The sequence below is a fragment of the Triticum dicoccoides genome, chromosome 6B, assembly GCF_002162155.2.
Source record: "Triticum dicoccoides isolate Atlit2015 ecotype Zavitan chromosome 6B, WEW_v2.0, whole genome shotgun sequence".
In the NCBI taxonomy this organism is placed as follows: domain Eukaryota; kingdom Viridiplantae; phylum Streptophyta; class Magnoliopsida; order Poales; family Poaceae; genus Triticum; species Triticum dicoccoides.
In genome coordinates this window covers 661,418,123-661,471,935 of record NC_041391.1, presented here as the reverse complement: position 1 = coordinate 661,471,935, position 53,813 = coordinate 661,418,123, and the positions used below count along the sequence as shown (strand labels likewise).

Sequence of the window (53,813 nt, the reverse complement as noted above, 5' to 3'; positions counted from 1 at the left end):
GCACCGAGTCACAGTGCGCCATTACTAGTTTAAACTAGTAATGGCGCACTGTGACACGGTGCGCCATTAGTAGTTTTGCAAAAAAGAGAATACAGTACTGGCGCACTCTCTGCCTGTTGCGCCATTACTAGTTAGAACTAGTAAGGCGCACTTCGCACGGATGCGCCATTAGTATGTATGGAAAAATGAAAAAAAATTACTAGTGGCGCACCATTTGTCTGGTGTGCCATTAGTGTCTTCCACACTAATGGCACATCACCAAATGGTGCGCCATTAGTACATAGTAGTGGCGCACCACCTGACAGGTGCGCCATTAGTGCCCATCCCATCTATATCGCTTTTCCTAGTAGTGAATCTAACTACTAGTTGTCTTCCATGCATGTCAAATATAATTGCACACACTGATATATCCACAAGAACCTCATGGAGCAATGTAAAGGCCAATAAACTTGATGTCAATGATACCCTATATGATGGAACATGTAAAGGCAGTTCTTCAGAAGACTTGCAGAAAGATGATGAATCCTCTTCACCCCACAAGGTCCTTGCTCTAACTTGGCCTGTGATATGGGTACAACATGCATATAATGTCCTGGAGTGTATCTACTCTGTTCCAATTCCATGTGCTAAGCATGTTGATCATGCATGTAAATATGTCATGCCTTCCTATTTTTCAGTACCTATTCCATTCATGATAACATGTTTTCAAATTCAAGTACTGTCATTCTACTCTATCACAATGCCATCTGATTAATTTGGACATCATGCTTCTGAATATCTTATGCATTGTTATTCATCAGTATGTACTTCATCTGTCTACCATACCATGTTTTTTACATTGAAGTGTTGTTCTAGTGCTCTATTGCAATGACATCTTAGTTTCCCAATCATACACGTGTATGTTGCCTTAGTTTTTTCTGTACGTATTCTGCTAGCATATAGTTTTACATTCAACTAGTGTTTTTTTACTGTGTTGTCCTGTCGTATCCCTAGCTCTTACACCATACTCCCTCCGTCTGGATTACATTTTGCCGAAATGGATAAAAAAGGATGTATCTAGAACTGAAATACGCCTAGACCCATCCATTTTTTCTGAATGGAGGGAATACATGTCAATATGTCATGTCTTTCTATTCTTCGGTACCTATTCCATCTCTCTGTTGTAGCATGTTTTATAACTAAAGCACCATTCTTCTATACAAGGCATGCAAGGGGAAGACGACTATGTTAGAGTCTGAAGGGTTACAAACAAGGCCTTTGCAAAAGATCCAAACGCAAGGAGATAATAAACCAACTCTAGTTTTTATAGATATTGCTCCAGCACAGAGAAACCCAACTCCTACTGATAATAAGCAGATTCCAGTGGCCAAAGAACTAGTCCGCTCCAGTCCAGCAAAAATATGTCAACTCCATTCTAAGAAGCGTGTGCGTATTCTTGCATCATGAAATTTTATAGCATGCTGATCATATTTTCTACATGTTTCTTACCCATCTCTCTTTTAGAAAATAAGCTTAATAGATAGAAGAATTTTTGCACTAGTATCGTCTGTGAGGAAAGATTCTTGCAGGAATTCTCTATGCTCCAATGCAGATGTAAGTACATGTTGTATATCACTATATTTTTACATTAGCATGTATTTTGTTAATCGGCGTGAATCCAACCTTTATCTGATCTAAATTTAGTTGTAGCAAAATGTATGATTAAAGGCCACAATGTTGATTTTTGTAAGGAAAACTGCCTGGTAGTTTTGCATCCTGAGATGCATGAGTGTACTATCTCATATCAGTGGGTTTGAATAATTTGGTTCTACAATGGGTTTTCAGTGTTTTTATTACTGTGTTGTCTTGTCGTATCCCTAGCTCTTACACCATACTCCCTCCGTCCGGATTACATGTCGCATAAATGGATAAAACTGGATGTATCTAGAACTCGAAATACGCCTAGACCCATCAATTTATTTCCGGATGGAGGGAATACATGTCAATATCTCATGCCTTTCTATTCTTCAGTACCTATTCCATCTCTGTTGTACCATGTTTTATGATTGAAGCACCATTCTTCTATATAAGGCATGTAAAGAGAAGACGGCTATGTTAGAATCTGAAGGGTTACAAACCAGGTCTTTGCAAAAGATCCAAACGCCAGGAGATAATAAACCAACTCCATTTTTCATAGATACTTCTCCAGCACAGAGAAACCCAACTCCCACTGATAATAAGCAGATTCCAGTGGCCAAAGAACTAGTCCGCTCCAGTCCAGCAAAAGAATGTCAACTCCATTCTAAGAAGCGTGTGTGTATCCTTGCATCATGAAATTTTATAGCATTCTGATCATATTTTCTACATGTTTCTTACCCATCTCTGTTTTAGAAAATAAGGTTAAATGATAGAAGGCTTCCTTCATTGGGATTGTATTCGAGGAAAATATCTTGCGGGAATTCTCTGTGCTCCAATGCTGATGTAAGTACCGGTTGTATATCACTATATTTTTACATCAGCGTGTATTTTGTTAATCGGCGTGAATCCAACCTTTATCTGATCTAAAATTAGTTGTAGCAAATGTTAAAGGCGCCAATGTTGATTTTGTAAAGAAAACTGCATAGTAGTTTTGCATACTGAGCTGCATGAGTGTACTATCTCATATCATGCACATTACTGAATTGTAGTGCTGCTCTGGTTGCCCATTCATTCATTGTGTCAATGTTGCTTTCGTATTACCTTACCTGGCTGACGATAGCTGTGCCATATTGTGTTAATTTGGTGTAGGCTAGTTGCCCAAACATTCGTTGTGTCAATGTTGCTTTCCTATTATCTGACTTGGTCAATGATAGCAATGCTAGTGTGTTAATTTGGTGTAGGCTGCTGAAGATAAGAAGACAAACTCTGAAAACAGCAAGGCAACCCCATTGTTTCTTTCCAATAAATCTAGGCCAGGTAATATGTCAATAACTCATGATTAATCTGTTTGGTTCCCCTCCTAATTTATGTTATGATATAGTGGTCTAGACACTCTCCACTATCAATAATACAAGCCTGCCAAAATCGCCATCTGAATCTGTTTAGTATCCTCTATCACGAATGCAACGGAAAAAATGTATGTTTGTGAACCAATTAATGGCTGAAGCAATGATGGAAATGGTGGAGAAATCAGAGGTGCAGAGTCATGCGACACAACAACTGATCAATGTGTTTAGAGATAGTGTAGCAAAGCAGCAAGAACTTGCCCACATGCTTATGGGCGTCATCCATGCTGAGGTTGCAGATTGTGACGTTGTACGTTAGGTTCTGTTCATTTATTTGCACTGGCATCAATCTTTGATTTCCTAGTGGATGTAATTGCCTGTAATATATGCTGGATGTGCAACGTATTTCCCTGTATACAATACCTTTGCTTGATCGGTTTTGGTCATGTGCATAATTACTCATCGTAATGGGCTCAAATTATCTAATTTGGCCTAAATACATGTACGAACTTTAGTGGGCCCATTAAGTTAAAGGCCGTTACTAGGCTGAAAGTTAATGGTCGGCCCTCTTACCTCCTAGGTCGTTAACAGGCCGACATCGAAGCGGGCAACAGGTCGGCCCAATTGATTTCACGAGCCGTTAACATGCCATTACTAAGTTCGGGCTACATATGGCCCAACTATATTGTAGGCCTTTAGCAGGCCAACAGAGACAGCGGGCTTGTACTGGACCATGAAGAGCATGGGCCGCTAAGAGGTTGAAAGTCAGGTCGTATTGTAAATGGCCCAACTGTGTTGTGGGCCTTTAGCAGGCCGAAAGAGAAACAGGGTTGGTATTGGACCATGAAGGGCATGGGTCGTTAAAAGGCCAAAACTCAGGTCCGACTACAAATGGCCCAACTCATTTATGGTCCGTTAACAGGCTGAAAGGCACATAGCGCCGGGAATTGGCCCAATAGTTAAATGGGTCGCTAAAAGGACAAAATTCAGGTCCGACTACAAATGGCCCAACTAATTTATGGGTTGTTGTCGGTGTCAAAACTGGCGGATCTCGGGTAGGGGGTCCCGAACTGTGCGTCTAGGCGGATGGTAACAGGAGACAAGGGACACGATGTTTTACCCAGGTTCGGGCCCTCTTGATGGAGGTAAAACCCTACGTCCTGCTTGATTGATATTGATATTGTGGATGTTTACAAGAGTGGATCTACCACGAGATCAAGGAGGCTAAACCCTAGAAGCTAGCCTATGGTATGATTGTAATGGTTGTTGTTCTGTCCTACGGACTAGAGCCATCCGGTTTATATAGACACCGGAGAGGGCTAGGGTTACATAGAGTCGGTTACAATGGTAGGAGATCTACGTATCCGTATCGCCAAGCTTGCCTTCCACGCCAAGGAAAGTCCCATCCGGACACGGGACGAAGTCTTCAATCTTGTATCTTCATAGTCTTGGAGTCCGGTCGATGATGATAGTCCGGCCGATGAAAGTTCGGCTGATGATGGTAGTCCGGCTATCCGGACACCCCCTAATCCAGGACTCCCTCAGTAGCCCCTGAACCAGGCTTCAATGACGATAAGTCCGGCGCGTATATTGCTTGGCATTGCAAGGCGGATTCCTCCTCCGAATGATAGAAGATTGTGAACACCAGGATAGTGTCCGGCTCTGCAAAATAAATTCCACATTCTACCGTAGAGAGAATAATATATACACAAGTTCAATCTGCTGACGTTTTTTGCGGCATGACGTCATGCCACTACCAAGCCATTACTTGAATCGTTTTTTACTCTACCACCTCAGCGCATTTAGCGAAGCGGTTTCCTTGGCACGTCTTGTCAAAGCAGAGATCGTGTTCCCCTTAATCCGGGATTCTCACCAATACGGACGTGGGTAACCCAACCGCGCCATTGATGGTGACGCTTGGGGGATAAGCGAGTTTTACCAGGCCGGTGGAGGACGCGTAGACTTCGCCCGCCCATATAAGGGATAAGGATTCACCTTTTCACCTACGCCTTCTTCCTCCTGTGCTTATCCATCTCCGCGCACTCGAGCTCCAGCGCCCAAGCCCGCACATCTCATCTCAACCTTCCCCAGTCATGTCTGGAGCGGGAGGCAAGTGGATGACCTCCTCCGTTACGGAGGAGCACATCGAAAGACTGCGTAGCGCCGGCTACCTGTCCGGCGACATCGCGCATCGGCTGCCCGACGAGGGGCAGCTCATCCCCACCCCCAGGCCCCATGAGAGGGTCATTTTTCTTCCCCACTTCCTCCGCGGACTGGGTTTTCCACTTCACCCCTTTGTCCGGGGGCTCATGTTCTACTATGGCCTGGATTTCCATGATCTGGCGCCGAACTTCATCCTCAACATCTAGGCGTTTATCGTCGTGTGCGAGGCCTTCCTCTGCATCCAGCCCCACTTCGGCTTGTGGCTCAAGACCTTCAATGTCAAGCCGAAGGTAGTGAAGGGCACTCAAGCGGAGTGCGGAGGCGCCATGTTGGGCAAGATGCCCAATGTCCTTTGGCTCGAAGGGGCCTTCATGGAATCCGTCAAGGGGTGGCAATCGGGGTGGTTCTATATCACCGAGCCGCGCGACCCTAAGTGGGCGGCGGCCCCCGAGTTCAGGTCTGGTATCCCCACGCAGCTCACATCCTGGAAAGAGAAGGGCTTGATGTGGGGTAGTTCGGAGGAGCTGACGGGACTCCAAGCCTGTATCCAGAAGCTGGTGAAGAAGCTCAGGCTGGTTAACATGGTCCAAGTCATGCTCGTCCGCCGGATTCTCCCATGCCAAGAGCAGGCATTCGATCTGTTGGAGTTTAATCCGGAACAGCACCAGGCGCTGAGCGGGCTCTTCGACACGATGTACGAAGGCGCCTGGAGGGTGTTGTTTAAGGGCGCCGAAGCCCCCGCATCCGCGACTGAAGATCGCAGATTTCGCTCGCAGCGCCAAGCCGACGAGGTAAGTGATTCTACCCCTTTACGGGACACTTGCTTTTCATAGTTTGACTCTATGCGGGTTTTAATTTCCCCTTTTCCTTTGACAGGACTGGATGAGGAAGGCAGAGTAGATTATCTGCCCGGCTCCCATGCCAGAAAACCCAGTAGACGCCCGTCTAGCGAGGCTGCTGGTTCCGGCACCGCACGTGGTGCCGGAGAAGAAGGCCAAGAAGGAGGCCACGGGTGCTTGAAAGAGTTCCCGCTTTCAGGTGTCCGACGACTCCGGGGCGGACTCCTCCCCCGAAAACGAGGAGGAGAAGGAGGACTCTCTCCCAGAGGAGGGAGAGAGGAAGAGGAAGGCTTCCCCAACAGGGGAGGCCGAAGGGTCCAAGAGGGGAAGGACTATTCCCCCGGACAGCTCCGCCAACATCAACGTTGGCGATGAAGAATGGCCTTCAAGGGCCAGGCCTCCGGCGAGATCATAAGTATCCGGATTCCTGAATGATTTATAATTTCTTTTTTTGCGTCACATAGTGTCATTCTGATGCCGCATGCTGCCTGTAGTCTGGCCAATGATGATCTCCCCGCTTCATCGAGCGGGTCGTTGGCTCCGTCGGATGTAGATCCATCCCGACTGCCTCCACCCCTCGCGACACCGAGGACACCGAGGTGGGATCCCAAGAAGGGACCCATCAGGGGGAGGCTCCGGAGGCGCCACAAGGCAGCCTCCCGGACTTTGCGCCGAACTCCACATCAGAACCCGCAGTGGTTCCGGAGTCCGGCCGGCGGCCCCTTCGCACGAAGGGCAAGACCGTGACACCGGCGGCTTCCGTCCAACCGGAGGTGCCGGACAATTTGTTGGAGGCGCTCCAGAGCGCTTCCATCGAGGAAGAACACCGCACTATTATGAGTGCGGTGATTCAGAAGGTACAGCTCGCCAAGAGCGGGCTGACCGAAGCCTGCAGTAGCCTTCTATCAGGCTTTGAGGTAAGAAGATAAAAATATGCAATGTAATACCGCATAGACAGTAGCCCCTGATGCTCGGTTCGGTGTTCGGAAAGAAAAGCCGGACTGAGGATCTGAAAAAAAAAGATATACGCAGGGTTGCTAAAAAATTATGTCAATATGGGTTGCAGGCTGCGCTGCTGACCTCTGCCGCACTGACTGCGGAGGTTGGTGCTTTGAAGCAGGAGCTCGAGCGGTCCGAGCAAGAGCTCGTCCGCGCCAAGAAGCAGCTCCAGGACAAAGAAGGTGAGTAACACCACTTTGAGCTTGTACCTTACAGAAAAGGATTTAGGTTGCAACAAAAAATAACAAGGATAACATGGGTACTGCAGGGGCCACGAACGAGGTGGCGACCCTGAAGGAGGCCGTGTCTGCGGCCGAACGCAATGCGGCCGCAGAACGGGCAGAGCGAGAAAAGCAGGAGGCGCGGGTGGCGGTGGTTCAGCAAGAGCTCCAGGCTCTCATGGAAAAGCATGAGAGTTTGGAGCGTGACTCAAAGACTCGAGAGTCCGAGCTTGCCTCGGCTCTCGAAAGTGCCAAGACTGCCAAGGCCGATGCCCATAAGTCCCTTCAGGAGATTGAGTTGGTGAGGAAGATAGCGGCGGGTAAGGCATTTTTCATGCAAAGCAAGCATGTGAATGTAAATTACGTGTTACTTACCCGAATTCGGAGCTCTCCAGGGGCGTTTGCAGATCTGCCTCGCAGCGTGTCTGATGCCGCCGCATTCTACCGAGCCGAGGAGGGGAGCTCAACAGAGAAGGTCTTCTGGTCTCAGTATGCTGAGGCCGGCCATCTGGTGCCCCCTAGCGACCAGCTGAAGCAGCTGGTCGAGCTCCACAAGGTGCCCGAGCAGGCCATGAAGGGCCTCATAGTCCGGCTGTGGCCTGGAGAGGCCATGCCTGGGAGCTACTTCGGTCTCGTGCGATGGTTGGTGGATGCGTGCCCCTGGGTGGAGGTTATCAAGCACTCCGCCTATATTGAAGGTGCTCGTCGGGCCCTTGCCCGCGCAAAGGTGCATTGGGGCAAGCTGGATGCGGAGAAGCTAATCACTGATGCGCCACCAGCGGGCAAGGAATATCGTACGCTCGAGATGTACTATAAGACTGTCCTGAAGGGTGCCCGCAAAATTGCGGATGAGTGCCCCAGGGATGTAATTATTGAGTAAATTCGCAATGTGTTATCCTGTGCGCTGAAAACTTTGTTCATATGCGCTAAGCAACGCTTGTTAATTTAAAATATTACCTTCTGTGCGGCCGTTTATTAAATCTGAGAGATGGCAAGTCGTCGGCTTCAGCCCCCATGCCACGAGTGCTGGGGTGTTCGGGATAAACTTGAGCGCTAGTGTTCCCATTTTTGGGTCCATCTAGGGAGGCGCTCAACACAACGAACAAGGCAACCGGACTTATAGTGCTTGAACACTCTCACTTAGCCATAGAATTCTATAATTTTAAATTTCGGCGAAGCCCCTAGTATTCGGAAGACCGAATTCGGGGCGCTATCCACGCCTTCGTCGGACATCCGGAACTTTGCTCCAAGCGGCGTAGGTCTTTAAGGACCCGAAAGGACCTCTCGAACAGCGACCAGTCTCTCGCTTATCATGACGGTCAGTTTTAGCTTTCTCCACTGAGGCGTTAACCCGGCTCAACCGGGGCGCAATCGCAGTGGTTCTCCCAGTGCTACCTTAGCCGATAGAACGGAACGTAAGGTGCCAAACATGGGAGTCGGGAAAACCCAACTATTGACCCAAGACATGATTCGGAGCCGATTCATATAATGCTATAAGTTCGGGGTGCCGCACTTGTGAAAGTGTTCGGACTTTATCACACCATAATGCGGGGAACATAAGCCCCTAGTGTATTTGGCCGTACCAAAATGTACGAATGCAACATGTCATAAATGAATATATATATATATATAAGGTAATGCAATTATGGGCAAAAAGTGCTGCATTTTATTCGAGAAGAGCTGCTATGAGTGTGGAATGATACAAATAGTGCGGAAAGCAAGGGATTGGACGAATTAAAGGCGTCTCCCTCCAGGGGTAGGCCGCGGAATGGTGTATTTAACAAATTTAATGCTCGTAATGGAGACCACCTGAGTGTTCGTCGCGGCCTTTGTCCCTCCCTAGCTGTTGCATCATGAGTTCGGCAGGTTCGCCGCCGGACAGAGTTCTGTATAAAAAAGAGAGAAATAAAAGATAAAAAGAGTGACACACTTGGGAGCCCCTGGTGTGGTCGAACCACACTCTGGGTCTGTTGTGGTTGTGCCTCTCCCCCTATGCCCATGGTATCTCCAGGGCGTAATTATGTACGCGGAGAGTTTGTTTTACAATTGTGCGAGGGCTGGGGTTGAGGCCGCATTGCTACGCGTGCTCGGAACGTGCCAGGTGGTCTTGGTTGATGTTGCTCCGGGCGCGTTTGGCCGTGTCCGGTCGTTTAACGGCCGGACTCGATAATTGCCTTAAAAGGCTGCTCTGTACTTCTGCCGCGAGAGCCGCTGTATGTTCCTCCGTTTGAAGGGAGCGTTCCGTGTTTCCATTGACCGTGATGACTCCACGAGGGCCTGGCATCTTGAGCTTAATGTATGCATAATGTGGCACCGCATTGAATTTTGCGAACGCGGTTCGTCCGAGCAGAGCGTGATAGCCACTGCGGAACGGGACTATGTCGAAGATTAACTCGTCGCTTCAGAAATTATTCGGGGATCCGAAGACCACTTCCAGTGTGACTGAGCCTGTACAACTGGCCTCGACACCTGGTATGACGCCTTTCAAGGTTGTCTTTGTAGGTTTAATCCTTGAAGGGTCTATGCCCATCTTGCGCACTGTATCCTGATAAAGCAGGTTCAGGCTACTGCCGCCGTCCATTAGGACTCTTGTGAGGTGAAATCCATCGACGATTGGGTCTAAAACCAATGCGGCAAATCCGCCATGGCGGATACTGGTCGGATGGTCTCTTCGATCGAAAGTGATCGGGCAAGAGGACCATGGGTTGAATTTTGGGGCGACTGGCTCCATCGCGTATACGTCCCTTAGTGCACGCTTCCGCTCCCTCTTGGGTATATGCGTTGCGTATATCATGTTTACCGTCCGAACTTGAGGGGGGAATCCCTTTTGTCCTCTGTTGTTCGGCGGCCGGGTCTCTTCCTCGTCATCGCTGTGTAGCCCCTTGTCATTGTATTCGGCGATTAATATGCCTGCCTTCTTGAATACCCAACAATCTCTGTTGGTGTGGTTAGCTGGCTTTTTGGGGGTTCCATGTATTTGACAGGAGCGGTCGAGTATTCGGTCCAAATTGGACGGGCCCGGAGTGGTTCTTTTGAATGGCTTCTTCCGTTAACCGGGCTTGGAGCCTCGGAATCCGGCGTTGACTGCCGTATCCTCATTGCTGTCGCCGTTAATGCGGCGTTTGTTTTTGTTTCGACGCAACCTGCCATTGCGGTCCTTGGTATCCGGACTGCTAGCGTTTTTGCTGAGGTTGTTGATGCGAGCTAGCCAGCTATCCTCTCCCGCACAGAAGCGGGTCATGAGTGATGTGAGGGCTGCCATGGATTTCGGCTTTTCCTGTCCTAGGTGCCGGGCTAGCCACTCGTGGCGGATGTTATGTTTGAAGGCCGCGAGGGCCTCAGCATCCGGACAGTCGACGATTTGATTTTTCTTTGTTAAGAACCGTGTCCAGAATTGCTTGGCCGATTCGTCTGGCTGCTGGATTATGTCGCTGAGGTCATCTGCGTCCGGTGGTCGCACATACGTGCCCTGGAAGTTGTCAAGGAATGCGGCTTCCAGGTCTTCCCAGCATCCAATTGACTCTGCGGGCAGGCTGTTAAGCCAATGCCGAGCTGGTCCTTTAAGCTTGAGCGGGAGATATTTGATGGCGTGAAGATCGTCGCCGCGGGCCATATGTATATGGAGGAGATAATCCTCAATCCAAACCGCGGGGTCTGTTGTGCCATCGTAGGATTCGATATTAACGGGTTTAAACCCTTCAGGGATTTGATGATCCATTACTTCATCAGTGAAGCATAGTGGGTGTGCGGCGCCTCTATATTGAGCAATATCGCGACGTAGCTTGAGAGAGCGTTGTCTGCTGTGTTCGGCCCGGCTGGAGTAGTTGTATCCGGCGCGACGGTATTCGTCGTGGGTCTTGGGGCGCCCACATGATCCATAGATAGATCTGGATTGTCTTGCCTTGTCCTCCAATATATCCCGCAAGTCCGGCGCGTTCCCCCGTGGCTTCATGCTTTTTGAGCGATGCCGGGGTACGGTTTTGGTGGAGGGCTTGCACGCCTCTCTGTCGTGGCCACGAGGTGGTCGGTCTGCCGTATTGTGCGCTGGTGATGCAGGTTTGTATGCTTCCTCCTCTAGTCGGGGGAGCAACTTGCGTTTTGGGTAACTTTTGGAGGGGCGTTCGAGTTCATACTCTTCGGCCCCGAGGACCTCGGTCCATCTGTCGGCCAGTAGGTCTTGATCAGCTTGAAGCTGTTGCTGCTTTTTCTTTAGGCTGTTTGCCGTGGCCATTAGCCTGCGTCTGAAACGCTCTTGTTCGACGGGATCCTCAGGCACGATGAATTCGTCGTCGTTTAGGCTTGCCTCGTCACCGGAGGGAGGTAAGTAATTATCATCCTCGACCTCTTCGTCTGCCGCCCTCTCATGAGGGCTTGCTTCTGCCTCCTCCTGCGCTGGATCGTGCTGGAGGGGGTTGTCTTCGGCACTTTCTGGGGTGTTATTATCTCCTGTGCCGGAATGTCTATTCTTGCTGTGGCGGGATTTAGAGCGGCGCCGCTGATGCCGGCGCTTGGGCTGTTTCTTTAAGGAATCGGCCTCCGTTGCTTCTTCGCCGTCCCCATCTTTTGGGGTGTCCACCATGTATATGTCGTATGACGAGGTGGTCTTCCAGTGTCCTGTAGGCACTGGTTCTTGATAGTCTCCGGCATCGTCGTCCATACCGTCGATGTCTTTGGAGTCGTAGTCGAGTATGTCGGTTAGATCGTCGACGGTGGCTACGAAGTGGGTGGTGGGTGGGCTCTGAATTTCTTCGTCGTCCGCGTCCCAACCATCCTGGCCGTAGTTCAGTCAGGGCTCTCCGGATAGCGAGAGATGCTTCAGCGAATTTAAGATATCGCCGAAGGGTGAGTGCTGAAAGATGTCCGCGGCGGTGAATTCCATGATCGGCGCCCAGTCGGATTCGACCGGCAGGGGCGCAGGAGGTTCGTAGTCCGGCAGAGAGTCCGGCACCTCGGAGTCATGAGCTTTATGCGGGACAAGGTAAGTGTTCGGCTCCATCGCCGTAGAAGTTGCAGCTCCCGAGGCGGTGTCCAGCCACCCGTCCTCGATCTGAGCGATCGGCTCCGGACTATGGGTCGGAGCGGATTCATGTGCGGCCCCCAAGGTGCTGTCCGGCGGCAGAGTTAGGTCGTGCCCATCGTGACAGCGCGGCACGCTCGGCTGTGGCTCGGATCCATCGAAGATCAAGTCCCCGCGGATATCGACCGTGAAGTTTAGGCTTCCAAACCTGACCTGACGGCCAGGGGCGTAGCTTTCGATCTGCTCCGGATGGCCAAGTGAGTTGGCCCGCAGTGCGAAGCCGCCGAATACGAAGATCTGTCCGGGGAGAAAAGTCTCACCCAGGACTGCGTCGTTGTTGATTGAAGAGGCCATCAAACCTATCAGTGACGACACAGAGGAACTCTCAATGAAAGCACCAATGTTAGTGTCAAAACCGGCGGATCTCGGGTAGGGGGTCCCGAACTGTGCATCTAGGTGGATGGTAACAGGAGACAAGGGACACGATGTTTTACCCAGGTTCGGGCCCTCTTGATGGAGGTAAAACCCTATGTCCTGCTTGATTGATATTGATATTGTTGATGTTTACAAGAGTGGATCTACCACGAGATCAAGGAGGCTAAACCCTAGAAGCTAGCCTATGGTATGATTGTAATGGTTGTTGTTCTGTCCTACGGACTAGAGCCATCCGGTTTATATAGACACCGGAGAGGGCTAGGGTTACATAGAGTCGGTTACAATGGTAGGAGATCTACGTATCCGTATCGCCAAGCTTGCCTTCCACGCCAAGGAAAGTCCCATCCGGACACGGGGCGAAGTCTTCAATCTTGTATCTTCATAGTCTTGGAGTCCGGTCGATGATGATAGTCCGGCCGATGATAGTTCAGCTGATGATGGTAGTCCGGCTATCCGGACACCCCCTAATCCAGGACTCCCTCAGTCGTCAATAGGCTGAAAGAGACACCGGGCCAGAAATTGGCCCAACACTTAAATGGGTCGCTAAAAGGACGAAAGTCAGGTCCGACTACAAATGGCCCAACTGATTTATGGGCCGTCAACAGGCTGAAAGACACACCGGGCCGGAAATTAGCCCAACATTTAAATGGGTTGCTAAAAGGCCGAAAGATGTACATCCTGAAAATTGGCCCATCCATTGAATGGGCCGTTAACAGGCCAAAATCTCATCGTGCCGATATTGAGCCCAAATATATAGCGGGCTGTTAGTGGGCTCGAACTGATGATGGGCTACAATGGTGTCAAATCTTTAACGGGCCATTGACGGGCCGAATTGGCACATCTCGTACGAGCCGTGGGCTTAAATGGACATGACACAAGTAGGCCTTATATGGGTCGGCCTGCTAATTTTTACTGGGTCGGCCTTTTTCACCGGAATGGTCCACTGTTGGGCCATGCCACATGTCGACCTATCATAGGCACCTCCTGTCCAATGAGTAGATGACATCTGTCCCAACGGTGAGGCAACACGTGTTTTCTCTGGCCAATGATGATTTTACATGTGGAAAATCCCCATTGGTCCGGGCTGTTAACGGGTTATCGGAGCCAAAACCGGACCCGATAGCAAAACGGTGTTCTGTTACGGTGGATGCCACGTGTTGGTCACCCTTGACGAAAGCACATTTGTGACGCGCGATTTATCGTCATGGAAGTGGACACTTCCGTGATGATAATTTTGGTAATGTCATGGAATACTTCTATGACATCACGGGTATGACTATCTGATTCTGTCATAAAATCGTCATGGATGTACATCCATGACAAAAAACGCGACCTACTGTGACAAACACGTATCATCACGGAAGTGTATTTTTTGTAGTGTTTGTTGAGATTCGATGAATTGTGGATTTATGATCAGATTATGTATGAATATAATTTAAGTCTCCTCTGAACTCTTTTATGCATGATTTAAATAGCTTTGTATTTCTCTCCGATTTATTGGTTTGGTTTGGCCAACTAGATTGATCTATCTTGCAATGGGAGAGGTGCTTTGTGATGGGTTCAATCTTGCGGTGTCCTCACCCAGTGACATAGTAGGGGTAGCGAGACACGTATTGTGTTGTTTCCATTAAGGATACAAAGATGGGGTTTATATCATATTGCTTGAGTTTATCCCTCTACATCATGTCATCTTCCTTAATGTGTTACTCTGTTCTCTTGAACTTAATACTCTAGAGGCATGCAAGAGTCGATCGATGTGTGGAGTAATAGTAGTAGATGCAGGAAGGAGTCGGTCTACTTTGTCAAGGACGTGATGCCTATAGTCATGATCATTGCCTTAGATATCGTCATAACTTTGAGCTTTTCTATTAATTGCTCAACAGTAATTTGTTCACCCACCATATGTTTTGCCTTCAAGAGAGAAGCCTCTAGTGAAACCTATGGCCCCGGGTCTATTTTCCATCATATTTTTTCAGATCTATAAACTAAAAAACCCAAAAATACCTTGTTGTAATTTATTTATATTTACTTTAGTTTGCTCTTTGACTTATCATTTATACCTACCTCTATTAGATCTCACTCTTGTTCGAGACCGTGAAGGGATTGACAATCCCTTTTTCGCATTGAGTGCAAGTGTTTGTTAGTTTGTGCAGGTGCATATATTCCAGACTTGCTTGTGCCTCCTACTGGATTGATACCTTGGTTCTTAACTGAGGGAAATACTTATCTCTACTTTGCTGCATCACCCTTTGAGGCACCAGACATCCGGTCAGGGGCCAGATGTCCAACCACTATGGACTTTGCAAGATTCCCTTGCCGTGATCCTTCGTTTGTATCCATGCTAGCTTGATCTTCATTCCGAGCACCTCTGATGTGGTCTTCTTCGTACCTAAGCACACATAGCATTCCCGGCTGAGGTAGTAGCCATGTCTCACATGGTTCATTTGGAAGCTCATTAAGGAGAGAGGTCACTTCGCTCTCAGTAGCTCTTGCACGTGGTCTTGTCATCGGTCCACTTGGCATTTGGGAAGACGAAGGTAGATCCCATAACCGTAGGATGCTCAGCATCAGGGTCTCCGGGGCACGTATGGTATTCGAACATTCTATCCACCAACTGGTATGAAGGTCACTGACGAAGGATGCAGAAGGGTGAGATAGGATGGCCAATGAGTACTAACCAACATAGACAGTCATTATCGCGTCCAGCTTTGTTCCCTTGGTGGAGGCGTTTGCAAATGTTTTGCAACTTTTAGTGTACTTTTTTAACAAGAAAACATGTAAGGCACTCGATGAAGGGTATGTTTGGATGGTGATCAAAACCAACCATATCAACCTTTTGGTCATAGCCAAAATATTGAATCTTGTTTGTATGGTTACCAATATTTTGGCATGCCCATGCATTTTAGCTAACTCTAATTCCCTTTTCTTCCAGCATTGGCCAAAATGTAGACAGCGAAAGAGTATGTTTGGATTGTGGCCGAGTGTACCCTACCAAAATTCATGATAAAAAAGTTGATCTTTGTTTGGATAGTTCCCAACTTTTGGCATGTCAGTGCACTCTAGCCAACTCTAGTTCATTGTTCTTGCTAATGTTGGTCAAATCACAGTGAATAGTGTAAAACTACCACTTTTCGGGTTAGGATTCCAAACAACTATTAGATTTTTTTGTCACTAACACCTACCAAAAGTGTAGTTTTTTTTCTAGAAAACCCAAATGTTTGAGTGCTTTACAATTGATCATGACTATGACAGTTGGGGCCCGCACATAAGAAAACCCTTTGTTTGACTGCTCTTTTGACCGTTAGTAGACAAGTGGAGCCCACATGCCAGTCTCTCTTCCATAGTTTTTTTACATAATAACCCATACAACTATTTTAAAAAAGAAAACAGGTCCTCGAAAACAATTATAAAAAGCAGTCAGGTCTTGGAATCATTTTCTAAAAGCAATCGGGCCCCTCAATCATTTTAAAAAGCAATCCGGTCTGTAAATCCTGGTCAGCCATCCACAAGGCCTCCTTCCCGAGCCATGGAGTCACTGCTTGGAGTCCACACCTGGGGTCTCCGCCGCCTGCTATATATGGGGCTCCGGCTCGTGTCACCAATGTGCGCCATGTGGCCTCCAGGGGTCGCCTCCCGCCATGGGGGGAGCCGCCTCGCCGAGCGCAACACGAGGCGGCCATCGTCCTACCAATGTCATGTAGCAAGATTGGTAGGGAGAGGGCGAGGTGGGGTGAAGGAGCGACTGGGGTTGAGCACCGGTGATCATCGTCGGTGGGTGACGGAGGATCTCTTCTTCCCCCTCGATCTGTTCTTCCCCTTCGTCCCATGGGTGGCTCTATTTAAAAAACAGGCAGTGGGATTATTAGAACAACTCCATGGCTAACACGTGGGCCCCACATGTAAGTTAAAGGACAAACAACTCCATGGCTGACATAGGCACGGGCTCGACCTGTTTTAAACCGGATCAATCTAAATCGTATGGCCATTTAGGTTTTTGCAAACAATGAACCAAAGAACCGGTAGGTGCGAAGGACAAACAAATTTCTGTTAGTCTTTTGGAACCCTAGCCTGAAAAGTGGTGGTTTTATATGCTATTCACTCGTCAAACCACGGGGAACCAAAAGCAAAAAAGCTCAACCAAAATTTTGCCTTACCAATGCTTTGGTGGGGCAACCTCGGACATAAACCAAACATACCCAAAACATTGACCAAATTCACACAGCAAACCAAATTTTGGTAGGACTGGCTTGTGTACAAAACCAAACACAACCAAAGAGTCATCCGTAACCATGAGAAACACGCTACCTTATGATTTCTCACGTTTTGTGAACTGTTGGAATTAAACACGCCATGAGTCCTTGAGCCCTACGTATGTGTGCTTCCAATACATGTACATGTAGTATTGCTCTAGCTAAGGTATCTTGTGCGACACGCCCATGTAGCGATTTGCACGTTATTATCTAAAATCAACGAAAAAACTAATGCCCACACGTGTGGGCGTTTTCCAACTCGCCCACACGCCTGGATGGTCGTTGATTGTCTTTTGCACGAATCTTGACACGAAAAGGTGGATTTGATGTGCCACATAGGACGGGACTAGTGTGTGGGCGTTAGAGAGTTTGCCCACACACCCCGCATCACGCTGTTGCCAGCTGTGCTGTGTGGGCGAACTAGTCTCTGTCCACACAGCCACCATCTAGTCCATGCGCGTGTGGGCGAACTGATTTTCGCCCACACGACACTCCTAAGTCGTGTACGGCAACTGCAGTTACGTGAACGTGGCAACTAGGTAAACAAACATGGCAACTGTGATTTTTTTGCTAGACAGCAACTGCAGTTGCGCACAAGGTTGTCAGAATCGTCATTTTGAATCGAATCATAGCTCCGATGGTAGGATCGCAAATCGTAGAATCTTCACTATCAGGATCGTAGAAACGTAGATTGTATGAACTAAAATCGTAGAATCATAGGGCTTAGTTTGGATCGTAAAATCATAGAGTCGTATAACAGAATCGCGATTCTGACAACCTTGGTTGCGCATATGTGGCAACCAGATAAACACACACGGCAACTGCGATTAACTGTACATGACAACTATGGTTGGACCACGCGTGTCAACTAGGTAAACACACATGGCAACTATTGTTTGACCATGTGTGGCAAGTAGTTAATCACACACGACAACTACGGTTTGATTACATGCGGCAACTACCATAAATTAGACATGGCAACTATAGTTAATCAAAACAGATAGAGTTGTCATACTTTTACAATTACACTTGCCATCCCGGATAACTACATCTGTCAACCAGGATGACAACTAAATCGTCATCCTGTGGGTACCTAACATAGCTGCCCTAGGATGTGTGGACATTTTTGCTTCATGCCACACGCGCGGGATGGAGACGAGTAGTACTTGTTGAGCGTGTGGCACGAAGTAGCCGCGCCCACTCGTGTGGGTAATTCTAATGTCCGCTCATACACGATGTGTGGCCAGACCCTTTAATGCCCACACGTGTGCGCGTTATCGGCGTCCAAAATCAAAGGAACATCGACCCGGTTTAGGGCCGGCCAGGAAGAAACCCTATCATCTCCGTCGTCGTTCACCTAGGGAAATCACCGGCGACCGGCCGCCAGATCGATGGCCAAACCGTTTGCCGTCAAGGGTATCAATGTGGAGCCGGAAGACAATCGCGAGGATCGGCTGAGCAGTCTGCCCGACGACGTGCTTCTCAACATCGTGGAGCGGCTCAACATCAACGGCGCCACAAGAACTAGCATGCTCTCCGGCCGATGGAGGCGGATCCCCGCGATGATCTCCAAGCTCCTTGTGGCGGTCGGCTCGTCTGACCCCGAGCGTGACAGGTCGAAGCTGAGCTACACCAATGATGTGGTTCGGGCCAACGCCACCATAGTTGAAGCAATCAGGAGCATACTATTGCTGGAGAACAGGAGTACAGGTTTATATACGGTCCGCCTCCTATGCCTGCAGTTCTTCCTAGGACATGAAGACATTGGTGTTGTCCAGGACGTCGCCGACACCATGGCGATGGAAGACATTGGGTTGGCTGAGCTGACTCTCTTGACAAGGAAGGACGGCCGGCGATGCACCGACCAGGATTTGGTCGCCTACGGCAGGCAGATGGGGCAAATAGCTCCCATGCGACATCTTTGAGTTGAATTGTCTCTCATGCGACATCGTTGGTTGAAATGGCTCTCATGCGACATGTGCATTGGAAAAAATAGCTCCCATGTGACACTGCTAGTTAAGCTGAGGCTGGCTGTTAGTTAGGCTGAGGTTTGGTTAGGACACTGGGGGTTATGTGCTCTGACTGGTAGGGTCCACCTAGGGCCACGTAGTCAAGAGTCAACCGTCCCCGACTCGACCGGTGACTGTGTGACCGTGCTCGACTCACCCGTGCTGGACTGGGCGAGCGGCGCCGCCATAAGCATCTTCTCCGGCAGTGGTTTCTTCTCCGCGGTGGTGGAGCGCATTTCTTGGCAGAGGCAGAGCTATTGCGAGGTGAGCTCGAAACCCTAGTCCCACTCCCCAGAATTTTGGGGGATCTATGCCCTCATGTTGCCCCTCTATTTCTTGGCGATTTCGAATCGGGCTCTATTGGATCCGGGGGCTGTTTCTTCTCCGCGGCCCGGTGGTGGAGCGCCTTTCTCTGCAGCGGCTATTGCGAGTGAGTATTTTCCAAACACTACTCCCATTCCACTGAATTTTGGATAAATCTATGGCCTCATGCTGCCCCTGTTTCTTGGCGTTTTAGAATCTCGATTGGATAGGAGATGGAGCGAGGGTTGGATGAGATGGAGCGAGGAGACAGTGCTTCAAATCGGTAATGCCACCCTCTTTTCTTGGCGATTTAGAATCAAACTCGATTTGGTAGTGACTGTCGCTTACACTGCTGCCACTGCCTGCCATTGACAAAACAGCGGAGGTTCAGGTTCTGCCACCACATTCACAATTATAGTGGAATTTTTTCCCTGTAAAGCCAAGCTCAGTGATGGCAGTGTCCAAGACATTGATAGAGATACCACCGTGAGGTTGGATGTCGAATTTGCAGATGTTGATCCTCAAGAATTGGAGAGCATGAAGTAGAAGGCCGTGAGAAAATTGGTGGAGAGAATTGGGCAGAGTATTGTTTGGGGTCCAGAACAAGAGGTATCTCTGCAACGTTTCGATAACTATAATGGTGAATATGTGAGAATTAAAGATGGAGAATCCATGGTTGCTGAAATTGATCAGCAAGAAGGATGGGCAAGCAAACAAGTAACATTTTATGCAGAGTTAATTGATCTGCAAACTCATTCCAGAGTTGGTTATGTGCCATCAAAGATGGCTGCACAGGTGGAAAATGATGAATGGGTTTCACAGAAGAAGATGTTGGCATTGTTGACTGAACCGACTGTAGTAGCTGAAGATACAGGGATTGATGCAGATGGAGAGGAGGGAAACCATGGTGCTAGGAAGATTGTTGTTGACTGGAATGTAGTAGAGTTGAACGAAAAAACAGATTTGGTCATTACACCAATATCTGACATTGATATGGCCGAAATGTTTGGCATTCAAGTTGATGACAAAGATAAGGAGAAGGATGACAGTTCTTTGCCTGCTGATGGTAACACAGGCCCTAGAAATGCAAATGAGGATGAAGAACAGCTGATGAGAGAGGCTGCAGATGATGTGGATGATGCAGATGATAATGAGCTGGTTTGTTTGTATGACAAAGAGAACCTAGTTATTGAGGTGGGAAAGTTTTGGCCAAGCATGAAGGAGTTTAGGATGTCTTTCAGGACCTATGCAGTGAAAAAAGAGTTTGATGCCAAGACTATGTGGACTGATCGAAAGAAATTTTATGCTCGGTGCAAAGATTATGATGGTGGTGACAATCCTTGCAAATGGTACTTGTCTGCCAGACTACAACCTGATGGAAGTACAGTAAGGGTAAATCAAATACCACACCAGCATACATGTATGACCACTTCACAGAGATTTCAAAGATGACATCACAGCTTTGGGTTACAGAGAAGATTACTCCTATTTTAGCCAAGACTCCAAACACTACTACAAAGAGGCTTAAAGTTGACTTGGAGAAGCTGTACCCCATCCAGCTGCAATATACCACAGTGTGGAAAGCAAAACAAAGGGCAATGAAATCATTGTATGGTGACTGGGCAAATACATTTAGGATGTTGTATAGTTTTAAAGCAGAGGTGGAGAAGAGGTCACCTGGGAGTGTGGTGTAGATAGATACAAAGGTAACAGAGGATGGCAAGGTTTTATTCAGCAAGTTTTTTATGTGTTTGAAGCCTTGCATAGATGGATTCAAAGCAGGTTGTCGTCCATATTTGAGCATAGACTCATCTTTTTTGACTGGAAAGTGGAATGGTCAGTTGGCTGCATGCAATGCTCTAGATGGACACAACTGGATGTTCCCAATTGCAATAGGAATGTTTCAATTAGAGACAGAGGCATCATGGATATGGTTCATGATGCAACTGAAAAGATGCATAGGGCCAGTTTCTCCTTTGGCCATCCACACAGATGCATGTAAAGGGTTGGAAAATGCAGTAAAAATGTTTTCCCCCATGCTGAGCAGAGGGAGTGCTTCGGACATATGTGGATGAATCTAATAAAAAAAATTTAGAGGAGATGAAATTTAGAGGAGATGAATTTGGGCGCATGTGGCCAGCAGCAAGATCCTACACCAGACATACACATTCCTATCACCTTGGTAAGATATTGGCATCATGTAGTGATAATGAATTTGCTTCATGGTTGAACACCCACCATTCTCTTTTGTGGTATAGATCAGGTTTTAATACTGCCATAAAATGTGATCATATCAATAACAACTTGGCAGAAAGTTTTAACAACAAAGTGAAGGATTTGAAAGACTTGCCTATGCATGACATGGTGGACCAAATAAGGATCATGATCATGCGTTTGTGGGAGTTGAGAGGAAAAATTGCTAATATTTTGGAAGGGGACAAGCTTCCAGCAGTGGTACAACAGGTGGTCAACAGGAGTAGAAATCTTTCACATCTATCTGTTGAGAAATCTTCCTTGTGGGGTGCTGAAGTTAGAGATATAAAGAGTGGCAAGAGGCATGTGGTAAATACTGAGTTGCATGAGTGCACTTGCCAAGAGTGGCAACACACTGGAAAACCATGTGAGCATTCCATACTTTTTTTGGCATCTAAACCCAGGTTAAATATGCACCCATATTTGCATGAGTATTATTCAGTACAAAAATTCAAAGCTGCATATGTGTAGGACCTTGAAGTATGTCTAGAGGGGGGTGATTAGACTACTTGACCAATTAAAAACTTAACCTTTTCCCAATTTTAGAGTTTGACAGATTTTAGCTATTTTAGGACAAGTCAAGTAATCATCACACAGTTCAAGCAAGCATGCAAAAGAGTATATAGGCAGGGAAATTAAAGCATGCAACTTGCAAGAAAGTAAAGGGAAGGGTTTGGAGGATTCAAACGCAATTGGAGACACGGACGTTTTTGGCGTGGTTCCGATAGGTGGTGCTATCGTACATCCACGTTGATGGAGACTTCAACCCACGAAGGCTAACGGTTGCGCGAGTCCACGGAGGCCTCCACCCACGAAGGGTCCACGAAGAAGCAACCTTGTCTATCCCACCATGGTCGTCGCCCACGAAGGACTTGCCTCACTAGCGGTAGATCTTCACGAAGTAGGCGATCTCCTTGCCCTTACAAACTCCTTGGTTCAACTCCACAATCTTGTCGGAGGCTCCCAAGTGACACCTAGCCAATCTAGGAGACACCACTCTCCAAGAAGTAACAAATGGTGCGTTGATGATGAACTCCTTGCTCTTGTGCTTCAAATGATAGTCTCCCAAACACTCAACTCTCTCTCATAGGATTTGGATCTCGTGGAAAGAGGATTTGAGTGGAAAGCAACTTGGGGAAGGCTAGAGATCAAGATTCATATGGTAGGAATGGAATATCTTGGCCTCAACACATGAGTAGGTGGTTCTCTCTCAGAAATGGTAAGTTGGAAGTGTAGGTTTAGTCTGATGGCTCTCTCTCCGAATGAAGATGAGGTGGAGGGGTATATATAGCCTCCACACAAAATCTAACCGTTACACACAATTTACCAAACTTGGTGGGACCGATTCAACAGACTCGGTCAGACCGATTTAGTAAACCTAGTGACCTTTAGTGATTTTCGGTGGGACCGACATGCAACTCGGTGAGACAGATTTGGTTAGGGTTAGGGCATAACGTAATCTCAGTAAGACCGACTACACAAACTCGGTAAGACGATTTTGGTAATAAGCTTTCCAGAGAGTTGGTCAGGTAAACTCGGTCAGACCGATTTGCTCTTTTCGGTGAGACCGAAATGTTACAAAAGGGAAACAGAGAGTTTACATTGCAATCTCGGTGGGACCGATCGCTCACTTCGGTTAGACCGAAACATTACGAAGGGAAACAGAGAGATTACAATCCCATCTCGGTGAGACCGAGATCCCTATCGGTAGGACTGATTTGCTTAGGGTTTGTGACAGTGGCTATGACTTTTGGAATCGATGGCGCCGGATAGGAAGAATCAGTGTGACCGATTTTGGCTTTGGGTTTAGGTCATTTGTGGATGTGGGAAAGTAGCTGAGGGTTTTGGAGCATATCACAAAGCACATGAAGCAAGAGGCTCATTAAGCAACACCTCATCCCTCCTTGATAGTATTGGCTTTTCCTATAGACTCGATGTGATCTTGGATCACTAAAATATAAAATGAAGAGTCTTGGGCCTTTGAGCTTGAGCCAATCCTTTGTCCTTAGTATTTTGAGGGATCCACTTTCATCATTCATGCCATGCCATTCATTGAGCTTTCTTGAAATAATAGTCTTGGAATAGCATTAGCTCAATGAGCTATATGTTGTTATGAATTACCAAAACCACCTAGGGATAGTTGCACTTTCAATCTCCCCCTTTTCGGTAATTGATGACAACATATAGATCAAAGCTTCGACAAATGATAATAAGAATAAAAACATCATCGCTTTGAGAAGTATGTGATAAGCAAGAGCTCCCCCTAAATTTGTGCATAGTTTAAAATTTGCTTTGGACTGCAAATGCACAAGGAATTAGGCTCATGGGTTACTCTTCCATGTCACATACATCTTGGTGGAGCGCTCAAAATGATAAGTATTGAATGCATGCACTCATCACCAAGCAAAGTGAATGATCACATAAGATAGATAGGATAATATCATCAAACATGCATAAGTGTAGCTTATGATCAAACACATGATCATCAATGTCTCACAAGCATAGTATCTCAACCAAACAAAAAGCAAACAAGTTTAAACCAACAAAGCATGAGAGAACAAAAGCAACACTCTCTCTCTCGAAGCCTATGATCTATACATTTTTCTCCCCCTTTGGTAACAAGTTACCAAAAAGTTCATAGAAAATGCATAGTGCTAGATCGACTCTCGGGCTTGATCTTCAGTTGGTGGTGTCCAGATAACTCCAAGGATGAAGGCTTCAGTTGATGTAGAGGGTGTTGGAGTTGATGCTAAAGCTGGTTGCACTGGAGCTGAAGGGGCAGTAGCTGGTGCTGAAGATGTTTCTCTAGTATCTGGCACTGGCACAGCAGCTGACCTCTGAGCTCTAGGCACTCTGGCAAAGACATTTGTGGTTGTCTTGCCCTTCCTCTCCTGCATGTCATCCTGCAGTTACTCCACAACTGACTGAATCTCAGTTACTTTGACATCTAGATCATAGAATTTTTGTTCCATGATTCTTTCCTAGCTCTCCTGATTCTGAGTTAAGGTGGCCAACCCCTTCTCAATCCTCAGAGATGATGCTATCAAGTAACCAAGCTGCTCCTGCTTGTTTTTCAAGAAATACTCAGATGCCTCCTCTTGAGTTGGCATCTTGGCAGCCTTCTCCTTCCTTGCCTTCTCCTTCTTCTCTTGAGCTTGAACTGATGATGGATCATCCTCATTCATGACAACCTCATTGTATTCAAAGTCTGGATAGAGTGGAAAATGTTCCCTATCCAATAGATATTTGCCAGTTCCCATCTTTGAGTTGATAAATTCCTGAATCTAAGGGGCATATCCACAACTCCTCTTATGATCTGCTGCAGTCCTCTTAATGGTTTCAACTATAAGGCTCATGACTTTGTATTTCTGTGGCACATCAAATAAATGCAACATATTGATGGCATGCCCTCTGATCATGTTGTGGTCACCAAACTTGGGCAACAGAGTGTGCCTCAGAATCCAATTGATAGTAGGCAGCCCTGACAACAGAAAATGGACTGATCCAAAAGAGAAAGTCTCTAAGGCTTTGTCTGGGATCTCCTTGTACATGTGTGCCATGGTATTGTGTCACATCTTCTTCTTGGCATATACATCCAGATCATCATCATTTTCCTTTGGGGCATTTATCAGTTTTGCCCATTCTTCAACAGTGGATTGGTACCTTGTACCTTCAGACATCCAAACAATTCTTCCATCTGGGTAAAAATGTGCTGTGGAGTAGAATTGCATGATAAGTTCATCATTCCAGTTTGTGAGCTTTTGCCCAACAAAATCTGCAAGTCCACAAGCAACAAAGTTGTCTTGCACTCCAGGATAGTGCTCTTCATTCTCCTTCATGTAGGTCCAGTCGACCCACCTCATATCACAAACTATGGGCTTCTTGTCCAATAAGATTGTCTCATAGAAGTCGTGATGTTCCTTTGTATGGAACCTGTAATCAACAGCAGTTCTTCTCCTTGTGGCATATGGATCTGCCATCCTCCATAGTCTCAATCATGAGTCTTTTCTGATGTTCATGTCCTCAGCCACAGGATGGACATCATTGTGATCTAGTATCTTTGGCTTAAGCTTCCTTAGAACCTGTCCTTCTTCATCTTCCTCCTCAGCAACCTCAGGCACTAGGGCCTTGTTCTTCTCAGCAGCTGGAATACTCCTGGTATTCCTCTTTGGTGCAGACTTGGCCTTGGGGGCAGCTTTGGGTGCTTCCTTGGGCTTAGATGTTGCAGCCCCAGATTTAATAGCATCACCCATAAGCTTTGGTGCCTTTGGTGCTGGTGCAGTAAGCTCTTCCTCTTCCATCATGGAAGGTTGCCCAACAACTCTGGCCATGGTCTTCTTGACCCTTTCCTTCCTCTTCTTGCCATCAGCAGCAGGCTCTTTGGGATCAGGATTTTCAGGCAGATGAGTTGATGCTCTGGCCTTGGACATTGGTTGTCTTCCTGCTGGCCTTTTAATCTTCATGCTTGGCTTTATATCCTTTGTTGAGCCATATTCCTTCTTGAGCACCACTTTCTTGGAAGTAGCATCATCTTCCTTAGCTTTGTAGTCCTCATCTTCTGAGTCTGAGGTTCTCTTTCTCCTTTGCCTGGTATCAGCCTTAGGCAGGTTGCTAGGAGTGCTTCTGCTTCCTTCATGTGAAGTGCTGGAGGGACTAGTGCCCTCACTCAAGTGAATCTGCTCTGCTGACTTGTTCTGACTGTCACTCTGGTCTGACATGCTGCAAAAGCTGACTGCTGAACCTGTGAAGAGTTATAGATGAGATAGAGTGGATGAGCATCACAAAATGCAGAGATTTTTTCAAAAGAATGATTCAAAAATTCAGTTTCAGTTTTCCACAGAAAGCATTTTTGGATCAACCGATTTTCAAACTCGGTGATACTGAAGCAGTTTTTGGAACCTAAACTGATGAACTCGGTTAGACCGAGTCACAGTTCGGTGGCACCAAGACTGCTAGGGTTTCACAGAATCCTAAAATCGGTCGCACCGATTAGTAATTCTCGGTCAGACCGAAAGTCACTAGTGCAATGGCATATGCCAAATCGGTGAGACCGAGTTTTTCAACTCGGTGGGTCCGAGATGGTTTCGGCGGAAACCTAACCCTAAAAATTTGAATCTAATCTACTCTACGGACTACTTTGGCTGGATAGGATTGTTTCAATCGTAGCAAGAATCAATAAGAGTTCAATGTGCTAGGAATCAGACGTGGATAGCACAAAGATCGAGTCCATACCCTAGTGCGGCGATGAACTCGCTACGGCGGCAACGGTGGGGTTGAATTCCATTGACGGCGGTGGAGACCAGCGACAGGAGGCGGCTGGCGACGAGGAGACGATCCGGAGACCTTCGATGGCAGAGCGAGCTATTGCGCGGGCGAAGGGGTTCGGAGGAATTTCCAAAATTTTGCCCGTGTCTATATATAGCCCGACCCTGTCGGTGTGACCGAGTGGAACAACTCGGTGGCACCGAGATGCATAACTGTGTTCAGTTACAGCAACTCGGTGTGACCGAAAAGTTCAAATCGGTTGCACCGAGATTGAAAACTCAGATCAACTTAATGATCTCGGTAGGACCGAAATGGAGGAATCGTCAGACCGAGAATCACAAAGAGGTTTTGGAAGTTTAAGTCTATGACGAATCGGGGACTCTGAGTGCTCCTCACACAGAGTGGTTCGAATCTGACTTGATCAAATTTTGTGATGTAGCATGAATAGAGTTTGAGATGAGAAAAGCATAGATAGCTAGAGAGGGTTCTTAGGCATTCTTGTCCATCCACTTGGCCAAAAGAAGAATGAACCAAATAATCAAAACAACAAGTGGATGTCCTTGAATGAGTAAAATATGCACCAACATGCTCACACAATAAGATAGCAAATGAAATATGTGGCAAAGCATGCACAACCAATTCTAGCATCTATCAAACAATTGGCGATGACTAGGTCATCTATATATGAGTATATTGACTTAGGAGTCAAATGAGAACATTTGGTCATAGGTCATACTCATTGTTTAAGCTCAAGTGGGGTTACCACTTTTACATAATGCATTGATGTGTTCACACCATTAGAGTTGCTTTGACTCAATTTTTGAGTTAAGCTCCCCCTAGATGTGAGATCCCCCCTTTAGAGGGATGAACTAACCTTGGGTTTTGTCGATGATGACTTCATGTAGGTGTTGAAGATGTGGATGCTCAATGTTGAAGTAGATCATTTGGAGCAATCCTTTGGAGTGATTGCACTTTCAACTTACCTACATAGGTTAGTCCCACAAGGAACAAACAAGAATATCCATAGACATAGAGTGATGCACACACATGATGATGTCCATGAAAACATTATGTTACCTTGTCCCTTGCCTTACCAACATGAGGGTTTGTGACTCCTTGAACTAGTGCAAGATGTGGAAGTTGATTGCACTTGTCCTTGCCATAAAGATATGAGTGAAGAATGTTGGCGGAGTCACTCTCAAGAACTCTCTAGTTCTTCTTCTTCGGGATCCACATCATCTTGATGGGAATCCTTGGAGTTGTAGTTGTACTTGATGAAGTAGAACTTGACGTAGTCTTGGGAATCCACTTGACCGAGACCTTAGGTGCTTATTCAAATGCATCAATCTCTTCTTGAAGCTTATCCTTGCCTTTGTCCTTGTGGTCTTGTGGAGGAAGATCATCTTGAGCTTGTGTTCCCTTGAAGGAAGTAGGATCATACTTCTCTTGTTGAGGAACAAACTTCGTCTTGGGGTATTGATCTTCTTCCCACTCAACTCCATTGGCATTGAACTTTCATTCAAAACCAACACCTTGATTCTTCCGGTGTCTTTCTTGCTTGCGTACAATTTCCTCGAATTGCTTACTCCCGTCAAGGCTCTTGTAAACACCTTTCTCTATAATTCCCTTCAATAAGCTATTTTCTTGCTCAAGTGTAACTTGGCTAAGAGAATCATTAGTGGAATCAAGAGAACTACTAGAAGCAACAATATTGGATTTAACATTATTATTGTTACTACTAGAGGAAGTATCTTTCTTGTACTTGTTACCAGACTTGACTTGAGGCATGTAAGTAGATAAGAGTAAACGCTTGGCAATGTAAGAAGAACTTTTCTTACGGAGATCATCATTGATTGCCTTTAAGAACTCATGCTCTTGCTCAAGATTGAGCTTTTCAAAGCGTAACTTCTCATGAGCCCTTAAAAGTTCTCGATGATTTTCGAAGATAGTTTCATGAGCCAACTTTACAGTGTTTAGTTCTTTAGTTAGAATCTCAATTTTCTCCTTATCATTGTCATTCATTTGATTAGCATGATTAATTGACGTTTCATCATAGTGTTCATCACTAGAGTTGTCAACAAGTAAATCATCATCCACAAGCAAGTCATCTTCATCACTATTGAAATCAACATACTCACGATGTGTTACCTTTGGACCTTTGGCCATGAAGCATCTTCCAATTCCTTCATTTGGTGAATCAAATATGTCATAGGAGTTGTGAAAGAACATGCGGTGCCCCCATGTTTGGTTTTGGCAATTGATGACAATCTCTATGGACTAATGGTTGCCTTGAGTTATATTTGAAGGGTTTGTCCATAGGCTTTTCTTGGAGTCCATTTGTTGGTTTCAAGGAGAGTTTGTGATGACCAAGTTGCTATTAAGGAATTATCCAAAGATTGGTCTTATGAGTGTTGAGCTTATTGCAAGCATGTCTTGAAGAAGAAGATTGTGTGATCATTCATGTTTACCTTCAAGACATCATCCAAATGAAGAGAGTTGGAAAGATTCAAGGTTGATCAAGACTAAGTCAAAGAATAAATCAAGTTGATCAACACACAAAGCATAGAAGATGTACCGAGAGGGATCAAGCGATCCCATGGTATGGTAAGCATGGTCAATTACGCTTTGTGTACTAACCCATGGTCTTCGTGCGAGTTCTTTGTGGGGTTAGGTTGCGGTGTGCAAGCTCAAGTAGAATCATCACGAAGAGATCATATGCTTGAAGCTTGCTGTCCATTGTGGCGACAATGGACTTGTGAAGATGTGCAGAAGAGTGGCTCACCCATAGTGGAGTATGGGGGAGCAATCAACTAGTCTTCTTCGAGCCAATGCAATCAAGAAAGGTGGTCCAACTTGAGGGAGTCAAGATCGTCATCATCTAGCTCAAGTGGACCATGTGCAAGGCAAAGGTTTGCCCTTGATAGGTTTTCTATTTTACCGGTCTCACAGTAGTTGTGGGAGACCGGGTTATAGGATTGATTGCCGTACTATCAAGGGGGGCTCTCGAGGAGTTGCTTCCTTGCATCATATTTTTGGTTATTGTTTGTTTCTTCTCCTTGTGAGATTTGGAGCTTATGGTCATTTTTATGACAAGCTCGAGTTCATCGAAAACGGAGTTCGCATGCGTCTTCTATGATGTTTTCGGTGTTGGAGGTTTTACCGGTCTTATCCAAGGAAGGGTTCTCACCATTTTCTTATGGGCCTTTTATCATTTGCTTCTTATTGATATTTCTATCAATATTGTGTTAGCCCTTGTTGCTAGCTTTCCAACAAACTTGGTTTCATCGAATTCGGAGCTCGTATGCGAAAGTTGTGGCTGTTTTGATATTGCCTGTTTTACATAGAGAGGTTGTACCGCCCCGTAGAGAGGTTGTACCGGTTGACCGGTACAACCGGTGTTTGGAGCGGTTGTACCGCTCTAGAATTGGTCCGGAGGTTGTACCGGCCATGTACCGCTCTACCACCGGACTAGTTTCTGTTTTGGAGCGGTTCTTGGGCGGTTGTTGACCGGTTTAACCGGTTTAACCGGTACTGCCGGCTCCCCAGGCTGTTGTACCGCTTAGAGCTTTTCCCAGGTTGGTTTTTCCTCTGCTTTGGCCGGTTGTACCGGTTTGTGAACCGGTTGTACCGGTCCTACAGGTTTCTGCACATAATGGGCAGATTCGTGGGGACCTATTTAAGGGGGTCTTCTTCCCCAATGGTTCCCCAACTCTTGAGCTCGTTTTTGCCCCCCATTGTTGACCTTTTTGAGCTTGCTAACTCTCAATCCCTCCATGGATTATTGCTAGTTTTTGAGGGAAAAGAGAGAGGAGATCTAGATCCACACTTCCACCAATCATTTTCTCCTCTATGTGAGGGGAACCCCTTGGATCTAGATCTTGGAGTTCTTGGTGTTCTCCTTCTTGTTCTTCCTCTCATTTTCCTCCCTAGCATTAGTTGCTTTGGTGGGATTTGGGAGAGAAGGACTTGGGCACTCCGTGTGCCCTTGCCATTGCATTTGTGCATCGGTTTGAGTTCTCCACGGTGATACGTGGAAGTTACAAGTTGAGAAGCTTATTACTCTTGGGTGCTTGGTACCCTTGAGCTTGTTCCTCTTGGATGCTTGGGTGCCCTAGACGGTTGGTGGTGTTCGGAGCTCAATCATTGTGGTGTAAAGCTCCGGGCAAGCATCGGGGTCTCCAATTAGGTTGTGGAGATCGCCCCGAGCAATTTGACGGGTACCGGTGACCGCCCCCTAGGGTTGCCAAAGTGTACGGGTTCGGTGACCGCCCCCAAGGGTTGCCATTTGTACGGGTTCGGTGACCGCCCTCAAGGGTCCCTTAGTGGAATCACGGCATCTTGCATTGTGCGAGGGCGTGAGGAGATTACGGTGGCCCTAGTGGCTTCTTGGGGAGCATTGTGCCTCCACACCGCTCCAAACAGAGATTAGCATCCGCAAGGGTGTGAACTTCGGGATACATCGTCGTCTCCGCGTGCCTCGGTTATCTCTTACCCGAGCCCTTTACTTATGCCCTTTACTTTGTGATAGCCATATTGTTCTTTGTCATATATCTTGCTATCACATAGTTGTTTATATTGCTTAGCATAAGTTGTTGGTGCACATAGGTGAGCCTAGTTGTTTTAGGTTTTGTGCTTGACAAATTAACCGCTAGGTTTATTCCGCATTTGTTCAAGCCTAAACCGTAATTATTTTAAAAAAACGCCTATTCACCCCCCCTCTAGGTGACATCCACGATCTTTCAATTGGTATCAGAGCCTCGTCTCTCTTTGTTAGGCTTAACCGCCTAGAGAGTAAAGATGTCGACTAGGGAATGAGGATTCTCTCACACTCTTAGTTTCGATGGCACAAATTTTGATGTTTGGGTAATTCGCATGCTTAGTCTCTTTAGGGTCATGGACCCAAATTTAGAGCGAATTGTAGATATGGGTTTTTCTCCTCCAAAGGATCCCCAAAGATTATCTTTAGAGGATGAGAAAAACTCTTATCTCAATGCTCAAGCTTCTAATGTGCTTTTTGATGCTTTGAGCAATGTAGTTATTTTTCAACTCATGCCGTTCCGGGATGCTCATGAGTTATGGACAAAGCTTCAAGATAAATATGGTGTGTCCAAGATTTGTGGGGATGGTTGTTCTCCCTCCACCCCTGGTCATATAGTCTTCTCAACTTCTTCTACTTCACCTACATGTGGTTTGCCACAAGGTAATGATATGGTGAGTAGTGTTGGTCATTGCAATGATGATAGTATGCTTATTGTGGATGATCCTTCATCACTATATTATTGCAATGCTCCCTCTTTGGGCTTTAACACTTCGAGCACTCCAAATGTTTCACATGCTTGTGTTGATAGTCCTTGCATATCATGTAGAAATTGCTTGACCAAATATCATGATGATATGCTTGCTATGTCTTGTTGCCATGATAAAAATGCATCTATTTCCTTGAATTGTTGTGCTAACAATGTAGAGGAAACCCAACACTCCATGGAACAAGATGTGGTGTTTAATGGTGCCTCAAGGGATCCTACACCGTCATCTATTGCTTTTTGCCTTATGGCTAAGGCGTCAAAGGTATCTCCTACTTTGTACCCCAATATGTCTCTTGATGATGATGTTGATACTAATGATGATGAGGATAATGATGAAGAGAATGATAATGTTGCCTCCTTAAAAACTAAGGGGGAAATGATTTTTAAAGCTCTTCATAAAAATAAAATTGCTCGTTCCAACTTCATGGAAATAATGTCCATTGCCATTGATGGCAAGAAATACATTGAGGAGTTGGATTCTCATCTAGAGGAGCATGAGGCCACCATTGAGAAAATGGAAGCTCATGGGCGTGATTACGCAAATGAGATCGCGGAGCTATCTCAAGCTCTTGGACATGAACAAACCACCTCCGAATCTCTTGAGGAGACTTTTGCTCTAGAATTATCTAGAGTGAGGGAATCTCATGATAGAGATCTTGAGGTGGCCAACGATTTCAAAACTAAAACTGCTAAGCTTGAAGTTTCTCATGCTAGACTCCGTGAGGATTTTGAGCACCTGGAAAATGGCTCAAGGGTCATCAAGGGTGAGCTCATCAAACTCACCGAGTCTCATGCCCAACTTGAAGCTTCTTATTTAAAAGAGCTTGCCAAGTTGCCTTCTCCTCTTGTTGTTAATGATGATGCTTGTGCTACTAATTCTATTACTTGTGAAGCATCCATTTTGAAGGAGAATGTTGAGCTACGGGCTCAACTTGAGGTGCTATCTAGCAATTATGGGAAATTGGAAGAAAGTCATAAAAAGCTCTCAAGCTCTCATGATGATCTTCTAGTATCCCATAGTGTGCTAAAGATAGCTCATGAGGCCATGATTGCTAAGGTAACATCTAGTGAGCCTCATGTGGTTACTAGCACTACTTCTAGTCAAAATAGTATATTGCCATGTGCTAGTCCTTGTAATTCATCTACTCACAATGTTGGTACATCTTGTGATGAATTGCTTTCCTTGCCTTGTTGCTCTAATGATGAAGCTTATACTTCCTCTAGTACTTGTGTTGAGACTAACCGTGTAGAGGAAATCAAAGAGCTCAAGGCCCAAGTCACTTCTTTGAAGAAAGACTTGGAAAAGTGTCATGAAGGGAAATCCACACTCAATAATATCTTGAGTGTGCAAAAATCCCCCAATGACAAAGGTGGACTTGGATTCAACTCCAATAAGAAGAAGAAGTCCAAGATGAACAAAAAGAAGGGCCAAGAACAAGTCAAGAATTCGGCCAAGATTGTTTGCTTCAAGTTCAAAGTAGAAGGGCATCATGTTAGATCTTGCCCATTGAAGAAGAAGGTCATTAGTGTCAAGCAACAAGGGAAGAGGGCACAAGTTCAATCACATGCTCAACCTCAAGTTAAAGAAAGGCCTCTTCCCAAGAAGACTCAAGTTAATGCTTCTCAAGTTGAGAAATCAAGTGAGAAGAAAGTGAAGAGTAGACGTTGCTACCTATGCCGTGAGAAAGGTCACCTCGCTTCTTCATGCACTAGTGGTAACTTATCCAACCCAATTATTATTGATGATGTCTATTCTCTTGGGAAGGATAAGGTTGGCAATGTGGTTGCCAAGTTTGTTGGTACTCAAAGTGGTTTGAAGCAAAGAACCATTTGGGTAGCCAAGCCTATTGTGACTAACCTCTTAGGACCCAACTTGGTTGGGGACCAACTAGCTCAAACTTGATCAATAGGTGTTGTTGGAGGGAATTGGAGACTTGGCTACTTTATGAAGAATTAAGGGGACTTCATCACTCTTATTGTCTCAAGCCAAGTCAATTGAATCATCAAGTTTATATCTTATATCCAATGTGCCTCCTTGCGGTAACTTGTACTTAAAATTGCTTACATTGAAAGTTACTTGCTCCCTTGCATGTTTTTGGTTTTGTTCCTTGCATGTGTTGGTATATGTTGTGATTCCAACTTGCTTATCTTGAGCAATCAAGTATGTGGGTGTTGGTTTGCACACCATGTACGTGTGTGTCGTGCGTTGAGCCTTTATGCTTCTTGTTTGTATCCTAGTTGGCTCGTGTGAGAGATTAATGGAACATCCCGTTTCGGGGGAGTGATGTGCTTTGTGCACCTCACAATCCTATAAATGTGTGTACATGAGGAATACCATCTAGTATTGATATTACAAGATTATCTAGTCGCTAGGTGGTATATCTCTCATGAGAAATTCAAAATCTAGATAGTCCATTAATTATCTCTTGTTTGTTCCTCTTATTGCCTCTTGTTAAGTTCTTATTGGTATCACATTATGGGGGAATAATATGCTAAGTGCATATTACAAGCCTAGAAAATGTGTACATTTGAGATATTATCACCTAGAATTGATATTGTAGATTATCTTGTTCCTAGGTGGCATGTTAGCTCTACAAGTTGCAATTTGCTTGTGTTTGTTGTGAAGATGATGTTGGACATCCTTGCTATCTACCACCGGGAATTATTTCCAAATACTTCTTGTCTTTTGACAATTGGTAGTCACTTATGTGTGGTAGAATTTGTTGATCATCTTTACTTTGGCTTTTGTTTTTCTTTTTCTCTTGCCAAGGTTTGTGTCAACTCCCGGTGTCTTCCCTACCACTTGTGGATCTTGTTTATTTCTTGTTCTTGTCTAGTGTTTTCTAGATATAGTGAAAGTAGTGATCCCACCTTGTGCATTTTGTATTCAAATGCAAATCCCATATAATGCACAACTCGTGGGGGAGCTATCCTATTTTCTTTAGAACACTCTTCCTGTGATCCTTATCAAGTGTGTTTTGGTGGAAGGCAAGCCATTTCTTTTTGGTACTTTGTGCCCTCATGAAACTTTGTTGAGAGCTTGGTTTGTTTGGAACCATCCTCTCTTTGGGAGTTTGACATCTTTAGTTTAGTGTGTATCAATGGATATCTCATTCCTTGATGTATCTTTAATGATATCTTCCAAGTGATGATTTCTCCATTTGGTATCCTTTTCACTTGGCATTTCTTTCTATTTAGGTTTCGGGTTTTGAAAGTCTTGAGCATGCATGTTTACTTCATGTATTTCATTTGGCATGCTTTCTTTCTTTGACTCATATATAAGGGAAACTCCACCTAGTCTCAATTTGGATGAGATGTGCATGAAATTCATTTTCATATCTATATGCACATATTTATGTGGAGTTTGTCCTATGTATTGGTGTTTCTAACTATTTGGTCCCGATGAGTTTGGGTACCGTTTAGTTTGTGTTGTTCTTCTAGGAACATTTGGAGATGCATTGGATGCTCGGCTCACTCACAAGGAAGGTGTTGTCACCATGTGCATATTGGAGTCAAGCTAGGATGATCAATGAACTACTATCTACCTTCAATTGGTATCTACTACATCCTTCCAATGATATCTCGGTAACAAGTATCTATTCATGCTTTCTCCTCTTGCATTCAACCTTGTGTAGGTTGCATCTTGGCATGATTTTCATTTCATATCTTGTGATACTTGTTTCCTTTCTCAAAGCATCCCAACGATGATCTCTTGTTGCTAGTTGTGATGCCCTTGATGGATGTGTGTTTGGACTTCATTTATATACAATAAGACCATATCTAGCCAAGTGCTATGCTTTCAAGCAAATATCTTATTGGTATATTTATGACTTCCTTGTGGATATCTCTTTCCTTCATGTTGTAACTATTTTGAGTGTACATCCTTCTTTGTAGATATATATCATCATGATTTCGTCTACCTAGAACATTATACACTTGAGAGAAATTACATCTCTAGATGATATCCTTTCTTTCACGTCCACCTTGTCTCTCTTTTGTTATTTCTTTGGTGGCTCCGTGAAAGCTTTTTCCTTGAGTGCGTGTCCTTTATCGTTGCATCTTGTTGCACTCTTGTGTGGTGAAGATTATTTTCCTCTTGCTTATCTTTACGAGGTTTTTGCCATCTTAATTGGTATCCCTCGTCTTGATGAGCCTCCCCTCGTCTATCTTCACCACGGGTTGTCACAAGCATAGGTTCTCTTTTGCTTATTAGTAAGCTTGTGAACCCATTTACCAGTTGTGTGTGGGAATGATAGGCCTTGCACCATGTGCCTCATTCTTTCAAGACTATGTTGATGCTTAATGCTCATCCTAATCTTAGTCTTCTCAAGTGCTTCGCCATGACTCACACACATCATTTTGGTTGAGCCTATTCTTAAGTTGCCTCTTTTACATGTTGCTCAACCATGTGCTTGTTGCAAGCGCTAGGCTTTGTTTCCTATATGCTCACTTGCAAATGGGGAGCTTCTCTAGTTTGTTTAGAACACTCCTTTGCGCTTATCATAATGTATTTATTCTTGTGGCATGTAGGATCATTGGTCTAGTTGGTTCAATTGATATCCGTTGATTGCTTGCTTCAATTGGTATCTTTTGATTGCTTGTTTCTCTCTTTGTTATGTCTTTGTGGCATATCATTTTTTTTGCAATCTTTGTGCCTCAATATAGTTTGTCTTCCTCCAAGTATTGTCAGTTGGATATGTGTATTGCATTCCACTCTCTTGTTGAGAAATACACAATTTATGGAGGACCACAATTTATATTGGCCTTCCAAACTTTTCGCCCATTTTGGCAATCAATACCAATGGGGGAGAAGTTTCAGAGAGTTTTGTGGAGAAGTTTAGAGAGCTATCTCCTCTTGCTTTGGTTTTGTTCCTTAGCTTTTGCATCTCTTTCGTTGCACTATTATTGCATTGCATGGTGATGCATAATTCCTTATATAAACTCTCTTGAAAGTGATTGTCATCAATTACCAAAATGGGGGAGATTGAAAGAACATGCGGTGCCCCCATTTTTGGTTTTGGCAATTGATGACAATCTCTATGGACTAACGGTTGCCTTGAGTTATATTTGAAGGGTTTGTCCATAGGCTTTTCTTGGAGTCCATTTGTTGGTTTCAAGGAGAGTTTGTGATGACCAAGTTGCTATTAAGGAATTATCCAAAGATTGGTCTTATGAGTGTTGAGCTTATTGCAAGCATGTCTTGAAGAAGAAGATTGTGTGATCATTCATGTTTACCTTCAAGACATCATCCAAATGAAGAGAGTTGGAAAGATTCAAGGTTGATCAAGACTAAGTCAAAGAATGAATCAAGTTGATCAACACACAAAGCATAGAAAATGTACCGAGAGGGATCAAGCGATCCCATGATATGGTAAGCATGGTCAATTACGCTTTGTGTACTAACCCATGGTCTTCGTGCGAGTTCTTTGTGGGGTTAGGTTGCGGTGTGCAAGCTCAAGTAGAATCATCACGAAGAGATCATATGCTTGAAGCTTGCTGTCCATTGTGGCGACAATGGACTTGTGAAGATGTGCAGAAGAGTGGCTCACCCATAGTGGAGTATGGGGGAGCAATCAACTAGTCTTCTTCGAGCCAATGCAATCAAGAAAGGTGGTCCAACTTGAGGGAGTCAAGATCGTCATCATCTAGCTCAAGTGGACCATGTGCAAGGCAAAGGTTTGCCCTTGATAGGTTTTCTATTTTACCGGTCTCACGGTAGTTGTGGGAGACCGGGTTATAGGATTGATTGCCGTACTATCAAGGGGGGGCTCTCGATGAGTTGCTTGATCATATCGTTCGTAGAGAGCTCAAACCATTGCATCCTTGCATCATCTTTTTGGTTCTTGTTTGGTTCTTCTCCTTGTGAGATTTGGAGCTTATGGTCATTTTTATGACAAGCTCGAGTTCATCGAAAACGGAGTTCGCATGCGTCTTCTATGATGTTTTCAGTGTTGGAGGTTTTATCGGTCTTATCCAAGGAAGGGTTCTCACCATTTTCTTATGGGCCTTTTCTCATTTGCTTCTTATTGATATTTCTATCCAGATTGTGTTAGACCTTGTTGCTAGCTTTCCAACAAACTTGGTTTCATCGAATTCGGAGCTCGTATGCGAAAGTTGTGGCTGTTTTGATATTGCCTGTTTTACATAGAGAGGTTGTACCGCCCCGTAGAGAGGTTGTACCGGTTGACCGGTACAACCGGTGTTTGGAGCGGTTGTACCTCTCCAGAGTTGGTCCGGAGGTTGTACCGGCCATGTACCGCTCTACCACCGGACTAGTTTCTGTTTTGGAGCGGTTCTTGGGCGGTTGTTGACCGGTTTAACCGGTTTAACCGGTACTACCGGCTCCCCAGGCTGTTGTACCGCTTAGAGCTTTTCCCAGGTTGGTTTTTCCTCTGCTTTGGCCGGTTGTACCGGTTCGTGAACCGGTTGTACCGGTCCTACAGGTTTCTGCACATAACGGGCAAATTCGTGGGGACCTATTTAAGGGGGTCTTCTTCCCCAATGGTTCCCCAACTCTTGAGCTCGTTTTTGCCCCCCATTGTTGACCTTTTTGAGCTTGCTAACTCTCAATCCCTCCATGGATTATTGCTAGTTTTTGAGGGAAAAGAGAGAGGAGATCTAGATCCACACTTCCACCAATCACTTTCTCCTCTATGTGAGGGGAACCCCTTGGATCTAGATCTTGGAGTTCTTGGTGTTCTCCTTATTGTTCTTCCTCTCATTTTCCTCCCTAGCATTAGTTGCTTTGGTGGGATTTGGGAGAGAAGGACTTGGGCACTCCGTGTGCCCTTGCCATTGCATTTGTGCATCGGTTTGAGTTCTCCACGGTGATACGTGGATGTTACAAGTTGAGAAGCTTATTACTCTTGGGTGCTTGGTACCCTTGAGCTTGTTCCTCTTGGGTGCTTGGGTTCCCTAGACGGTTGGTGGTGTTCGGAGCTCAATCATTGTGGTGTAAAGCTCCAGGCAAGCGTCGTGGTCTCCAATTAGGTTGTGGAGATCGCCCCGAGCAATTTGACGGGTACCGGTGACCGCCCCCAAGGGTTGCCAAAGTGTACGGGTTCGGTGACCGCCCCCAAGGGTTGCCATTTGTACGGTTTCGGTGACCGCCCTCAAGGGTCCCTTAGTGGAATCATGGCATCTTGCATTGTGCGAGGGTGTGAGGAGATTACGGTGGCCCTAGTGGCTTCTTGGGGAGCATTGTGCCTCCACACCGCTCCAAACGGAGATTAGCATCCGCAAGGGTGTGAACTTCGGTATACATCATCGTCTCCGCGTGCCTCGGTTATCTCTTACCCGAGCCCTTTACTTATGCCCTTTACTTTGTGATAGCCATATTGTTCTTTGTCATATATCTTGCTATCACATAGTTGCTTATATTGCTTAGCATAAGTTGTTGGTGCACATAGGTGAGCCTAGTTGTTTTAGGTTTTGTGCTTGACAAATTAACCGCTAGGTTTATTCCGCATTTGTTCAAGCCTAAACCGTAATTATTTTAAAAAAACGCTATTCACCCCCCCTCTAGGCGACATCCACGATCTTTCAAGTTGGTTGACACAAGTGCTAGACCGGCAACACCTTCATCTGGAGTATATTCGGAGTCGGAGTGATAGCTTCTCTTGGAGTGTTTGTCGGAGTCGGAGCCGGAAATCCATTCACCAACATGAGCTTGATGTCTTCGTTTTGTGTAGCTCCTTAATGACTTGTCCTTCCTTTCCGAATCCTTGCTTCTCCGTGAGGTTCTTCGTTCATAACGATCATCTCTACTCCTCCTCTCTCTTGGTGGCGATTCTTCTCTTTTGCTTCTTCTCTTGTAGAATTTGTTGAAGTTCTTCACCATTAAGCTCAATTCTTCATTGAAGGTTTGTTTCTCACTTGATGATGTGGGGGCTTCACTTGAGGCTTTGTAAGCACCACTTGACTTGTTGTGAAGTTCCTCCTTATCCTTGAGTGACATCTCATGAGCAACAATTCTTCCAATGACTTCCGTTGGCTTGAGATTTTTGTAATTTGGCATCATTTGGATCAATGTGCACACGGTATCATACTTTCCATCCAATGCTCTTAGGATCTTCTTGATGATGAATTTGTCGGTCATCTCTTCACTCCCTAAGCCGGCAATCTCATTTGTGATAAGTGCAAGCCTAGAGTACATTTCAGCGACACCTTCACCATCCTTCATTTTGAACTTGTCAAGCTGACTTTGGAGCACATCCAACTTGGATTCCTTGACGGATTTGGTACCTTCGTGCATATCAATCAAAGTATCCCAAATTTCCTTTGCATTCTCAAGACGGCTAATTTTGTTGAATTCTTCGGGGCACAATCCGTTGAAGATGATATCACAAGCTTAAGCGTTGTATTGCAGCATCTTCAATTCTTCCGCATTCGCTTCATGGCTCGGTTCTCTCCCATCAAAGAATTCACCTTGCAAGCCAATACAAATAAGTGCCCAAACGGCGGGGTTATGTCCGAGAATATGCATTTTCATCTTATGCTTCCAACTAGCAAAATTAGTACCATCAAAGTAAGGACCTCTACGGTGATAATTTCCCTCGCTAGACGCCATACTCTCCTAGGTTGTGAAACGAAGGCTATGACCACCAAAAGCTATGGAAATCAAAGCAAATGGAGACCAAAGCTCTGATACCACTTGTAGGACCTTGAAGTATGTCTAGAGGGGGTGATTAGACTACTTGACCAATTAAAAACTTAACATTTTCCCAATTTTAGAGTTTGACAGATTTTAGCTATTTTAGGACAAGTCAAGTAATCATCACACAGTTCAAGCAAGCATGCAAAAGCGTATATAGGCAGCGGAAATTAAAGCATGCAACTTGCAAGAAAGTAAAGGGAAGGGTTTGGAGGATTCAAACGCAATTGGAGACACGGATGTTTTTGGCGTGGTTCCAATAGGTGGTGCAATCATACATCCATGTTGATGGAGACTTCAACCCACGAAGGGTAACGGTTGCGCGAGCCCACGGAGGGCTCCACCCACGAAGGGTCCACGAAGAAGAAACCTTGTCTATCCCACCATGGCCGTCGCCCACGAAGGACTTGCCTCACTAGCGGTAGATCTTCACGAAGTAGGCGATCTCCTTGCCCTTACAAACTCCTTGGTTCAACTCCACAATCTTGTCGGAGGCTCCCAAGTGACACCTAGCCAATCTAGGAGACACCACTCTCCAAGAAGTAACAAATGGTGCGTTGATGATGAACTCCTTGCTCTTGTGCTTCAAATGATAGTCTCCCCAACACTCAACTCTCTCTCATAGGATTTGGATCTCGTGGAAAGAGGATTTGAGTGGAAAGCAACTTGGGGAAGTCTAGAGATCAAGATTCATATGGTAGGAATGGAATATCTTGGCCTCAACACATGAGTAGGTGGTTCTCTCTCAGAAATGGTAAGTTGGAAGTGTAGGTTTAGTCTGATGGCTCTCTCTCCGAATGAAGAGGAGGTGGAGGGGTATATATAGCCTCCACACAAAATCTAACCGTTACACACAATTTACCAAACTCGGTGGGACCAATTCAACAGACTCGGTCGGACCGATTTAGTAAACCTAGTGACCATTAGTGATTTTCGGTGGGACCGACATGCAACTCGGTGAGACCGATTTGGTTAGGGTTAGGGCATAACGTAATCTCGGTAAGACCAATTACACAAACTCGGTAAGACCGATTTTGGTAATAAGCTTTCCAGAGAGTTGGTCAGGTAAACTCGGTCGGACCGATTTGCTCTTTTCGGTGAGACCGAAATGTTACAAAAGGGAAACAGAGAGTTTACATTGCAATCTCGGTGGGACCGATCGCTCACTTCGGTTAGACTGAAACATTACGAAGGGAAACAGAGAGATTACAATCCCATCTCGGTGAGACCGAGATCCCTATCTGTAGGACCGATTTGCTTAGGGTTTGTGGCAGTGGCTATGACTTTTGGAATCGGTGGCGCCGGATAGGAAGAATCGGTGTGACCAATTTTGGCTTTGGGTTTAGGTCATTTGTGGATGTGGGAAAGTAGCTGAGGGTTTTGGAGCATATCACAAAGCACATGAAGCAAGAGGCTCATTAAGCAACACCTCATCCCTCCTTGATAGTATTGGCTTTTCCTATAGACTCGATGTGATCTTGGATCACTAAAATATAAAATGAAGAGTCTTGGGCCTTTGAGCTTGAGCCAATCCTTTGTCCTTAGTATTTTGAGGGATCCACTTTCATCATCCATGCCATGCCATTCATTGAGCTTTCCTGAAATAATAGTCTTGGAATAGCATTAGCTCAATGAGCTATATGTTGTTATGAATTACCAAAACCACCTAGGGATAGTTGCACTTTCAATATGCAAGTCCAATTCCTGCACTGACTGACCAATCTCAGTGGCCTGAGGTGGAAATAGAATTTACCTTGTGACCCCATGTCACTAGAAGAAAGGCTGGGAGGCCAAAACAGAGCAGATTCAAAGCTTGGTTTGAGAAAGGTGGTTGTAGTAAGAAGGGGAAAAAGGAAAAGGAAAAGAATGATAATCCCAAAAGGGCTCAAAAAGGTAACAAAAATAGGTGCAAGTTGTGTGAGGTACTTGGGCACAGAATTGGTTCATCCAAATGCATCTACACTCCTCAGAGGCCAAAGTATGTTTATGTTACTGTTGTTGCAAGTTTTTGATTTTGCTACTTGTTCTAGTATCTAACCAAGTCAAATGCTTTATTTTTTAGGAGGAAGCATGCAGAAAAAACCCCACCTCTTGTTGTTGAACAATGTTGGCCAGTGAAAAAAAAGCAAGACTCAATGGCTTTAGAAGGAAGAGCACTAAGCAGATAATGTTTGGTGACAAAGATATGGAGCAAACTGAAACTGTTACTGCTGAACATGAGCTAAGTGTTTCTGTTTTGGACGATGTGATGCATACTGAATCTGTTTTGCAGGCGCTAGGGCAATCTGAAACTGTTGCAGATGAAGCAATTGTTGTGCTGCCATGCGAATCTGCTTTGACAGCTGTGTTGCCATGTTTGGAGGTTGTGCTGCCAAGTGTTGAGTTGCAAACTGAAGTATGTGTGCCATCTACTCAATCTGCAGAAGTGCAAACTGAAGTAGTTGAACAATGTCTGCCATCTACTCAATCTGCAGAAGTGCAAACTAAAGAAGTGGGACATGGTTGGGCCGAGCGGATCGGGCCCGGCAGATCCTGGCGTGCGTGCGCACTGCCGTCGAGAGGGGGGATGGGCTGCATGCAAGAGGGTCAATGACATGTGGGCCATCCCTGTCCCATGCATGCCATGCAACGTCGCAGCCTAGCTATTATGTGCTCGTGAACGCTGTGACACAGCCGAGCCATTTGCATGCGGGCTTGCATGCACGCATCGACGCAGTAAAGCACGGCAGGAGCGCAGCGTATAGGTACGTCGCATCCAAGCTATTTTAACAAATGCATGTTTGAACCTGAGACATGGGACGGACGCGTCGGTGGTGCGGGCGGTGGTGCAGCTCCTTTTTCAGCGTCACGCGCGGATGAACGGGCTTGTTTCCCACGCGGCGTCACTGCCGATGCAAGTGCACGAAATGATGCATCTCGCCTGTGCCGCTCGTGCCTCTTTGGATGCTCTGCCCGCCGTTTTTGAATTAATGCCCGCAATTACTTATGCCAGTACGAACGGAGAAGAGAAAACGATCGAGAAGGCACCGTGTACACATTGACCACGGCTGCAACGCAGCTATAAAAGGGCACCATTTCCTCATCCCTCTCACACTCATCTCTCAAGCCTCCTCCGCTTTTTCTTTTCGAGCCAAATCCACCACTCGAGCCACCATGCAGTTCAACGGCCCTACCTACCGTCGCCCTCGCACCGTGCCGGAGAGGGAGTACCCGGCCGGAGTCATCGTCGAGAATAGCCTGAGGGTGTGGGCCATCTCAAGGTGGAGGGGCCCTAGAGAGTTGGCTCGCTTCTTCCTCCAAGCCGGCTACCGCCACATCCCTCCAGGCACTCCGCCCATGTTCCACCTCCACGAGAAGTACGATGGCAACACCAATGGCCTCGTCAGCGGCCTCTACGTCACCTTCACCAACCCCTATGACGCTCACCACCTCCTCGACGAGGTGTTCTGGTGTGGATGCGAGTTTATCGCGTTCACGACCTACAACATCTTCACCAACTTCCACCACATCTTCCCTCACCCCAACGGCATGCACACCCTCCCCTACCAGATGCCGGAGAACGACGAGTGAGGGGCGCCGGCTAAGGAGGAGGGGCCAAGGAGTTGTTCGAGTGTGAGTCTTTCTATCTATCTAGCTTGTGTTTGTGTTGGTTCGGGCATGTGTGCCCGTGTCTTCTATCTATCTAGTTTTAATTATTTTCCTTTCATGTTTTATGAACTATATGTTGTAAGGGGATGCCCCTCTATATGTTCTATCTATCTATGCTACTAGGGTACCCGATGCCCCTCTATCGTGCTATCTATTAATGTTTTTTCGGGCTATCGTGCTATCTATTAATTTTTTTTGATTTGTGCTATGGTGTTTTCAAAGTTTCTCCATTGCATTTTATTTATGTGGCCATGTGAACTAAAAAATGCACTAAAACATGATGCAATCATATAAGTTGTTGTTAGCACATGTCTAGTTAATTATCTTCCTTTTATGTTTTATGCACTATATGTTGTAAGGGGATGCCCCTCTATGTTGTAAGGAGATGCTACTAGGGGCACACTAGATGTCTTTCTTTTTTGAGAGGGGCACAACCTTTTTCGGTTGAAACACACGAGTAAAAACTTTGAAAACACCATAGCACAAATCAAAATCAAAATAAAAATGGTGCTTGGTTGAAATAAACTAGAACCAAACAATTGCAACTTTTTTTGTTCACAAAGACTGCAAGTTAGACTGCTAACTAGAACCAACCTTTTGTTTTAGCCGAAACAACACGGGACCCTACCATCGGACACGATAGCTTATGCATAAAAATAGCTCAAATAATTATCAGATGAGTTATCTAAAAAAAGGTGAAGGCGGGAAACTTAAAATTTGTGAAATAACCTAAAGCCGAAAAGATATATCGATGTCAATGACCGTGTGCACTTTTTTTTGCACTAGCTACACTTCTTTTATCAATGGGCCTGGATATGTTCTATTCGGCCCTGCCTAACTTCTATATGGGCCTGGCCTTTTCGGGCAACTGTGGACGGACCTTTTTTTTCCTTTTCTCCCTCTACCACTGAAACTGAAACTGATGACGAACTGAAGAACTAAAAAACGAAATAGAGTGGAGAAGACATGCCAAATTTGTACAGCACAACACTTTTATTCAAATGTAAATATCATTACGATTACAAATGATGCCCAATCTATTCACTTACGACTAATTATCATCGAATAAACAAATGTGAGAGCAATTACACAAACATAAAAAAGTTCGGCCATCAGCCCCATCAAATTGCCCTGCTTCTGCAATTCGATGAGTTTCTTCATCTGCTTGTTCAGCTTCTTCAGCGCTGCCGTCACTCCTGCATCCCCCACAGTAGCACCAATGGAATGGGCCCCCCCAATGGAATCGCCAGATCCAGGGGCCCCAGATCCAGACGCGCCCGATCCAAACTTGCCCAACTTCTCCGCCTCCAACGGTAAATCGAGCTCCCCTGATGCACCCTCCAGTTGAATCTGCTCTATGTACTCATCTAGCCACTCAAAATGGGTGCATTGCTTCAATTTTTGAAATTGGAAAGATGAACCCTAAATCCCAAATCCGATGAAAAAAGGGCAAATATGAAATTGGGAGACAAAAACCAAAATTGGCATATTGAGAAGTAAAATCTCACCTTTCCCTGCTCTGGTTTGCTCTCGCATTTCACGAATTCCCGCCCAAGGTTGCCATTCTTGTCGGTCGTTGTGACTAGCCGCTTCAGGGGTGTGATACGTGGGCATGCAGGGCACCTTGTCATGGGCACTGCGCCATAGCGCGACCATGAGCGGCGGGAGGCTGAAGCGGATCTCGACATTGCTAGGTCGCGCCCTGGAACGGCGTTGTTGCGCGTCGTCGCCGGAGAAGAAGAACAACAACGGTCGCGGAGGGGGGAGGAGGGGCTCGGGTGCTGCATGGCTCGGGGCACGGTTAGGTGTCCTCTTGTACCAATGCTGACCTGGATAAGTTAGTGGGTCCCATGCTGTGGGTCCCGCTCACCTGACCAATGCTGAGTTGGATAAGTTAGTGGGTCTCATGCTGTGGGTCCCGCTCACCTGATTCGAGTTTTAAACATGTGTCTTTGGATTAGGCAGCAGTGTCGCATGGGAGCTATTTTTTCCAACGCAGATGTCGCATGAGAGCCATTTCAACCAACTACGTCGCATGAGAGACAATTCACACCAACGACGTCGTATGGGAGCTATTTGCCCGGGCAGATGAGGTCGTTCGTCGACGCATGCCCACACACATTATTCAGCGGCCTCACACGACTCAAGCTAGAGAATTTGAGGCTACCCGAATCCGAATCCGAATCCGATTTTCCAAAGATTTTAGGTATATGCGAGCGGCTGCAGTCCCTCCGCTTGTACAACTGCGACGCCGGGATCAAGTCGTCGCTCCAAGTGGAGCACCAGCAGCTCAGTGAGCTTGAGATCATCAAGAGTGGTTTCGAGAGGGTTGATCTGAAGTGGCTCCCGGAGCTCAGGACCCTGAATTTTTCCTCTTGGAAGTCTCATCATGATGATCCCATGGCATTCCGTCACGTCCCGCTGCTCCACACCGTAACTATGAGTAATACGGCCGCTTCATATCACAAGATGCTAAGGTTGAGCGAATTTCTCGGCACGGCCACCATAAGCAACCTGCATTTAAACTTTGAAAGCGAAAGTGTTAGTGAAGGTTACAGCCTTGTTGATAATGCACGTAATTTTTCCATGGCTATGTCACTAATTGTGAGGGCTTAATATATTTTTCATTCTCTTTACCTTTTCCCAGGTCATGTAATCATTGTCAGGTTCTAGTCTTTAACCTGGATAATATATTTTTCATTCTCTTGGCCTTTTACAGATTTGGGTCAAACCTGAAGGTCCAATAGAATTATCACAAGTGTTCGACAAACTAAAGTTTGTGAAATTGGCCGACATTTCAGAAGAATGCGATCTGACCTGGACATTGTTCCTCTTGCGAGGCGCACCTAGCCTCGAGGAGCTATGTGTAAGCATGTGGAATAGATGTGACTTGGTAAGGGGTGACAAGGATAGGAAGAAGCTTCAGCTTAGCAAGGAGAAGAAGGACGCGGGCACGGAGTGGGAATCATCTTCCTCATCGGATTTCCAAGCACCACAATCTAGACGTGCTCAGGATCTTTGGGTTTCAGTTGCAAGACAAGTTTGTGAATTATGTCAATGGTGTCATGGAATCGGCGGTTGATCTCAAGGGAGTGTACCTGTATAAGAGGCCGGGTTGTGGGGCTTGTGTGTGCAGAATGCGGAAGGATGGATATCTGTGGACCGAGAAGCAGAAGGTCTCGCTTTTGAATAGTTTCAACATGGATGCATGCCCGCTCTTAACGATTTACTTCCCGAGCTCAAGATCCTGAAGGATCGATGTGTTTCGTTGACCTCGAGTGCTGCTCGTGTATCATGTTTTGAGTTTCCTTGATATGGTAACTAAATTCAACATAGTGAGCATCGTATAATAGCCGCGAGTGTTAGCTAATGGCAAATGCTGATAATTCTTGTTATGGAAAAAGCTTACTAATATTTGTGCTGCATAACATGGTGTTATCATGCCTTACAAATTGTATGAATAGTGAAATATTGCTAAGGATCTACAAATAAAACTGTGCTTCAAATTTAGTCCTTTGAAAAAAATTGTGTGCTACTCATCGGATTCCCCTTGAGAAAATGCTTGTGATCCACCAATGAAATCGTGTTGTCCTCCAAAAAACAAGGAAGCAGTTCAGTGGTAGCAGTACTGCTACTACCGTTCCTGATCGCACTGCTAATGCGGCGCCATTGTTAGTACTCCCTCCGGTCCTTTTTACTCTGCATATCAAGTCAAACTTTACAAAATTTGACCAATTTATATTAAAAATATCAACATCTACAATACCAAATATGCATACTATGAAACTATATTTCATAATGAATCTAACAATATTGATTTGGCATTGTGAATGTTGGTACTTTTTCCTATAAATTTGGTCAGAGTAGAGATAGTTTGACTTCGGACAGAACTTATATGCTAAATAAAAAGGACCGGAAGGAGTGCTATGTTGATTTCTATAAAAAGTCTTATATTTAGAAGCAGAGGGGGTAATATATATGGAGCGTTTCTGCCCGTTCGTCGTCATATGTTTTACAAGAAAGCCCCTAATTTTTTTTCTTTAAGTAACCCATGGTCCAACATTAAGTGCCATTTCTCTATTGGGCTTTGGCCCAACTGCGGCGGCCGTTATCTCGAGCGCCTGGGCGCCGGTTAGTAATTTGCGTTCAGGTGCAGTAGGCTCAATTCGCTTTGTTTTCAGCCCGTTAGGTCCTTGACTTTTATTATTATACACAGAATATGTTAAACATGAGTACTTGCAACCATAATTTGGATTAAAATAATTTGTATATATGTTATTTGATCAGAAAATAAGTAGTTGCAACCGTGCTATTATTTGCTCCTATTAACCACCTTAAAATTCTGTTCAAGGTATAAACTTAATTAACTTAATTAATTGCTATGGTGTATTTTTAAAAATGCTAACACGCAGTATAACTTTTATATCATCTTTACATATATGAAATATGTTATGAGGGCCTATATGGATAGGAGGGATTATGAATGATCGATTTCAATGGGCATATAGGAGTACTAAAGAAGGGAAAGAATAAAGGTTGTGATCGGTAGGGATAAAAAAAGAACGAAATGTTCAAAAGAATATGAAAATATCACAAAGGAACTGGTATTAATACCAAGGGTGTGGCATGCATGCAATGCAATACTAAAAAGGAACTAATACCAAGGGGTGTGGGAGAGGCACACATATATGTGTTGTTGCGCAGTGTGCGGTCGTTATGTGCATCAGAAATAATAGAGTCGAGTTGTATGCAACGAAGTAGGGTTGTTTCGCTCGGGCTTAGACAATTCTTTTATTAATCTTTCGTATGCAGCGGTGGCCTATAACACATTTAATATAATCTTTTTATTGAAATCAGAATCATCTTACAGAAATCGTACCAAAAGTATTGTGGGTGTACCATACTTTTTAACGTACTACTGATATGAATTTCTGCTAGACCTCAGTGTGCGCCTCTCCGCCATGGCTGGGCACAACTAGGATCAATTATCTCTTTCGTTGCAACGCAGGGCATATGTGCTAGTACATAACATGAAAGCATGCTATAATAATTGAACATATTAAGAAATATGGACTGCCTATCAGACCGGGCAATTCTTCCAGAAATGCCCGTCGGACGTACATATAATACACGTGATGTCAGTGTATTGTCTTTAATCTGGACTGTCCAATCCGGTCTGATGGACGGCCCGTATTCACGGGAGGCATAGTAAAAGGACTTCTTTTGAGCAAATTAAGAAATAAAGATCGCCCGGTCTGCTATTGACCTAGTGTGCAAAAAGTTGTCTCTATTATACACCTTGCCCAAAAAGAATGTCCACTGGTGACTGCAAATTAAGAATGCTGAGGTATTGCAAGATTAGATAGCGGTGATTGGTCTGCAGAAGTAAAACTCGTCCACTTGGCTGCCAGCATACTCACGCTGGCTTCCATTTTGTAAAATAATTTCTGAATGATTAGTCTGGCAAGGCTCACGAACAGGAGTGTATTGGTTGACATTCTGGGCCTACCAACCGTATCACTAGATGCATATTGGGATGTTGTTTTATACTCCCTCATTCCCAAAATAAATGTCTTAACTTTATACTAGTTTTAGTATAAAATTGTACTAAGCTTGAGACATTTATTTTAGGACGGAGGAGTACTATACTAATTTAATATCATAAATATTTCTATACTCTTTTTATAAAATTGGTCAAACATATTTTTTTGACTTAACACAAGATTTTGTTTTTCAGGGAGACATTTTTTTGCGGGGAGCTGTCGATCTATTTATCTTCAATCACGGCAGTACAACGAACACCAAAAATAAAAAAAAAATGCATCCAGATTAACCACCTAACGACGACTACAAGCACTGAAGTGAGCCGAAGGCGCGCCGCTGTCATCGCCCCTCCCTCGTCGGAGCCAAGCACAACTTGATGTAGTAGACAGTCAGAAAATCGTCGTGCTAAGGTCCAATAGGACCAACGCTTCAGAACAACAACCGTAAGCTGATGAAGAGAAGTTTAGATCAGAAGGATCCAACCTAAAGACACATGAACAAGGATCGGATCCGAGCGGATCCACCAAAGACAACCACCGACCAAATCTCGTGAGATCCGCCGGAGACACACCTCCACACACCCTCCGACAATGCTAGCCACACCATTGGGACGGTGGCTAGACGGGAAGAACTTTATTCCATCTTCAACAAGCCGCCGCCGTCTCGTCTTCTTGAGCAAGACACGAACCCAAACAAAACTTGAAGAAACACGTGAAAACGAAGCCCTCCCGCCGGCATGGGTCGGGGTCCACCATGCACCCATGGTCCTAAGGCCACAAAAGACGTGGAAGATCGCCGCCGCCGCCGACGGGAGGCAGAAACCCTAGCCACCTTTTTTAGGGAGACTTAACACAAGACTAAAAGTATAATTATTTGGGGACAGAGGTAAGGTGTAATAACTCAGATATTAGCGTCATAAATCGACGCAATGCGTGGGAGCAGGGGCATATGATTCGGGATGACTTCAATTAAGAGCATCTACAGTCGGGCTCCTCAAATTGACCGGGCGAGCGCGGGGACCACTGATCGGACAGGAGGGAGAAGAAAAGGTAGCAAAAAGTTGACCCAACTGGACCCCTCATATCTTTCCTATATGTGTGGGTTGTCTGCGAACTCTCGTATCCATCTCAAATATGGGGAGGATATAAGGGCTCGCGGACACGCCCGGGCGCGGCAAGCCAATACGCCACGCAGGACGCGGCCCCACACCAAACCACCTTTTCTCTTTCTTTATAAATTCTTTTCTTTCTCTCTTTTCATCTCCATCAATCATGTGCAAGTGACTGGACATACGAGGAAGAAAATAAGAATTATGGTTGCGCGGATGGATAAGTAGGGGCTTAAAACGGACACATCTAGTCACTAACAGGGCGCGTCCACGGACATTTGAAGGGTTGAATTAGAGGCGTTTGAGGGGTTGAATTAGAGGTACGTGGGTGTAGATGCTCTAATACTACGAGGAACGGCAATTACCGATGTGCAAGGCTTGGGTCTAGGATATGCACGTGGAACCAAAGTACAAATTCAGAAACCATCAGTACAAATTAATTGAGATCAGCATATCTTCCTTTCAGCAGCCTAGTTAGCTTGCTTTTACTGGTGTGTCGTAAAAAGACATTTATGTATCTGACGTTAAAAATGTTTGGTTCTGTCTGGATGCTACGGTTAGGGCAGCGTTTTGCCCGTTCCAGGTTAACACTCCGACACCTGTGTTGGGTCTTGGGTGTGAGGCCTGTTTATGTGGGTTGCCGGGAGGAGGGAAGGGATGTGGCTCCCTCTCTCGTTGCAGCTCCTGCCTTTTGCGTAGTTCTTTAGCTCTGGTTATGTCCTTTTAGCTTTGTATAATCAGGAAGACATTTTTTTTTCCGATGGTAATAGAGTTTTATTCTACAATCATAGGGTTACAATCGAGAGGCAAAAGTTCCTCCACACATAGTGGTCCTCGATCCAGCCATACAGCAGTAGTACGTTCCGTACGACTGTATGTAGCCAGACGATCTGCTACCCTATTTTGCATACGGCTAATTTTCATAGGAATAAAAGCTCTATCTACCATAAGATGATGAATCTCATTAATAAGATGCCCATAAGCCGATCTAGTTAAGCTAGTACCAGATAATGCGGAAAGAGTTGTCGATGAGTCAGACTGGACGATGATGGCATGCTCCCAATGCTGGGTCGATATCACCATGCCCTGCATTAGTGCATGTAGTTCCGCCTCGAGTGCGTCGTTGCAGTTGAAGATGTATCGATAAGCAGCAAAGATAACACTTCCATCATGCCTCCGTAGTACCATACCTGCTGCAGCTGACCCATCCGCCTGGGAGAAGGATCCATCTACTGATAAAGAAGCTTGGCCCGACGGAGGAGGCGGCCATGGAAGGGCCTGCGAAACCACCTTTGCGACCAGACGTTGCTCCTGCACCATAGGCATTTTGCCCTTGATGATTTCGTCCGTTGAGAACCTCCTGGCCAGGTCCAGCGATTGCATGTAGCTCTGTCAACGGAATCGATGGCACCTCCGTCCCGTGCGTTAAATCGTTTCGGAGCGACCATAGACGCCACAGCAACATGATCACACAGTCCTTCATGAAATCATCACAATTTGCAAGGACATTTAGCAACCAGTCTTTCCCCGTGTCTAGCAGCTCTTCCTGCCGGGGTAGTTTCCATACCGCCCTCATTTGTGCCCAAACCTCTTGAGCATAATCACATGCAACGAGCGCATGGAAACTAGTATCTTCTTCCTTGGCACATAATGAACAAGAATCTCTCTTTGAGACGTGCCGATATTTCTTGCATGCATTAGTAGCCAGAGCCCCAGAGACTACCTTCCAGGCTAAGATTTTCATTTTTAGCGGCACTCTAGCATTCCAAATACATTTCCAAACAGGCCTTTGTCCGGTTGGGTGAGCACTGGACGCTCCCACCATGTCTTGGACCTTGCCTAGCGTGGCCAAACGGTAGGCACTCCGGACCGTGAACTGTCCGTTCCTTTCTGGGAACCAAGCTAGAAAGTCTTGCCCATTTCTCGGTGAGGTGCGAATTTTCAAAATCTCACGTACATCTAGATCCCAAAAGTGTTCCCTCAGGAGCTGCTCCTTCCAAGCACCATGCTCATCAATAAAGTCTGCTACCCAATGTAGGCGGCAATTTCCTTTCGGCATGACCGGACGTAGATTATGGCCTCGTGGAATCCAGGCATCTCTCCATGTTTTGATTAACGAACCATCCCCCACACGCCAAATGATCCCTTTCTTCACAAGCTCAAGACCATGGTCAACTCCTTTCCATACCGGAGAGGAAGTAGCAGGAAGACATTATGGTTTCATATAATGGAAATAAGAGAGAAAACTCTCTTTATAAAAAAATAAATATGTATATATATATATATATATATATATATATATATATATATATATATATATATATATATATATATATATATATATATATATATATATATCCCGCGATACCGTTTCATGGTTCGCACATACACTTTTACATGATTGTCCATACAATTTTTTAATTTTTGCGGGTGTCCACACAATTTTGTTGCAAAAGAGAAAAACAAGTCCACGCATGCATTCAAATTTCACGTACCCTCATCTTCGTTCACTCACTATTGAATGCCTCGGGCACGGTTTGTATAGTTTCTGCGATGCCCCCAATATCCAGACTCGCCACCTCGAGTACGACACGGGCGATGTCAAAGGACAGGCTGGCAGCCTTCATGAGACCGCCTCCCTGCTTCTTCCTAGTAAAGCTCCCCAGCACGCCCGGCCATATCGGCGCGCTTGCCACCCAGTCTTGATAACCGGTCAGCCTGTTGTTGGTGTCGACGAGGCACCGCACATGCAGGTACACCTCCTTGCCGCCGTCGTAGGTGGAGCGGTAGGACAACAAGAGCGTCGACTTCTTCCTGCACATGCCGCACATACCAGA

General features: G+C 45.5%; 1 pseudogene; it reads left to right on the top strand.

Annotated features, from left to right (window-relative positions):
* Nucleotides 1–18,278: 18,278 nt before the first annotated feature.
* On the top strand, nucleotides 18,279–47,575 carry LOC119321414 (annotated as a pseudogene).
* The last annotated feature ends 6,238 nt before the right edge of the window (nucleotides 47,576–53,813 follow it).